General features: G+C 33.4%; 3 protein-coding genes across 3 annotated transcripts in view; 1 reads left to right on the top strand and 2 right to left on the bottom strand.

Moving 5' to 3' along the window:
• The window catches only part of LOC124353910 (deoxyribose-phosphate aldolase-like), an 8,180-nt gene extending 7,679 nt beyond the window's left edge, over window positions 1–501 (bottom strand). The window contains exon 1 of the mRNA XM_046803963.1: window positions 293–501. Coding sequence (XP_046659919.1) covers window positions 293–320 — 28 coding nt within the window. The 5' untranslated portion in view covers window positions 321–501. The remainder of the gene's footprint in view (window positions 1–292) is intronic.
• A 32,100-nt stretch (window positions 502–32,601) lies between these two features.
• LOC124353909 (protein CREG1-like) lies at window positions 32,602–42,442 on the top strand. Its single transcript, XM_046803962.1, has 6 exons — window positions 32,602–32,912; window positions 35,477–35,651; window positions 38,458–38,612; window positions 40,103–40,222; window positions 40,935–41,016; window positions 42,006–42,442. Exons 2-6 carry the CDS (start codon window positions 35,492–35,494, stop codon window positions 42,113–42,115), a joined length of 627 nt encoding a protein of 208 aa, XP_046659918.1. The 5' UTR covers window positions 32,602–32,912; window positions 35,477–35,491; the 3' UTR covers window positions 42,116–42,442.
• A 2,562-nt stretch (window positions 42,443–45,004) lies between these two features.
• Window positions 45,005–70,457, bottom strand: LOC124353907 (ankyrin-3-like). Its single transcript, XM_046803961.1, has 2 exons — window positions 70,164–70,457; window positions 45,005–49,989 (listed from the first exon to the last, which is right to left on the bottom strand). Exons 1-2 carry the CDS (start codon window positions 70,175–70,177, stop codon window positions 48,081–48,083), a joined length of 1,923 nt encoding a protein of 640 aa, XP_046659917.1. The 5' UTR covers window positions 70,178–70,457; the 3' UTR covers window positions 45,005–48,080.
• Window positions 70,458–72,089: the final 1,632 nt, after the last annotated feature.

The following is a 72,089-nucleotide window of genomic DNA, read 5'->3' as shown; positions in this document are numbered from 1 at the left end:
AAGTTTGTTCAATTGACAGATTAATTCCAAAATCGTATATGGTATTAATGTGTTGGCATTTAAAACTGTTAGGACTATACAAGCCATATTTTAATATTAATATATAAATAAATAAATAATATTTACGATGCCTATTTATTTTTGATAGTGAACTTCAAGCAAAGAAATGTATTTGTCCCTAAAACTCAGAGAAGTTCAAACAAACCACACAACATGTTACTATGTTTGTATACAAGAGAACAAATTATAGGAATATTTGACCACATAAACATTACAAGACTACAATATTTACCTAAATTCAACACCTTATTGACAGGCATAATGAAGTGGACAACTTGAAGACACTGCAGTTGATACCAACCGGTGAGATCTCAGAGAGAGAATGCAAATGCAACGAACGTCACGGATTCGCAACTTTTATATCTTATTAGCCTATCGAGGTATCGTCAAGGTCACACGTTCTTGACGCGTCTCTGATATGATAGCTGTTGCTGACTTGTTAACGGCCACATGCGCATGCGCATGCCCACGACCTTACCAAGGACCAGACGCGAGCCAGACAGGCTGTTGTATGTAATCCATATCAGTTAGATGGTTGCAGCAGGTCGAAGCATTCCAATATTGTTTGTGCGTACTCATCCTATATCCTATACAACTGCATGTGAAACTGACTGACTCATTCACTGACATATAGATACAAATTCTAATGTACTTCTAGAAGTGCTAGAAACTTGAAATTTGGCACACAGGTAGTTTTTGCAATATAACCCACAGGAAAAGTCTGAAACCCGGGGAATTATCACTTTTAAAACCCTCAAAAAATTCGAGAAAATTTCTCACGTTTTTAGCCTTTTTATGAAGCCCGATGGCGGGAGAACCGAATCTAACCAAAAACCGTTAGTCAGGAATGAAGTGTCCAGTGACTTTTTGTCCTATCTGTTGTGGTTAAGTGACAAAACGCACGCATATTTGACATTCCAGAGATTTGTTTCTCTTAAAATAATGTTCACAAAACGAGATTATGTGCAAAATTTATGTAATTTTCACGAGAAAATTTAGATTTTGTGCTCGATACGGTGAAACCATTTATTGGAGGAAATATAATTTAGGAAATGACGTGATTGATCTACAAAAAATATCCAGTACTCTTCTACCCTATCCTCTATGGTTTGGCCGCAAAACTGGTTTCAATGCAAATAATTTGTAACTTTTACATGAGAATTTTGTTTCTGGGGCCGGTAGCGGCCGAACCATTGGTCGTAGCATAAATCTTGTTTTTTATAAATAGCCAATAGTGGGATCTACAAAAAATGTCAAACAGCTTATTGTCGTATATACTTGCGTAAACCCGAAAAAACGCTCTCAATGGCAAAATCTTTGTCGTAAATTGGCAGTTTGAGGGGGTTTTATGTGACCTTAATTTGTGGAGTTCGGGATTGAGCTTCTATTTCTACGTAAACGAGTGATTTTTGTACGCCACTGACCCCTAATCTAATGTCCGGAATTAACCTGTCACCGAATTCCACTTGTCCCTGGATTTGGAAATAACCCCATTTAGGGGCCTGGGGGCGTAGCCCCTAGCGATCCGAAGCCGAGTCACTATCTATACAATGAGTGAAGTGAATACGAAGTAGTTGTAACAATCAATGAATACAATAAGGTTTGTATTCATTGTAACAATTGCCTACTTAATTATTGTTACAATAAATTGTAATTAGGTTTTTTTGTAACAGTGTCTATTCAGGACCTACATTATACATAGAACAAGCATGTATGACCTAAATTAACATGTAGGAGAGAACATTATCGTGTTAGTTTCGTTCGAACACACTCTGTAAGTTAAATGTAAGATTCAAACATTACGATCCGGATCACACAGTAGTAAACTGCCCATCTGTGTAACTAATGCTTAATCGGACGTGTACGGTTTGGGGTGGGTAAAAAGAAGCCGTCTAGTCCTTTTGTATCCTTATATTAGCCTTTGTAGAACACATTTTTGGCACTTATCTGTTATGGTAATTTTTGCCAAAATCTGCACATTGTCAGAAACGCCACGCCGTCATGATGGAATTTCCGGAATTTTCGCCAATCATTGCCCGCAGAGCCAAAAGTCAACAAAATACGAAAATATCACAATTTCCAGTAAATATAGAATACATTATTTGGTACAGAGATAGTATGCAGCACATAACTTAAAATTGGAATTAGCCAGTTTTAATTAATAAAAAGCAATATGACGGTTTTTGGTATTACTACAAAAAAATTATACCAATGTTAAACAACTTTTAACTCATACTTTTTATTATGTCTTAAAACAGTTTGGAAGGAAGAAGGGATGGTGGAATTTCAGTTATTGAGAGCGTACGGGTGTGTTTTTGAATTCTTGTATCATTTGCAACAGTATTTATATTTAGGATGTTCTCATATCTCGTAAGATTTCATGATAGCGGCCATCCTAAATTTTGAGAAGTATACAATAACAGTGGAAATAAGATTGAGCACGGTAGTTATTGCCATAATTTTAAACAAATTTATACTAAATTTAAGTCAGAAATAGTGTTTATTCGGTTTGGATAAGTTCATTATCCCATCTCAACCAATACAAAGTTTCGAAATGCCAGCCGTTTGAATTTTTGTACAAGTTCTATCACGACTATTTCCCAACATAGAACTAAAGTAACGCGTAGGCTATTTTAGAAATATTATGCAATTTTAAACTTTAACTATTTCGAATGATGCCAGCCTATTTAAGGTGCCAGCCTTTCAAACAAAACTAAGCATGCTTAATTTATTATAAAGAGTCTTATTGAAAATGTGGGTTCTTAGTAAACCGAACTCAGTATAACATAAAAACCATAAGCGTTCATAATAGCAGGTGTCTTAACAGTCCCACCCTCCCCCCACTATTTACTTTCTTATGAATAGAGACGAAGTGATTTACCTCGGGGCTTGTTTATATGACCAACTGAGAGGTTTTTTTAATGTATGAACATTTTTGAACCACCCCTCAAAATTGAGTATTTTTAGGGAAGTTTAAATTTTTAAATAGGAACCTCTAGCAAGTGACACTTTATTTTAAAGGTTCTCCAGATTGTCTTATAAACGGCTAAAAATTATCCAATCAAAAATTGATATGTAGAACAAAGGCTACAAATTGATAGGCGTGGTAAGCACAATTTTATTACAGACCTACCAAACCGATGGTGGGCGGTAGGGAGTTAATCAGAGAGCCGTATTTGAATGTCAAGAACATCTATTTATTTTGTTAGTACTATTTTGATAAAACTGAGGAAAACTAATAATGGTATACTGAACTTATCACAAGTTTTCAAATAATAATCAGAACTTGTATGTACACCCCGCTTTGATGTCTGCGATTTGCGCTCAAAACGTACAGCACTTTTGGACATAGGCGTATCCAGGGTGAGTTTAGGGTTGCAATCCCCCTCCCCCATTGATAAAAATATTTTAGGTATATTTTAACTTGTGTTAAACTTTATTTGTTTTAATATTTCATATATAACAGCTGACAGACAGTACATAAGCTGCGCTTAGTATTTTTAATGAATGAAGAGTCCATTTGCAATGCGTAAGGGTTGAGGAATACAATAAAAGCCAGCGCATTTCGTATAGTTTCTGCGCTTTGAGAGAGATGGTAAGCAATAGTGATTCATGCCTAGTGATGATCATTTTGAACGGCTAATTTGTAATAGTCTTAACATTATTGAATGCGGTAGTTGTGTATTAGTGTCTTTATTTGGAAATAAGTGCCGAAAATGTTATTAGTAGCGAAAAATAAGATTACAGTATATTTAATTTTTTAAGAGATCATGGATATGCCCAAAATCAAAACATTAGGAATGATATTTTTTGCTTTTATACTATATTCGACTGTAAAATTTGAACCAAAGGCATATTCTTGTTAAATTTTACAATGCCACATGTTTAAAAAAGTGCAAAGATGTGGTTACAAAGCATAAAGGTTATACAAATATTATAATACAAACAGGTTTTGTCGCAGAATACAAATACAATAAATTATCAGTTGTAATGGGTATATTTCTTTGTGCATATAATCGAGTTAGAAACACAACAAATTCGAATAATATAACCCAACAATGTGATACAGTTTTATTAATTGCAATGCATTTTTGTCAGTTAAATTCGTGCTTCATTCCATGCACGAGAAAACTAATGCTAGTAGGTTACATAGTCAAATATTTTGAAAAGTCTTTAACTAAGGTTAACTACTGTCACAGTGCCAATTAGACTAGTACGATTTTTGTCCATTAAGTCGTGCACTTGGGCCAAGTCCAAGCACTTTCTATACTCTACTTTATAACTGCCTAGAGCTTTCAGGATAAACAATTAATTATATTTCAGTAATCAGCTAGAACCCTTTCAAAAGATGAGATGATGCAACATGTTTGTCAGTTGTACGGTTATCGCAAGTCTGCGCAAGTTGTAGCACGCTCTGACTCACTGCCAGAACGCCGAGTGGTCTCGCGTGCTCTTTTGTGCAGTGTTAGATGGGAACGTTATCTTATCCGGGTACCGTGGAAGCGGCGCCGTTATCTTAAGGGCTTAATTAATTGCTCTATTTATATTGCTCTTTATCATCTTATTTTTTGTAAAATATGTCAAAATGTTATCTAATTTGAATTTTAAAAATGTTAAAAGTTAGTTATTTTCACAGTGGTTCTCAACCTGTGAGGCACCCCCCCCCCCCCCGGGGGAGGCGTAGAATATTTTCAAGGAAGGTGTCAGAATATTATAATAACAGGAAAATGAAGGGGAAACAAGGCTTGCAAACAAAAAGGCTTATTAGTTTTTTGGATCAGTAAACATAAAAAGTGGGACAGAGAAGTTATGTTTTTGTAGTAGGTTTAAAAATTGCCAGATCGCTGCAAAAGAAAAGACTGTATAGTTATGATTACATCAAATATGAATTTAATTCCATAAACAAAAACTGCCATTATTTACATCAGTACGTTCTTTGAAATGCTGTTGTGAGTAATGATGCCATGCAGTCTAGACGTTTTAAACTATATTGTACTGGAAGGTTTCGAATTAAAAACGAGAAATCTGTTGAAGATGCAACTACCGCTGTAATGTGTCAATGAATTTAAAGACCATGTATCGCGGTATTTGGTATAGCTTAAAATTTAAGTTGACATGAGATCCATTTAAAATTGATTCGGGTGCACTTCCTGACCAAATTCAGCGAGAAGAAATCGACAAAAATGTGGTTCTCAAGCAAAGGCGGAATTCCAAAACATGGGTGTTGAATATTTTGGGTGGGTTATCATCCTGTTTACTCGCAAGTAGCTTTGCAAGCTGCAAATTTATTAGTACAATTCTCGCACACACACCTGTGTAAGTCTAGATTTTCAACATTGGCTTCAAAAGATCGAGCAAAGCTAGACATAAAAAATTATTTGCGATATGAATTGTCGCTGTTAAATAAAGAAATTTAAAAACCTGTAAAATACAAAGAGTGCTAACCTCTCACTAACTTACAAAGTGAATGAAATAATAACGTTATTCAATAACTTTTGTACATAAAATACAAATTATTTTTGGTTCTTTGTTTCATTGTTTTATTTTTCAAAGCTTACTGGCGGCAATAAGTTGTAAGCAATGACTATACAAAAAAGTATTTTAGGTAATATTAAACGTTTTATTTCAAAATGATAAAATTTTCATTTTAAAATGTGCAAATCTAAATTCTATCCTACAAGTACAAAATTAAAATCTTGATGATTGATGGGAGGCGTGACCAAATTTCGGTGTACTAAGGGAGGCACAAAGGCTGTACGGTTGGGTACCTTGAAATACAACATATGGTTTAACTTAAACATATGAGCGTCACGTTTTTAAATTAAACATGTTTTGGTGAAGATTTTGTTTACATATTAGTAAGTCGTTCATGTTAATATCTTGTTTAAAGTTCACTAGAACCTTTCTAAAGGTGTATCCTACTGTATAATAACGAGTTCTTTTTGTTTTGTTAATATTACAATTTAATAAACTTTAAAATGGATCGAATTCTCGAAAATTTTGCTACTACCCTGATTCATACATTGCCACCAAAGAATGGACTAACCGGTTCAGATCATTCAACAACTTCTTAACTAATATTCATCCTACTCCCTTCAAATCAGAAAAACTAAAAATTGTAATATATCACACATCCGGACATAGATGAGTATATTAATAATTCTGACAAGTAATTGTATTGGTTTATTCCATATCAGTTGTAGACTCTTGGAGCAATTGGAAAATTCTTTAAATATTACTAAATGTTAATAAAAACACTACTTTTTCCAAATTGTTTATTTTTCGGACGAGGCCTTTCGAAACCAAAGGTTTCATCTTCAGGCAACTCCACAAATAAATATTTACACATTGTTTGTTACAATTAATATTAAAATAACATATGGTGTAAAAATGTAAATACAAAAATTTTGGAAATATTTCAGCCAGTATGAAAAATTAGATTTGACTAGAGTTTAATTTTTGAATAAATAGCGAAGAAAGAAGATTGGAATTTTCAATAGGGCCCTCTTCATTGTTCATGAGTTTTTCTTTATTTTTGTTTATGTATAGTGTTTCCCAAGCATTCAAGTTCATTGGTTTTGTTATTTCTTTTATTAATTTTAGATTTGTAATTGATGTTCTGTGTCCTGATTCAATGCAGTGCTTGGCTACAGCAGATTTGTCAATTCTTCCATATTTTGTGTGTGATAAATGTTCTTTAAATATTCCATATCAGTTCTCAAAAATGCAAAAATGATAAGCAGGTGGTAAGTAAGGAATGTCAGTTTAAAGCTGTTAAGCCCGTTAAAAACCGAGATGATTTCGCACGGACACTTTGGTTAGTGGTCTTCAGTCTGTGGTAATTCGTTAACATCTTTTAGTAAAGTCATCGTTAACTCTCGAAGAAGCTCATCAGGCTTGCTGTCTTGAACTTGCCTGCGAACAATAAGTTTCTTAATCTTTCAATTATGGCTTGCATCTGTTATCAATAGTTTAAAATTTCAGACATGTTCAATCAAAATTCAAAGTGAAGAGATTTTGAAACCAGAATGAACCAGCCGATAATGAACGCTAAATTTGGGTAATATCTCGAGGGATGTTTTCACACGGGATGTTTTTCTTAAGCATAGGCGCGTGCCTGGGGACCTGCATCATACTTACAATTACAAAATAATGTCACTGGTCATGATTTATTATCGTAGATAGTAAAAGTAGTATGTTGTACGTACATACCTGATACAAGACTATGGATTTGAATGTACAGGGCTAGTGTATGGTCACATTGGGAGCAGAGCAGAATCTTATAAAATCCTAGAATTGACGTGAACACAGCCGCATCATTGTTGAAATCTTTGAGAAGCCTGATTCAAAGTAAACGGGAAACTTGAAAAAATTGAATAACTGAAAAGCACGCTAGTAAAGAAGGGTGTATGTATCAACTTACGCTGGAAAATGAAATAATATATTGCTTTCCTAATGTAGAATTGGCGTTAATAATATACTTTTCCTTGATGGTGACTAATTGCTATGCAAAAGAGATTCTGGACATTTATGTCAGAAGAGAGTCTAAACGTTTTGGCCTTTTAGTACTAGAACACGGCATTCTGAGACAACCATGAGGACGTCATACACGGCCGAGAAGCTTAGATGGAAACCAATCGGCAAGAAGTGAACTTGATTTGTAGAATATTTGATTTATTGCTAAGATTTATTCATACTTAATATTAATATTGCCTTGTACTTTTCTTGTTGACATAAAAAAGTGTTAACATTATGGTTACTTTTCTGTCTTATCTTTACCCAGGGCCGGATCCAGGGAGGGGCAGGGGGGGCATGTGACCCGGGCGCCGAGTTAGGGGGGGGCGCCACGCCGGGCGCCAAATGATGGGATGAGGCCACCATAAAAAACATTTACCATTTCTACTGTCAAGTGTCAATAGCACAACATAGTCTACGTACATACAATTTCTTACTTCAGTAAACTATATTTGCGCAAACCAAAAGAACATAGGCCTAGTAAGAAATATCTTTAAAGCGGCAGGGTATTTTCATAACTAAGGCTGTGGGTTGGCAACATTGTCTACGGCTTGACTAGGACTAGAAAGCGCAAGCGCAAGTCTCCCGCTCCCGCCCCTGACTAGTGACTCGTGAGTGTTCCCGCTTGACGTGAGCGTGAACTTTTGATGAGTTTTAGGTTAGATTTCATGTCGCAGTTGTATGAATATTCTACCTGTGACTAACATAGATCAACATGTCGAAAAAACCATCAGGGTGTTTCCACAGAAAGAAAGCTAAAGCAAGACAACAAGAGGCCGCGAAATCGTCAACTTTAATGTCATCATGGTTGCAAAATATCAAGGACCAAGGTAACTAATTTTTTTTTAATTTTAATTTGTTAAGATTCATTTTGAGTACAAAACAGTTATAGGCTATAGCGGCATAATAACAACAAACTTCAGTTTTAATGTTAAAAATAGTGGTTATAGATCATTAATTGTAAATATAGTTTTAGTTTATAGATATTTTATAGATTCGTTGCCTGAATGAAAATCCCCTCCCGTTCACATTCGTCGTCCGACGCCCACCACACCTTGCGTAGCATAAACACATTTAAATATTCAGAACTAAATACATTAAAAAACATATACATAAAATGCTTCTTTCACTTACTTTCTATGCTATTATTAACGATAGTTTTAATACGGTAACATACGTACTAAAATGTTAACAATACATTTATTGTAATATCCCCTTGGCCCTTACTACTAAAACAATTAATATATCGAATAGGCTGTAGGCTAGTAGTGTAATAGTATCCCAATTAAGAAAGCATGTTTTTTAGCATTATTGGCACTATTTAACAACATTATATTTTTGTAACATTTTTAGTTAGGCCTACATGATTTATAAAACGTTACACAATGTAATAATTTGTTTATGTTGTACATGTAACCTACTTAAAAAATTAAAATGTTTGGTCATGTGTGCATTTATGTCTGTTGCTTACAGACGAAGCCGAACCTGAAGCAACGAGAAATAAACCGTCTGTTCAAGAGGATGCGGTGGGAGAAGAAAACGCTGGAGGAGAAGATCTCATGGACGTTTGTGCAGAGGAAGAAGACAACAATGACTTTATTTGTGAAAAACCACATACTTCGCATGCTACTGATTTTTGGGCCTCTTCTACGTCATTTCAAGAAGCCGTTTTAGTTTCAGACTCAAAAGGGCCTAACCATGAAGAACAGGAGAGTGAATGTGAGTACAATTTTAATTTTAATGACCCTGGAACTTGGCCAACTCAGCTTAGTGACAAACAAAGATGTTACATCATACAAAGGAGATGTGAAAACGATGATCATAATCCTGATTTGAGTAAAAGCGGTAGGGAGGGCCGAAACCTTACAAAAGATTGGTTTTACACAATTTTGAAAAATGGTTCTAAGGTTAAAAGATCTTATTTGGCTTACAGCGAGACAATGAATGCTCTGTACTGTGTTCCATGCAGGCTTTTTCGTCATTTGAACACAGAACATGAATCAACAATTTCGTTTTTAGCAAGAAAGGAGGGATTCACAAATTGGAAAAAAACTCAGTGACAAATTGCCAGAACATGAAAACTCCCAGTACCATAAGAAAACCTTTGTTTCATGGAAAGCATTAGAAACGTCACTTGGTAAAGGAGGGATCGACAAGGAGTTGCAGGATCAGATAAAAAAGGAGGAATCCCACTGGAGAGAAGTACTACGCTGTATACTAGATGCTGTCTTATTTTTGGCAAAACAGGGTAGTGCATTCAGAGGGACAAACGAAACTTGTAACTTTGCAGATCCAAATAGTGGAAAATTTCTCAACACTATAGATTTAATTTCCCACTATAATGAGACCTTGCGTGAGCATATTGGTCGCCATAAGAAAGGGCAGCTCAGCTATTTTTCTCACACAGTACAAGATGAGTTTCTTGATCTCATTGCAAATGCAATCAGAGAAGACATAATTCAGGACATAAAAAAGCTAAATATTTTTCATTGATTTTCGACTGTACCCCTGATGTAAGTAAAAATGAACAAATGACTGAAGTCATTCGTTACATTAAATATACTGACGAAGGGCCAGAGGTATGTGAAAGCTTTTTAGATTTTTTTACTGTGAGTGAAAAAACAGGCGAGGGGCTTTTTGAAAGCATTGCTAAAAAGCTCAAAGAAGATGGTCTAGACTTGATGTTTTGCAGGGGCCAGTCGTATGACAACGGAGCAAACATGGCTGGGAAATACAAGGGTGTCCAGTCAAGGATTGTGCAAGAGAACAAACTGGCCTACTTTGTCCCATGCTCAGCCCATTCCTTAAATTTAGTTGGGGTTCATTCAGCAGAGGCCTGTGTTGAAGCACAATCGTATTTTGGTATTATAAACAGCCTCTACAACTTCTTTCATGGCTCTACATCAAGGTGGGAAGTTTTAAAACAACATGTTCCCCTTTCGTTAAAATCAGAAAGTAAAACAAGATGGTCAGCAAGGATTGATTCTGTGGAGGTTATTTATAAACATATGGACAAAGTGCTCTCTTCTCTTGAAGACTTAACTACCCATGAGTTCTCATCTCCTGAAACAAGAGCTGAAGCTAAATCGCTACTTAAAAACATGAAAAGGTTTGAATATGTTATTATGACATGCTTTTGGTATTCAGTCCTCAAGAAAATTGATAGAGTTAGCAAGTTTCTACAAAGAGAGGACACAACAGTAGACAATGCTGCAAGAAACATACAAGGTCTTCTAAATGTATTATCTTCAACTAGGGATTTAACTGTTTCAGAGGCAATTGATGAGGCAACATTTTTAGCTAATAATATGGGCATAACAGCAAGGTACAAGGAAACAAGAAAGAGAAAGAAAAAGAAAATGACAGGAGACACACATGAAGATGATGGGCCAAATTTTACTGAAGAAGAAGAAGAGCTTTTCAAAAGATCACTTTTTCAAATATGTGATAGAATTATTAGTGAGCTAACTAACAGATATGATGCGTTAAAAATCGTTGCTGATAAGTTTAATTTTTTTGTGTGGGGATCAAATAAAAAAAATGGATGTTAAAACTTTGAAAAGTAAAGCAAAAGAATTAGCTACAACATATGCCAGTGACTTAAATGAAGAAGAGCTTGTGAATGAAATAGAGAGTTTTAAATTTCATGCCTTAAATATGGAAGATGGATTGGAAGACGCAACAGCAGCATCTTTGCTCAAAATATTGCATAAGAGCAAGTTGAAAGAGGGTTATCCAAACATATATGTAGCTCTTAAAATCTTTCTAACGCTTCCAGTCTCTGTAGCATCTGGAGAGAGAAGTTTCAGCAAATTGAAGCTTATAAAAACCTATTTAAGAAATTCTATGAAACAGCAAAGACTAACTAATTTAAGCATTGTATCAATTGAACATGAAAGGGCTTCTTTGATTTATTTTGATCAGATAATTAACACATTTGCAGCAAAGAAGGCTCGGAAGATAAAGATTCTATAATTGTTAGTATTGTTTTTTTCTAAAACAATTGTATTGTTTTGGATTCATGTAAAATTGTAAAATAGACATTTCTATTTCATTAAAATAACACTTTCTTATTCAACCTAAGTTTTATTTTATTTCAACCCCATATACAAAGCATATAGTAGTAAAATTTATGGTAAATAGTTTGGTATCGGGGGGGGGGCCAAAAGTCAAGCTTGCCCCCTTAGAAGAAATGATAGATCCGGCCCTGTCTTTACCTACAATTATTAGGGGTATTCCATATCTCCAAAACCACGAGCTCAGGGCCCGCAACAACAGGAGCCTAGGGGCCTGTTTTTTTTTTTTTTTTTTTTTTTTTTTTTTTTTTTTAATCCGGCCCTGCATGTTTTTCCTTTATTTTTTTATCAAAATTGAAGGGTGGCACCGAAGATAACACTGAAGCCCGCACTGATGGCCATTTCCGATAGGTACTTTCCCGACCTAATTGGAATCCTACGTTTGAATGGTTGGACGATATTGGACGAGATTTAAGGTTGTCACGCCTCCCCTCTGCCATCAAGATTTAAATTTATACTTGTAGGATAGGGTAGATTTTAGATTTGCACGTTGAAAACGTTGAATATTGTAGTGTTAATAACGTCATCTAAGCCCGAACTCTTCTCGAAAAAAGAAAAGCATTCCTCGAGGTTCAAGCTGATATAACGTGAGCGAGCACTCTTACATTTTAACTTTAATTTGTTATATTTACGATGTATGTACGTATTTACATACTTATATAGATGCCTAATAGCAAACAGAAGATAGTGATAGTGTGGCCTTCGGATGATACCAAGGCACCTTTTTCTCAGACATGTTCAGTTAAAATTCAAAGTAAAGAGACTCGAAACCAGAATTATCAACCGTTAATGAACGCTGTTTCTTTTGTGGATTTAATAAGCACTCTTGTAAAAAGTGGCCTGATAGGAATAAAACTTACAATGCCTGTGGAAAACAAGAAAATCTCTCTAAAACATGTAGGTCCACTGATGAGTACAAAAGTAATAAACAGCTGAAAGGTCAAGTTAGGAGATATATTGGAGTTGCTGCTGCCGTAGGTGGACCAGCATAAAGCACTTACCAGCTACAGCTAATGGTAAACCTGGTTTTGCTCTAGTTTTTGCTCTGTAATTGATTAAGTTCTTTAAATGTTTTGTAAATGAGAGCATTGCAACAAAACTTGGGTTACAAATTGTTCCTTCACCGGGAACAGTAACTTTGGCATCAACGCAAGTCACCAAAAGTCGCATGTGGGTAGATCTTGCCTTACTCGAACATGAATACAGAGATACAAAAATCTTTCTCTTGCCAGATTTATGTTCTGATTTAATAGTTGGGCATGATATATCGAAAAAGCGTGCTAGTGAGGAATTGATGAGTGGTGGCAATAAAAATCCACTGACATTGTAGTGTGTCATTTGCCGACAATTAGACCCTGCCGTCTACTGTCTATGTGCTTGTCGGACAAAACACTTCAACCGTTGAAGCACCTCCCTCCACATGGGCCTCAGTCAAGTCGTCCCCGATGGTAAAGTTCCCTTTAACTTTTTTTCTTTAAAGACACATTGGCGGTCCCTGTAGATTACAATGTCGGTCGGTGTCTGGGACCGGGGCTTGCCGACCCCGTGTGAGCGGCAGTTGGCAGTAACCGGCATCTCGACACCGAAGTTCTCCTGGTAAAGCTATTCTGTGTCCTCGCCTTGCGCCAGATGAAGTAAGCGTGCGAATTTCACACTTTAGTTTATTTATCGTTTTTGTTATTAGTTTGTTAATCGTGAAAAGGTTTAACAGATTTCTAAATAGTGTCCCGCACAGTAATTTATAATTTAACTGGTAGCATGTCGTCTACTGTCTACTATTCTTTGACAGTTTAATGTTGACCAGTCCTAGATCATCTTGTTATCAATCTTATCAACAGGCCTCGTGGGCGAGAGGGATCAGGGGTCAGTTACTGGGAGCGTTAGACCTTCTTCTGCAAACTTACCTCTGTTCCTGTTAGCAGGTGGTGAACGAAACATCAAATATTATGAATTGCATTCACTTTAGCCGATGTGGAGACGATTGTTAATTAAAAAATAGTTCCGGGCTGTTACATGATACAGTTCAACATAAAATACTTTCTATAAAGTTAGTTAAACCCTTTAAAACTTAATTGAATACGGAGCCAAACAAACATGTACACTCAATCTGATATTACTGTTTATTCCCCCCCCCCTTCAGGAAAGGGGTTCAATGAAGGTGGTTTGCTGAATGTTTGTAAATATAAACCATGAGTCAACAGCAGCAAAGGCCCACAATTATGAGTTACGACAAATGTAAATTAGCTGATTGGTAACAGTTTAATTAAAGCGTCGATTAATTTTTCCAAACTTTTATTCTCTTTTATTAGATATGGGGGATCCATAAAACCCAATTACGGGAGGGGTGTGTAGCCTCCATAACCTGCCCTTGTTCATTTAGGCTTAAAGGCATCTATTACTGATTTAAGGAATAAGAGTCATATTGAATCGAGTTCTAACCAGTTATAAAACATAAATACCGCATTATCGGTGTTAGAGGTTTACAGACAAAAATCAATTTTTTTTTTAGCTTTAATGCAAGATTACCAAAAGTTTAAATAGTATGCACAACAGTTGTTTAATTCGAGATATAATGCTGCTTCTAATTTTGTATATTACAATAAGACACTTCTTAGCAGTTACAAGATTAGCCTATATCAACATTAAGTACTGTTACAATATCACAATTTTACTGTTATTTAAATACAATTTTAATGCATGTAACATAATATACATCATCGTATCATCACCAACTGCAATAACAATAACTGCTTGTCACTAAACTAAATTAACTGAAAAAAAATTAAAGAAAAGTCGCGTAAAATATAATTAATTAACAAACTTGATAAGTAAAACAAAATAAGAGGATTTACACAGTAATTTAAACGCATCTATTAATTTAAAAAAGTTTTAATATGTACCCCTCTCTGAAAAAGTAATACACCTAAAGTCAAAACTTCATTGGTTATACACACTATTCCCGATGAGCAAAGAGTGTTATTCTTCTTTCAGGGCTGAAGCACGAAAGGCTTGAGTCGGGTTTAACTACATGTATTATAGCTAGACAGTTATTGTACAGTACCTAATTTAACCTGTGAAGTATTTTTACGTGTCTTAAAAAATACTTACGCGTCAAGAACGTAACCAGGAAAATATTTGGGGGGAGGCGTCAAGACAACTGATACTTTCTCAAAGTGGGCAGAAAGTAAGGTCTCCATTTTGTTCCTTAAAAAGTTCTTAACCCGTATCTGATTTGAGAACGATCTTTCGGCATGACATATCAGTAATTCATAGTTATTTAAATAACGATAATTATTTACTAAAAAGGTAATTGAACAAATTAAAAATTTGTGGGGGGTCCGCACCCCTTGGACTCCCTTGCTGGATATGTATTTGCAGATTATTATAGTCCAGGACCATGCTCTGTGTATTACATTTCGCGTACAAATGTGTCCACGTGGCTGGCTACACTAGGCTGTTACGGATTAATTTTCTCAAAATGCACGTAGATTGATTAATCGGTGTAACATCAATACATTGATTAAACTGTACGAAATAGTAAAGCAAATTGAATTTTTTTCAATGCAAAGAAACGATTCAAGTTAAACATTTCCGCTGATACTCGAAATCTTAGTTTTGATGTAACACATTATTGTAGTGTTCTACTCTGTACTAAGACAAACGATTGTTCGTTGACCGTTTATCTATGATAGCCAGCTCACAGATAGATGTATTATTACAAATTTTGTATAGTATTGTCATCAGCCTGGCGAGGAGAATGGAATGACGTCAATGGTTCATGACCAGCACGGCTGCACTGAACATGCCGCCCGGTATCGTCCACATGCTATCCTAGCCCTCGCCCTCGTACTGACGTCTTTTCTACATCTCATATCTAGACGACCTGTGTTTTTTTTACTTATCCATGTCGGTATATTCCATCAGGGCGACTTTGTACTGTGTGTCCTACAACACGCGAGTTAAAAATAAATTGATAACGTGATGTTGATAAAATAGAGTAAAGTTAATCTTCACAGAATTCTGAGAACTGTCTGTTCATTTAAAGCGTGAAAACTTTATTCTACTTATTTTTCACACGTTGGTAAAAAATTATTCCAATAGTAACGAGGAAAATATATTATAAATATTTTCCCTTGAATATTTAAAAATCAAAACACTTTATTGTCAATAAACAATAATTTATAGACTGTCAGTATATATAATAAAATTTATTTGAAGTTCGGGTTTACAACTCTTTTTGATAGAAATGCTGATATTCAGTGCCATTCTAGCTTAATTCTTCTGAACGTCTTTTATAACCTCATGGAGTTTGTTATTTATTTCACTTCCAATGGTAAACCAAATGTACAATAATAGTAAAAAATATCTCTTAGTATAAACAGTTATTACTCTTAGGCAATGCTAATTAATTCCCCGTGGCTTAGCACACAACTGATTGCTGAACAACAGGAACAACATGGTCACATTCGTTATAAATGATAGTCCTTAAAGTCTGAGAGTGAAACAGATTTTTTACAATTTCTTTCCAACATTCCGTATCGCAGTATTTGATTGAATAGGTAGCCCCCACGATTTCAATGATAATTGAGGTATTTTAAGGTGTGGAAGAATCCTAAATTCAAGTTTCTTAGCTTTTTATTTTAACGTACGTAATGATAATGCTTTTATAAAAATTAAAAATTTTGAAATTGTGTTATTATCTTTAATATTAACCAAACGGTACCCGTTGAAAATGTTTGAAGTAAAAGTATATAAATGAAATAAAACAGTATAGTTATGAAAGATACACAAGATACCAACAATTTCGTAATTTTTATTTCAATTCCAACGGCACTTTTCTCAATGAAATCCGTCAACGCATAATTTAACCCTCCAACTGGCAGTCATTTTTTCCTGTAGTGGCGGCATGTTTTCGAGCCTCGTGCAAGGGTTTTTTAAAAAATTTATTAAAAATATAAATTAAAAGTAATATATATAGAAGTATATATTTTTGTGCTCAGAATTAAACATATAATAATATTAGTATTTAAATTTGGCCTTAAAAAAATGTTTACTAAAATTTTTTTTCCATGAAATTCAAAATTTACATTTTTTTTTTTTTATTTGGGGGGAACCATACCTAGCAAACCAAGTTATAGTAAGAAAACTATAAAAGTGAGAGTACCATTGTGTGTCAAATTTATTCTAGTTTCAGAAACACATAAGCATTATACAAATTTATGAAACTATAATAACACTATATAACAAAAAGCAGCGATGCGCATACATTGTGAAACTAGGGTGTATATGTAAGAGTTTGCTAATAAAAGTTTTACTAATACAGTTTTACTTCTATACATGTTATATTGCATATTTTATTACTCAGAATGAAGTAAACTATACAGCAGTAGTAAAATAAATTCCATAACTTTCTTTTTGAAGAGTCGAAAAAAGTTTCATTTTGTCATTACTCAAAAATTTTGCGAAAAATTTTCGAGAAATTTATTTATTCTAAAATATATTTATTGCACTACTGCAATATTTAACAATTCACCACACACTAAACACAACACTAAAACACAAATAAACCTACTAAAACTTACTAATAAACACGACTCGTCACATCAACAACTCAGACGGCATCGACAACATGGCGGTCACATCTTTTACGTTCCAAACTACGAACTTGGTACGTTGCAACTACAATATAAAGAGGAATAAAACTATAGTATTCCTTAGGCTTTTTTCCCCGAATCCAATGGTGCATGAATCGAATCGATACGTTGCCGGAATATACTGTTATGAGTGATTATGCAAGGGAATGTTTGTTTATCAAAATTTTGACGAACAACAATCCGCTAAGGGTTATGTTTATCAAAATTTTGATAAACAACAGTTGGAGGGTTTTAAGGGAGTAAACTTGAAAAATTGTTAAATTTTTTTTATTGTTTATTGTTATACAGAATATCATTCATACATATACGTTAATTATAAGTGTATTCAATAATTCTCACTTCATGCAGTTTAGCTCAACAAATATGAGCACAAAACATTTTTATTTCTTTCAAAATACTAAGTGTCATGAAAACCATCTTCGGAGATCTAGCTAAACTAGAGTTACATACAACTATTTAAAAGTCAACACACAAAACGTAAACGAATAGTTTAATAATGTGAGTTGGACATATATTACAAAAACAATGTTTAATAATCTAGTTTCTACCCTAATATATATTGTGCATATCAGGCTGTAACAAGTTTTAACAACAGTCACAGAGGAAAATGTAGTTATTTCAATAGACTGGATTGATGAAACTGGGGAAAAGTGCTAAAAACCATTAAGACTTCAGATGACGCGTACACTCTCCTGAAAAAAGCTAATATATTACTGTTTCAAAATTATTAAAGTTTTATAATGTAGATTGTTTAAGGTATACAATTAAAATGAGAATCTTTGAAATCAAAATAAGTTAAAACAAAATAATCTCTTTCGAGAGAAATGTTATATTAAAATAATGAAGTTAAATTAGACAATAGCATCGTACTTTACAATTTGATTTTATTCTTATATAATATTACGAGTATAAATTGTGTATTTCACCGCAAGGTAAAAATATATCAATATAACTGGAATGGACAGTTATTGAATGAGCATTACCGAAACGTATCAATCATAAATTTTTATGTTTGTCTCGAAAACATACTGAGCTACGGACTTGAAAGTTTGCTTGTTTCTATATGAGTAACATAGAGTTCAATGATGGCACATGTCACTTTATTGGATTAGGCTGAGCGTTAGTGAACATTTTTACACTGGTCATGTGGTAACCACGTTTGTTATCGCAGTATTAATACTAATTTTTAAATAAACTGAGTACAATCATACGGCAATAATTTAACATAGTAATAATGTACTATATATAGACTTGATAAGTTTGCATGCAGCCTTTTACGCGATACGTGGCTTGGCGTATGTATTATTATATTATATTATAGTGCATAGTAAATTAATAGTGCGTTTTCCTTGTGTAAAGGAAATATCACTTTCAAACTTGAAATATCACTAGAACTTTTAATTTATGTTCCAGGCCTTTGTTTGCTTTAGGTATGCCATCAGAAACTCTCACTTGTACAATGGGTGTCTACAAGCACCCCTGAGTTCAATGACATAAGTTTTATATATAAATAATAATATAATGTAATATAATTTACACAAAACTCAAGAATTAACTAATGAAAGCGCTTACTGAACAACTATAACAATTAAAGATCTTTGCAACTCATAATTACTGTATGGGGCATTTTTGAAAGAAATTATAAACATTAATTTACAACTCAAACATTATTGTATTTTAGATAATTCTTCTCTTATGAAATGTTTATATATTTTTATTGTATTGTTTATAATGATTTTAATGTTCATTGTAAATAAATATAAATTTCACTATCGGTATACACTTTACGATATTACGCTACACTAGTTAGTGCCGCGTACAATAGGTTTCACCGAGGTTGCATGAAAAATGTCAAGGCTATAGCTTATCTCGTTTTCAAGATGTCTTGTGATTCACACATACATTATATAGAAAATATTGTATGAACATACATTGTTACATACCGCCGCCAGAAAAAAATTGTGTTAGTCTACTAAGTGATAAGCTTCAATAACGCTCAGCCAAATGCCATGGTTGTCTATGCAAATAGCCAAGTTTCATGCCAAATGTAAAGGCTGAATCAATGCAATGCTTTTATAAATATATATATATATACTAGCTGTTTCCCGCGGCTTCGCACGCTTTTCGTAAGTTTTGCCCGCGTATGAGCATTTCTGGTTGAAGTAAATTATATTTCCAACCCCGATGTAGATTTTACCTTGATGTCACGATCAAGAAAATATGTCAAAAATGTATTGTACATGCATAATGTATTTTATTACAAAGTGGTCTACCACTCAACCTTTAAGTTCAACCAAAAATTTAGTTTAGACAATTATACATCATAACTTAGCGCCTTCAAATAGTGTTTCACTGTTTAATATACGTATCTATCTCGTAATTGCAGGTTATAATGTGCAGGCGCTTTGAAAACTTTTCTTTATTTTATTCGTTTATATTCACGACATAAGCGAATAATTCAGATAATAACTATCCTATCTTCTAAGTTAGACTAAATTACGGATACATGTGAAATTTGATTGAAATTGGTTCAGTCGTTTTGGAGTTTATTGGCAACATACATCGTGACTCAAGATTTTTATATATATATATATATAAGATATATATATATATATATATATATATATATATATATATATATATATATATATAAGAAATACTCACTTCTGTCGGTAAGTTCCGCGACTGCCTTACTATTATTTTTATATATGAATATATTATATATGAATAACTGATAAATTAATAGAACAAATAATAAAAACGAATCCATCCAATCCGAAAAAATTGGTAGCCAAAAATCATTAGAATTTTACTAGTAAGGTATAGTTTATTGAAATATTTTCCGATTCATAATATTAAATGGTTTTACTTTAGGAATTATTAAAAACTTTAGATAAAAAGTGTTTATATTTTTTTGGTTCCAGTTTAAATGTTTTATAGGATGACTAGTAATAATAAAAACCTCAAGTTAATCCTTACAACTAAACTAGATACCGTGAATGTGTTACCCTTAATTATGAAGAAAGATCTATAATGAAGGGTGTTCTCGAGCATACAAATTTCAATGCTCTATCTTACTCCAATGCTGAAAAAGCACTGAAAATTAAATTTTTCGAAGAACCGCTATCGAAGTACAGAATCTTTGCTTATTCAAATACATTTAAAGTATGTCTACTTTAAACAATTCTAGTCCATAACTGAAATTATCAGAACTGATTTTTTCGTCTTCAAATTCCCTTTTCCTTCGTCACATTTGTATAGCCTTATTTATAATTTCTAAAACAATGCTTATCTGCAAAGTATAGTTGATCCTTGACAAAATTTTCCAATGCTGTTCTTGTGTTTTCTGTCATTTCCTAATTAAACTTTTTCAGACTTTCATATCGTACAATTTAGCCATAATTAAAACATGAAACTGCATGTTTCAAGTAAACACTAAAACACGATATTTTCTGTACTGCGGTGACTGTTTATGGGAGGTGGTTTTAAATAACATTACTGACGCTCTCATTGGGATTTTTCATGCAAGCAGTTTTTTTAAAAGCCAGCTATTGTCAGGTACTTAAAAATAATCTAATCTGCTTCACAATTACCTCAGATAATGCTCTTATGTGAAAAATTGTCAAATTAAAGTATTACTATAACACAAATTATTTTTGCGAGTTTGAAAGCATATCAGCAGCACAAATAAGAGTACAGTGTTTCTGAAAATACAAAATAAAACTAACTTACACGATGATATATATTAAATCAAAACACTCTATAATAAAATGACTGCAACTGAAATTTGGATAGTTTTGAGAAAAAACCTGTTAAGTTTGGGTTTTATTTGTAGCAAATTGTTTTTCAATTTCAACTGATGACGAGTACAGACGACGCTCACTGCTGTCCGATCACAAAAGAGTAAAGGAAAAAGTAATCCAATTTTCGTTATTCCTTTAAGTTTACTTTATCCCTTTACGATCGGCATTATAATATTATCCTCTCAGATCGCCAAGCCTTAAGGGTGGCCATGGCTGTTCTCTGCGTCAGCGTCAGGTCATTGATTTATGACCACGTCCTGTCCCTCTGCATGGCGGGCCACACCTAGTGGCTCTCACTGAATAGCTTGCCGTTTAGCTCGTCAGGCCACTAAGTATCCACTTTATTGCGTAGTTATAATATTCTATATTATCTAGATGTGACTGGAAAGTGCTGGAGTCTTTCGATGAACTAACTAACTAAATTAATTATTCACTGTCTGCAGCACATGCCATATAGACAGCATATAGCATGTAAAAATCGTTCTGAATAGTTTTGTATAAACTGTAGCTACTATAGTGTATCTTATCACTTTATTAAAATACTACTGAAATTGGTGGATACACAGTTCAAAATGTGGAAACGGACTTATCTGCAAATAAAAATATTTTTAAAACAGATTAACCTGTAACATAGATTGACATGTTACTTGTTCGTTTAAAAGCAAGTAGGTCACCAGTCGATAACGTTTTAACCTTAAAGCTAATAAACTTGTAAATTATTTGAGAATTTCATTTAAATGTATAAATGCATTTAACAAGACGAAGGTCAAATACTGTCATTTAAATCTGAGAAAAATGACGTTTAAGGTTAGATATGCGCCGAGTGGTGACGTAGAACACAGCCGACCATTATGCGTGGCTCGGCGGTGAGCCTAAAGGACAACCACCTGAAACTCTACCTGAGCTGAGGGAGATATAAGTTTTGGCCACACTGATGGCCTCCCAATCGCAAAAGGTTCTTTATCACATAATATGTTTACATGACAATTTTTGATGAAATGTCCAATTAGTGTCCTTTTATATGATAAAATTACACTTTATAAATAGTAAAAAAACAAAGAATAAAATCATAACTCTAATCCTTGAAATAGCCAACATGGTTATGTGAAATAAGATCAAAACAAATAAAACTAACTAAAAATAGTTATCAAGGTCAAAAATCTAAAAGTTTTCATGCCATGAATAAATTCGTGTAAGAACTAGCGAAAATAGGTCATAAAGTATACTGACACGGCACCAGAAAGCAGCACAGTTCAGTAACAAGAGCTAATACTTTTTACCTGCCAAGAATATTTTTACAACTCTTACAGATAAAATGAGCCAAGCCCCTAATATCAAATTTATTAAGACAGTGACTATGAAGTCCCGGCAAGCACGCACTCTTTTGGTATCACCTCCCAATACTTGTTAACAGGTTACATTTATGACATTTTAATATAACATTTCGGTGCAGAGTAAGGGTGTTTTCATAATTATTAAACGCTTAAAACTATTTGACATGCTTTCAATGTTTGATAGAGACTTGTGACTTTGAGTTTGATCAGATTTTAAGGTTCTATCAAAGGAGGTCATGAAGGTAATAAACCTAACCGAGGCAAGTGTAAGGGAGCTCCTTCAAGTTTTTCTACAGTTTTCATGCAATGCATATCTTCACCGAATCAAAATGTACATACGGACAAAAAAAATAACAACAATTATTATATAACTTATAACAATAATTGACGATATTCTTGACAACACCATGAATAAAAATCAGAGAAAGATTTCAAAAGTATCCCCAACAAAACAGAAAGCCATATACAACCTGTGGAGAGTGACCCAAGGATCTCTTGCCTCACCAAATCCTTATGACCCCCCTCGACCTTCGGCAACTCCTGACAAAACCACTTTTATTCAAGCAGCTATGCATGAACAAAGAGAACTGTGGAAAGCTAAAGAGAAAATTATCCTCCAGGAACTCAGTTCGGTGTACAAAGAATATGAAATAAACCGCTTAAGTGGAAGAAATAAGATACAAGAGATTAGGGAAAAAACAAAAAATAAATATGCCATCATTGACCTATGTACCGGAGAACATCTAACAAACCAGGTAGCAAAAAAAGTATCAATTTGGCTTTGATGGAGCCCGATTGATTGAACTTAAAGTAGATGAAAACGGTAAATACACACTGGCCCCAAATAACATCACTATCAATTCCAACATTGTATCAGATGACACTCAACTGCTAAATGACTTGCGCCTCCTCAACAGTGTTAAAAACATAAAAATCGATAGCGTTGGCAAAATTAATCCGTCCAAGGTGTACCAGGGTGTGGGAAAACAACCTACATTCTTAACAATTACAAACAAGGTGACCTCAATCTCTTTCCAACTAGAGACTCTGTTCAAGATTTTAGAAGAAGGTTTAGAAACACACACCCAAACATCAACAATACTAAAATTAATGACACATTCCGAACTGTTCACTCATTTATAATACACTTGACACAACATTTAAAACAGGGACAAAAATATGAAAGGCTTATAATAGATGAAGCCCTAATGCTGCATGCAGGTGAAATAATATATGCGGCTGTGCTTGCAGGAGCAAAAGAAACTATGCTCGTTGGGGACTTAAATCAAATCCCGTACATCAATAGAACAGAATCCCTCGAAGTTAAGTTCCATAACATCGTTGAAATAACAACAATATCTGACACACTGAGTACAACCCATAGATGCACATTAAGCACGGCAGCGGTACTTTCAAAATTTTATCCTCAAGGAATTAACACAACAAACAAAGTCACAAACGAACTAACGCAGCAGTCTTTTGATGGACCACAAAGTCTTGAAAAAACCCAGCAAACCCTCCACATACCTACCTTGTCTTCAAACAATCAGAAAAACACTACCTCATCAGTCTAGGCTACAAAAACACTTCCACCATCCATGAATTTCAAGGAAGACAAGCAGAAAACGTAATCGTGATTCGTACCTCAAAAAAAAAAAAAAAAAAAAAAAAAAAAAAAAAAAAAAAAAAAAAAAAAAGGAAGACATCTACAACTCACAAGCGCACTGCATTGTTGCTATTTCAAGACACACCAAATCTTTTCTTTACATCACTGCATGTCAAAACGACAGAATAAGCAAGTGGATCAAGCAAGCCAACACCCTGAGTAAAGAAGAGCTCCTCAAATACACAAAGAACTCATGCACTGAAAATCCACAGCAACAAACAACCTCAGCTGCAACCACGGACAAAGACAAAATACAAACAAACCTACATCCTGAGCCGCAAATACTGGAACACCATTTTTTAGTTCAAAGTCCTGCTCTCAAAGAGAGACACAAGCCGAAAATAAAACACAAAACCCGGACCCTCTGGAACTCGGCCCTCAGGAAAATCAAACATATAGCAACCATAACACCATACAAATAATACATTAAAATATAAACTAGCTAAGTAATAAACTAGATAGACTCGCCCATCTCTTAAACAGCGAAAAACCAGACTTGTTAATAGTAACTGAACACGGACTATCACAAGAAAACCTTGCTACGACCTGCCTTGAGGGCTACTCACTTGCTGGAGGTTTCGCAAGGAAAGATTACATCAAGGGAGGATTACATCGTTATCAGTCTAGCTCAGTCCGCCGAGCTGATAACGTCGCTCCGCTTACGCTGCCACGCGATAAACACGCTCGAGCACGCCGCAAACGTGTTGTGCCGAAAACCAGTGCTTACTAGTGTTTTTTCGCTATTTTTATGTCGTTCTGTGAACTTTATTGATAATGTCGTCCAACTGCGGTTAGTCTGTGGTAATCCTTGTCAAGTTGATGATATCAATTCCAGCGTGAAATGTGCCGGCAGGTGTGAAAAATTCTTTCATACTAATTGTATAAAGGACGATTTAGAAGGGAAGAAAACCCGCTCTGGTCGTGAATGGAAGTGTAAAGAATGTCGTAGCACCTCATCAACCCACAGCAGTGTTGGCTCAGTTTCTACTGCGTTAACCAAGGACTTTTTGATTAGGAGTTTAAAGCGGATTTTTTTTCGTGAGCTAAAATCCTATAAGAATGAAATGGAGGAGCTCTCTAATTCAGTTAGATTCATCTCCGACAAACTCGATGAAGCAAATAATTGTGATGAAGGATATGTCAGCCCAGTTCGCGGTTATAAGGAAAAATAACGAAGAACTTAGAGCAATTAATACTGATCTGACAAAGAAAGTGGTAGATTTGAGAGACAGAGTGAGATCTATTGAACAATACTCAAGAAGGGACAACATAGAAGTCAGTGGTCTGCCTGTGACGAAGAACGAAGATGTTGTCAGCCTCGTGAAAGACGTCGCAGCAGCCGTCGGCGTAATGATTCGGGAGGATGACATCTCGACAGCACATCGGGTCCCCGTCGTTCAAGAAAGAACGTACGCCATCGCTCATCGTAAGATTCGCCCGAAGATCGACACGAGACAGCATCCTCGCCAAGTACAGAGAGAAGAGAGGAGGAATGACTGCACGTGATGTCAACCCTACTTTCCCCCAACCAAGGTTGTATATCAACGGAACACTTGTCCCTGATAACAAGGTATTTTTATCCAAACTCAAAATCAAAATGTAAGGATATAGGCTACGCCTATGCTTGGTGCAGGGACGGGAGGTTTTCGTGAGGAAAACTCAGGGTGACAAATACAAAAGAGTTGACACCTATGAAGAACTTGATAAGCTTAAGTAAACTAAACCTTATCTCCTCTATCGTACGAGAATTGCTTTTTAATTATTTGTGTTTTGGTTTTCTTTACTTTAACTTGATATATGTACATATATACACATTATCTGTTTCCTTTTTATACTTTTATGAACTCAAATAATAATTTGCCTCCATCTAAATTAAATTTCACAGAATTTTTTAACCAGGAAAATGATTTTTACTATTATATACACAAACATAAGGAGTATGAGAGCAAATTTTGACAGGTTTTCCTAGTAGAATTGCACCATGTTAAACGAAAAATTGTTTTTATAATATTAAGTGAAATTTTTTTTTGGGGGGGATTACTACTGAGGAATTGTGTATGTATAATATTCTGGTTACAACCTTTTTGCACAGTGCAACAATAATTACAGGGCAGGTGTGTCATATGCGTATGTTGACAATAATATAGTTTGTAACAGGTTACAAGTAAATATGACATCAGCAGATGCCCTACTTTTAAATATCAAAATTCAACCAATAATTTTTTCAAACTCTTTTGTTTATATAGAATTCAAAGTTTTAGTGAAACAATATTTTTTACAAGAATTATCCAACGAGCTTGATCTTCAAAAAAACAATTTATTGTATATAGGTGACATTAACATTGATTTATTAGGTAAAAATAGTATATCAAATAGTTATCATAGCTTACTAAATAATAACGGTTTTATATCATTAATTAAACTCTCACACTAGAATACAAAAATTTATCTCAAACATGTATAGATCAATATTTTTGTAAGAAGTAGAAATATAAATGGTTTTGATGGTTCTGTTTTTGACAAGGGTGTAAACTGAACCATTGTATTTTGGGCCTCTCTTATAAAAGTAATAGCCAAAATTTTCATAATTTTGAGTGTTAAACTCACGTAAAAACACCTTAATAGAAAAAAACTTTATTGATTTCAATTTGGTTAAAGCAAATTTGTCGCTGGTTAATTGGGATGAAAGTTATACTCTAGAAACACAATGTAAAACACGTCTTATGATAAGTTTTGTAACATTTTATGTAGATGTATAGATAAAAGTAGTAAAACTGTTACGAGTAGTTATAAGTTCTTAAAAGCTAAGTCACTAAGTCCATGGATTACAACAAACATTTTAAACAAATTAGATAGACGGAAAAAATTGTACAAAATTTACAAAAGAAGACCTTACGACTTGACGTTTTCCAATTACTTTAAGAAATTCTGTTCAGATTTAAAAACACAAATTGTTATTACTAAGAACAACTTTTACTCGGATAAACTGATTAGCTGTAACGGAAGATTCATCCAAACAATGGAAAATAATAAATAACTTGACTGGTGGGAATTCCAATAAACACGTGGAGAATATTGAGTTGATAGACGGAACAGTTATCGGTGAGCCGAGTGAAGTAGTAGCTGATAAGATCAATGACTATCTTATCTCTGTACAGGCTGACCGGCCCAGTAGCGGTGCCGTCTGTGAACTTGCCACCGTTACCTGCTTACCCACATTCTTTCTTTATAACACCTACAACTGAAAATGAGTAAAAAAACATTGTAAAAGGCCTCAAAAATAAAAAATCTACTGGCTTTGACAACATAAAGCGTGCAAACTGTTTAAAATTTATTGTCAACGAAATTGCACCTGCATTAGTATTACATTGTTAATAATAGTTTTTAGTAAGGGAATTTTCCCTGAAAGTCTTAAAAACTAAGCTCCGTAGTGCCAATCTTAAAAAGCAGTAATTCTATAAAAATAGATTCACTTAGACCAATAAGCCTATTGTCAGTTTTTTCTAAGTTAATTGAAACTATTATGTTGGTTAGATTACAAAAATATCTTGATAGGTTAAATTTCTATAGTGCTTACCAATTTGGCTTTATAAAAGGTTTAAATCACACTGAGGACGCTTTAATAGCAGTAACGGAAAAAATATATAATAGCCTTAATTGCAAATTAAAAACCGCTGGACTCTTTGTTGACTTTAAAAAGGCCTTCGATCTAGTGGATCATGACATTCTATTAAATAAACTAGAAACTATTGGAATAAGAGGAATTGCATTAAATTGGTTTAGGAGTTTCCTTGTGGGTAGAGAACAGCGGGTAAAAATAGCAAATGTTTTATAGTGCTCCAAAATTAGTAGAATCTGGTGTGCCACAAGGCTCAGTTACCACTGCAGTTTTATTTCTAATTTTCATTAATGATTTGCTTAATCTCAATTTTCAAGGTAAAATCAGTGCTTTTGCCGATGATATTGCTCTTTTTTATTCCCACAGCGATTCTCTTGGAATTGGTGAACTAATAAATAATGATCTGTTGCTGTTAAGAGGGTGGTGTTTAGCAAACCGAATGCAGGTCAATGTAGACAAGACCAAATACATATTTTTTGATTTTTTATGGCTTTAACATACCTGTTCCTTTAAAATTTCATTCAAGATTTTGTAATTTATTAAATTGTAACTGTAAAGCTTTAGAAAAGTAAGCAATATTAAATACTTAGGAATTATATTTGATGAAAAATTTACATTTGAATCTCATATTACGAATCTGCATAGTAAAATAAGATTATCAATTAGAAAGTTTTATTTTTTAAGAAATTTTTGTAGCATTAGTCTTCTGAGAACACTTTACTTTGCACTGGTAAACTCAAGACTGCAGTATGGGCTGGTATGTTGGGGAGGTACTTATAAATACTTAATAGAAAAATTACGAACAACTCAAAACTACTACTTAAGAATAATTTAAACAGACGTAAAATAGAAAGTTCCATTCCCCTTTTTCAACAACTGCACATTTTACCAATTCAACATCTTTTCATTTTTAAAGTTCTTAGGATTTTTTTTATCAGAAGTGGAAATATGGGAACTGACAACTTGTATTATAACACCCGATATGTTTTAAATAAGAATTTTCGGCTTCCTAAGGTTTAAATAAGTCAATTTTTCGTCACTGTTTTCTCTTTATTTAGGCCCTAAATTATACAATCAACTTCCATCCAGTGTAAAAAATAGCTGTTCCTTAAGGGCATTCTGCAAGGATACAATTACCTGGCTTTCTTCTATTCATGATGTTAACTTCCTATTTAACGTTATTGCATAAATGTATCCTTCTGTAACTTCTAGGAATAATTTAAGTATTTTTATTATTATATTATTATATATTATATTATATTATTATATTATTTATTCTTCATGGCCATCTTTTGTTCTTCTTTTTTGCTTATGTTATGTACTTGTCCTTAGTTGTCTTTATTGTTTCTTTTACTGTCCATGATTTGTCCTTATATAGAAAGCCTACATAGAATAAAAAATAATCAGTTTTCGCTTCTTACTTTATATAAATAACCATAGGTGTAAGTTTATACAGATACTGCAGTTGTAAGCGACATGTATTTTTTCTTGAGACGCTAGACTCAACGTTTTAGTTTTTTGTTATTCAGTGGTACTTTATTTTTATTTTAGCTGGTCACATTACTTGTACAAGTGACCAGTAATATTTCCAACGATTTACAAGTATTGTATTATTATATTATTATTATATAAAAAACTGGAAATAAATCATTTATTCATTTATTTATTCATTTATTCATTTATTCATTTATTCAGTAGCTGGATACGTGAAAAAGGACAGGAGAAGGAAATAACGCTCATTGAAACAAGCGGACCTGAATCAGAACTTGTATGTGAAACTGCCCTCTTTGAAATAAAGAAAAAAGATAAATATACAAGTACTGGGCGTCTACAGACCAAGGGCGAAACTAGACAGTTCAATTGAAGTCCTAACCGAACAACTAAATAGAATTATGAGCTCAAGCAAAAAACGATACTCATGGGAGATATTAATGTGGACAATCTTACGGAAAATAATGACAACACAAAACTTCAAGAACTTCTTGCTACATATGACATTGTGAGAATGAATCTCCCTCCTACGTGAATCACAAGTGAAACTGAAAAATCAATAGACTGGATCTGCACTAACATAGACCCTGAGAGCATAAAAACATCCATCATCCTGACAGGCTTATCTGACCATACAGCACAAATATTTTCCCTTAAAACATAAAAAAATAAAAAAACCGTTAAGGAAAGAAAAAGACTATTTACTAATAGAGAACTAACACGGTTCAAAGAAAAACTACAAACACAAACCTGGGACCATATCTTAATGGAAGAAGATGTCAACCATGCCTATAACTCCTTTCACAGTGCACTACAACTTATACTAAATGAAACCTGCCCTCTGAAACTAGTCAAAGGAAGACAAAATAAAAAAGACAGGTCTGGGATGACGAATGCAACCAACTGAAAAATGCGTACATCAGTGCTTTAGAAATAGAACAGCGTACAGGCCTAGCAAAACATAAAGCACAAACAGTTGAGAGAAAAAGAGAATATGACTTGAGACTGAAACACCTAAGGCGAGAACAAACTACAGCACACATTAACCAAGCAGAAAATAAATCAAAAGCGCTGTGGCAGGCAATAAATAATGAAAGAAAGGCAACTACTAACACAAATGATCAGCTAAGTCTTCAGCTAAATGGAAAAACAACAAAGGACCCACACGAAATAGCAAACTCCCTTAATGTATATTTTGCAACAATAGCAGAAAACACACTCCAAACAAACAGTAGCAACACTAATCCTGCAAACCCTGACCCAGCTCCAGTCACAAATGAGAAATTACAGTTTTACTTAACAACAAGCGAAGAAGTAAAACAAGCTATAGACTCCTTAAAGCCTAAAACATCGTCTGGTGTTTATGAAATATCCGCAAAACTAGTTAACAGATGTAAAGAAGAACTGATAATATCACTAACTAATATAATAAATAAATCCCTACAGCAAGGTATCTTCCCAACTGTTCTGAAGACCGCCAAAATATATCCAAAATATAAAAAAAGACCACGAAGTGAACCTAGCAGCTTCAGGCCAATATCACTCATCCCGATATTCTCCAAAATAATTGAGAAAATTGTCCTTGCCAGATTCCTAAACCATCTCGAACAGCATAATCTACTTACAAACAAACAGCATGGATTCCTTATGGGTAAGTCAACAACAACAGCCTTGGTACAGCTGACAGAACACATCATAGACCAACTAGAGGAAGGATGTTCAGTAACTAGTCTGTTCCTTGACTTTAGTAAAGCTTTCGACTGCCTCAATCACGATCAGCTACTACAAAAACTAAGAGCCCTAGGCGTAGGAGGTAAAGAAGCAGATTGGTTTAAATGTTACCTCAAGGGAAGAAAACAACTGGTAGAAATAAATCACACCCAAAATTATACAAACTATAAAATTCAATCAGCAACAACTGAAGTGAGAAGAGGGGTGCCTCAAGGATCCGTGCTTGGGCCGGTGCTCTTCCTCCTCCTCACGAATGATATGCCAAACTGCCTGGATGATGCCTGTTCTACTATAATGTATGCAGATGACACTGTGCTTACCATCTCTAATAAAGTCAATGAAATGCTCGCAATAAACACGACTGCATGCTTCAACCAAACTAAACAATATTGCACAAATAATGACCTAGTATTAAATGAAAATAAAACCGTACAAATAGTTTTCAACACAAAAAACAAAATTACAAACTTAGCACCTCTCCCGGACCTGGAAGTAAGCAATGTGACCAAATATCTAGGCATCACAATTGACTCGAAATTGTCATGGAAGCCCCACATAGACCAACTAAGTAAGAAACTCTCCTTAAGTATCTATGTAATTCGCTGAATTAAACAAGTATGTAGCATGGAGGTAGCCAAAGTTGCCTACTTTGCTCTTTTCGAAACGCACCTAAGATACGGAATAGTATCATGGGGAGGAACATCAGCGTCCAACATGGGAAAGATTCTTATTTTACAAAAAAGAGCAATTAGATGCCTAGCAGGACTACATCACCAAGAAAGTTGCCGGGAATCTTTTAAACAACTAAAAATTCTCACAACAATCAGGACATCAGGAACTACATCCATATAAGAAATGCCACAAACTTTGCCCTGCCCTTACACCGCTTAAGCCTCTCTGAGAAGAAACCCTCATACCAAGGAGCGCTGTTTTTCAACCACCTGCCCGATCATCTAAGAAATCAGCCACCTCAGTGTTTCGCGAACCAACTAACAAAATGGCTACAAGAAAGGCCCTACTATTCAGAGTCCGAATTCTTGAGCACCTGACATAGTGCAGCGCAAGACAAGAGCTCCCTCTGGACATCAAAAAAACAACTTTGTATTATATAACTATGACACAAAAACTTTTTACATTGTATAAATTTTACTAACCACAACTTTTGTATTATGACGCATGTACTATTCTCTATGAATATGTAAATAAAGAAAATTGTCTATTGTCTATCAGCAAGTTCAAACTTTGTCATCCTACTTAGGCATAGGGCATGACTGTTCAAATTTGTTTTGTCACTATAAAAATTTGTAATAGGCAGCTGATAAATTATTACCTTTATATAAAATTCTTAAACATTCGAATTTCCGTTACTGCTTATTCTTTTAAATACTAAGAAGTGCAAGTATACCGTATTTATGTTTGTCAAAAAAATGTTATTTGCATCATGCATGACTAATACATTTTTTTATTTGTGTTATTTACCATATATTTTAATTATTAATGTGTAGAATGTCTAGTTAAAAAAATGCGCCATCTCGTATATAGTTATGGCACCATTCCACGTATGTTACATAGAGGTTTCATATACAAAATAAAGATTTTGAAATTGAATTGTGTCGATTTTTAGTTGTTCGACAATCGATGGTTTACTGTAAACATATCCATAACATAACCTTAACTATCAACTATGTATAATTGTTCATTTGCGTTTTCTATTTCTAGATTAGGTTATCCCATGCCTATTTATCTCTGACCTAAACGAACGACGCAGTTGATTTAAAATGTATTTTCCAAGAACCAAAGTCTACATTCAAAGTAATTTACTGTGACGAATTCTAGAGTATAAGAGGATACGCTGTAATTTGTAAAGCAGATTAGATTTGTGCATTGTGCATTCGTGTTTTAAGTATTAAAAGAGGAATCGTGTTGAATTTTTTGCAATATCTCTCCAGTTTCAAACTGTTTAGTAAGTATCCATTTAGAATGTTTGATATTTTGAGCACATACACACTATGTATGCTATAGAGTTACATTAATTTCCACCATTTCAAAATTTCAGTATATACTAATATTGAAAATGAATAAACTAAGGTAGTCTAACATAATATGTCAAACATTAATTTGTTATACATAGCATATGAATAACTACTAGGATCTATAAATAAATATATTTCTAAATATTTAATAAATGGCCTTTACTCTACTTGTTATTCAACGTTTGTTTGGAATAGTTCTCAATAGTTTTTATCAAGCGGAGAATTCGATGTTGTAATTTATTTAAGTAAATATTTACTTAGCCACTTCACACTATTTGTCAAAATTTCAAGTTAAAATAAGAAATTAAATGTAACCTATAGGATTTTAGTACAGGATGCGGCAAAATAACCTCCCTATTTTTAAATGCTAATAAAAACCACAGTTTTTCCAAAAAACAAATTTATTCCTTTTAACTTATTCTATGACATGGGAAGTTTTTTCTACTTTCTTTTAAAAAGATTATCAGATAAGTGGTGGCCGTGGTTATCAATACACTGTGGCAAGCGAATTCTGAAACTGTCATGGACTCTCTCGAGCATGGCTTGAGGTATGCGCAGAACTTCCTCCTGTATAGCTTGCTTCAGATCTTGCAGGTTTCTGGAGCGATGTTTGAACACCTCAGCCTTTAAGTAAACCCACAGAAAAAAGTCACATGGGTTTAAATTGGGTGATCGCGCTGACCACACAATGTCCCCTCCCTGAGAAATCAATTGGCAAGGAAAAATTTGCCTCAAAATGTTCATTGCTATTCGGGCAGTATGTGCTGTGGCACCGTCCTGCTGGAACCACACATTCTCGAAAGCCCTCTGTTGTAGGGCAGGTTCAAAAAATTCTGCTAGCATGTTGGCATACCTGTTTAGAGTTCACAGTAACAACATTGCCATCCTCTTCAAAAAAATGAGGGCCAATGATTCCATATCGTGATAACGCGCACCAAACAGTCACACGTTTACTATGAAGAGGCCTCTCATGGATTTCCATCAGGTTGTTTTCACTCCAATAGCAAAAATTCTGTTTATTCACACTTCCAGGCAGATGGAAATGCGCTTCGTCACTGAAAAAAACAACAGCGTCTGGTGGGAGACTTTCCAAGATTATTTGACACGCTTCCATACGACTCTGCCAATCACGTTGAGACAGCTTTTGGACAACAACCATCTTGTAAGGATGGAAATGAAGATCCATGTGTAGGATTCGACGAACACTACGGTCGGACATTCGAAGGGCGGCTGCATGTTTGCGAGCTGATCGTTGAGGAGACTGCAAAACTGATTGCCTAACCGCATTAATGTTTACTGGTGTACGAGCACTACGAGGTCTTCCACCTCGTTTTTTCACAACAGAACCAGTTTCTCTGAAGTTTTTCACCCACAGCACAATAGACTTGCGGTCCGGTACTGAATCACGAGAGGAATTTGAAACCGCGTTCGGAATTCGCGTTGAGCCATGATAACTGATTCATTGCTACGAATGAACGCTTCGACCGCAAAAGCTTTCTGTGCACTCGTCCACACCATGATGGCGACTGACGACTGGTGCCTACAGGCGGAGCGTCACTTACTTCCCCCTCTCCTGCGTTGATTGTGACTATCCCCACCATTCTGAGTGCCTCCCTCTACTCACAATAAAGCAATAAAAATAGGGAGGTTATTTTGCCGCACCCTGTACAATAGACATAAAAAGGAGAAAAGCCTAAATAATGACTGAAATTACATCTGAATCGCTCATGGCCATCAGTGCAGACTTCAGTGGCACAAAAAAAACTTTGAACATAGCATTTAACATAGCTTTTATGAAATGTATGCCACTGGTGGGGTCATGACGGGCAATTATAATTTGTATTCAAAGTTTGTAATATTTTGTGAAGTTTTAATCAATTATAAAGCTAAAGAGAGAGATACAGTTATAATCAGCACATCTTTCCTCATTTATTGTTAAATGATAATGTGTATTTAGGCTCATATAAATAAATAGAAAATGTGTTTGGCAAAACCCTCGTTCAATAGGTCTTACCGCTGGAGAACACAAAGCAATTAAAAAAAATATAATGAGCCTTCAGTTTTATTATCTTGACTAATCGTCTCATAAGTGGCATCAGTTGTACCAATAATAGGGTACAAAAGGTAAATTTACACTAATTGATACAATTACATTACTTTTACACTGTTTCAAACTGAAAATACAGATATTTAGAATATATGTATTATGTTATAGCCTATTTATAAATAACGGAAAAGTTTAGGGTTATATTAATTCCTGGAAACAAAAGAATTATTGCTTCTTGTAACTTAAAAGTTGTCTTCAAAAGAGCTACTGTCTTATAATGGTGTACGAGCTACTGTGTATAATGGTGTCTTATAAACTGCCCCACCACTAAATAGTTTCCAAAATGACTATAATAACCAATTTTCGTTATTATTGACTAAAAGTCAGCAGTTGTTGGGTCGTGCTCTGTGTTAATATAAGTTAATCAATTATCCTTCTTATTTCCAGGCATATTCACCCACTATGCTACTCCAGATCGCAGTATGTGCTTTATTGGCTTTACCAGTCGAGATGAGTGTTTTTGGTAATGGTGATCAGCCCAACATCATTATAACCAATAAGCCAGATCCTCCTCCGAAAAATGAAACTGCCAGAATGGCAAGATACATTGTTCATTACTCAGGTAAAATTTACAGATTTTAATTTCGTGTTATATTAAAATAGGAAAGAAGGAAATTATAACTCCTTGACATACGCTCTCTACTGGTTGTCTAATTGTCTAATTATGTCTAAAATATGTGTACTTTTATTTATTCTTTCAAATCATTGGACCCCAAAAAAGTAGTTTTCTCATTTTCCTATCAACTAGTAAATTAGAATTAAATAAGCCTACAACAAATTTGTATCTGTTAATGTATGATTTTATTTTATAAAGATTATTTAGAAAAGTACAATACAAGCTACAAAAAACTCATTAATATAAAATGTAATTTTTGACACGAAAATGTTGCTCGGAAACAGATTTAATGAGTTTAATTTTGTAAGATGCTTGCTCATTGATTTAACAATAAGTGATGGCACAGTGACACTATTGTTCTCACACTTGATTCATGACATCCCCAAGGGTGGAGATAATGAAGTACTGGAGACTTGATGTGCCTTTGTACAGATTTTATCATTTAATATCCACTTTGGTTGATATTCTTGAATTTTGGCCAATTTGCCTGTCCAATTCCAAACAACTTGTTTTAGAGTGGAATAAAAATCTTTTGTTATCTTTGGATATGACTGTTCCAAAACCAAAGCTGTAGTGGTTGATGCTACTTTGATATTTGTGAAGATCGTTATTTAAACATTGTTGGAATATCAATTATAGAATAAAGTGTACATTATTACACAGGATGTTCATTTTAACTGCCCCACCACTGGCAAACAACAAAATTCATAAGTAGACCAATTTTAATGGCAAACTTCACCCTTTAAAAAATGTAAAAATATGTTAAAAATAGCTTTATTGTCATTATTTTGATTAGTTTCAGAAGTAAAACCTCTTAAAATGGATGCTGTAGATAAAGAATAATAAAGCTGTAATTTTGTATAAATTAACTGTTTGAGTTCAGATTGGTGACATTGTGTTGTCCTAATAGAGATCTTTAAATTAATGTACTTCTTGACCTTTACTCTCATTTAAGATTTTCTTCTGATTCAGTGTGCTGTCCCATGGTTTGACGAAAAAAGATATTTACATAAAAATTATATATTTATGTATAGTATTGATGTGTAAAGTAAGATCTGCAATGGGTAAAAAAAATATAAATCTGTTCTCGTAAGACTTGACTTGTTTTTTTGGCTGTAATAGTGGTAATTATTATTGTAGTAAACATTATTTTTTTATATTTATGTTGGAATAAATAATTACTCTTATACTTTCCTTTGGTCTAAGGTCATAAAAGAATACCTTTTAAACATTCTTAAGATAAAACTTTTAACAATGTTGTTTTATATCCAAAATTGCAAGAAAATAAACTTATTTTTAACTGTCATCATTAAAAGGTAATTAAAGCCCTCCATTTATTTTTCCTTTAAATGTAAGTAGTTTTTGTGATACCAGTGTAGGTACTGGTAAAATGGACACTATATTTTTTATCCAGACTTGTTACTACAGGAAATGAAATATGTATGTTGAATGAATCTTTTGGTTTCATGTCAGTATTATTGCTTTACTGCACATAAACATAAAAATATTCTTTTTCAAAGTAGAGCCTTTATAACAAAATAAAACATTCCTTTTATTATATACAAGTATACAAAGTGTATACTAGGCATGAGCCATTACAAAAACAGTGTAAACAAAGTTCACACAGAAACTGATATGCATCTGAAGGTTTTATAGATTTTCTCATTGACAAAGAATTCTTTACACAGTGAAAAGAAATTTCCCAAGTAAGAATGAGAGAGTGAAACTCTCTTTTATAAATGGTCTCTGTAAGTGGGTAAATATAAACTAATTGCATTTGTATTACAACTTTTTAATTTTATAGCATAAATACCTAATATTATTAATCAATGAAATAGATATCAAATTAAACCATAAAACATCCCAATTAGTTTGATATACAATATGATCTATTTAAACATTATTTCTGTTATCAAAAAAGGAGATGATTGCAAAAATCACTAATGACTAGTTGCTTGCCATTCGGGGAACATTTTAAACTTACTTGTTGTTAATTGATTGCCAGATCAAAAACAAAAATACATAGAATTCTCACCCTCTCGCATAAGTCTATGGCCCCCTCAATTAGTCCACATTACTTTTTTCACCTTATTAACAAACTGGAAAAGGACCATGGAGAGATGTGACTTGTTATCAGATGGTACTTAGTGTGCAGGGTTGCAGTGTTTCATTCATAGTTCTTGCTTTGAGACTAATGGCAGTTATAAATGTACATATACTGGAAGCCACAGTCTTAGCCACCTCCAAAAAATTTCAGGGAAATGGTGATCAACATACCTACAACACAAGATATGCAGAGAACTTCAGCCTCCCAACTCACACAAAGCAGCTATTTTAGAAGACACCTTCTTATGATGGTGCAAAGTTTTTCAATCGACTGTCAGAAGACACCAAGAGTAATGACTTGAAGGTGCTGAAACATAGACTGCTGAACTGGCTCCTGGATAGATCATTCTACGACATCAATTGAGTTCCCCAACTGAGACCACTGGAATGACTAATTTAATTTAATTTTTGGTATTGATTGCTATAATGCCATTTCAAATCTTGACGATTTTGAAATATAGATTTTCTCTCTATATATAAATAAGTGTGGTAACATTAAATGTAGTTATTATTGTCAAAATATAATTATTAAATGATAAAAAGTAATACTTTACCTGTACACAAATTATCTTTTGTTCATAATCTGTTAATTTACATTAAAATGATATAAAGATAATTAATATATATATATATCTGGATTGTACAGATTGGTGTGCATTAGCTCATATTTCCCGACACGGCAACACTACTGGTTTTCCTGCGGCTAGGGTGTACTCTACAGCTGATGGCTTCGACAACAGCAGCACTGGAATACCTTTCTTCTATGTTAGCAAAATGGATGCGCACATCAATGACTTAAGTGTAAGTTAACATATATCTGTAAGCATTTTGTTGAAAAATGTGTGATAAAATGGAGAGTATTTTGTCAGTAGTGACCCAAGGTGAACATTTCTTTTAAGCCAGACTGTTCAAAAGTTAGTCAGTTCAACTTGCATTTTACTGGGAACATGTTTTTGGTGACATCTAAACTAAGTAGTTGAATATTTCTCACCAAGTAATTAATAACCTAAATTGTGTAAGCATATCAACATGAGTGAATTCACAGCCTTTTAGTTGTTTTTAACTGTTCAAGCTTGCACTGAAATGACTTGACGAGTTGGTGAATGACTTTTATTTAAAGTGCTAGGTATAAGGATGATTTTTTTCTCAAAAAACTATATTACTCTAAGTAGGATTTTCAATTTATCTATGGGTTTTTCTGTAGCTTAACAACTTACACTGTAGTTATCAATAAAAATGGATTTTGTTATATTTTACCTCTGGATAGCCAACAAACTGTTGCAAAATTAAGGCATGTCTCCATGCTCTAAATAATTTCAGCCAAGGAGGTTTGAAACTGATCATGTTTCAGACCATAGAATCTGATAAAATTTATATCTTAGATCACATCATTCATTAAGTTTTCAAAGCGGCTATATTTCTTTGTATCCAAAATGTTATTGATGTACAACAACATATTACAATATTGACTTTTTTGCCTTTTTGGAGTGAATAAACCATTTATTTGTAACAATAATTTCAAAACAACCATATATGATAACTTTTTAAAGTTTTTAGTTTCAGATTAAATTTACTAGAACTTTCATAAAAACTTAGAAAATTTCTGTACTCTCCGCCCCTTGGTTTATGTGTGTAATCTCAACTGGTTGTGAACTGAACGTCTCAGTAACCATGAAATTATTATTCTTTCCTCTAACAAAAACTGTCAATTGTGTAGTATCTGCCTTTTCAACAAGGGTAAAGGGATGCATTCAGAAGACCAGTGAGAACCACTAATATGTTCTTCCAATCTGTTTGTCTGGAAATAGTTGGTACAAAGAAAGTAACTTTTGAAAGTTTTCTGAAGCATTTACAAATTTTCCATCTATAAAAATGTATATATTAAATTTTTTTATAGCTATAATAGTTTTCAGTTCAACAAATAGTCTTTTTGAAATGAAGCAAGCACTTTCTGTTCAGTTTTGTACATTAAATTAACGTGAATTTAATCTTTCAAGATATTACACTTTACAGTGTATTTAACTTATGTCTGCCTTCTCAAGTTATATTTTCAACATAGAAATTAGCCATCTACAAACCAAACCCTGATTACTATATATCTCGTATTGTTTCATTTACCGACTTGAATGACAATAGGAAAACAAAATTATTCAGAAACAAAAAAAACATGAGTCAGAGAATAAACCAAATAAATACTAAGTAGCATTGTTTCTATTTTTATAAAACCAAATCCAGTCTTTTTATCTAATGCTTCTTTATCGTTGTTTACTCAAAATTGACTGTGTGGCCAGACGGACGGTCGATGCTCAGTTACCATGTCACTGGCTGAGGGAAATTACTGCCGCAAAGAGAGTCTGGACCCTGAAGATCCTCGCTGTGCCCAAGTAATACTCACCGGAAGGTTCATCTTTGTGAGTTAAAAATTTATAACTAAAATAATACTTTTTAACCCTTTGAACACTTAGCCGATCCCCCATCCTTAGCTTTTTCCTCGTCAGGACTGCCGAGGCCAGTCAATTGGCTTCAATGGTTTTGTGAAAAAACCGTACGTCTATCCAATTACCATCGTAGTGTCGATAATAAGGTCCTATAATTCATACAAACTGCTTGTATTTTGTTTAACGCTTTTAGTGCGATGCAATCGTTTTACTGAATGCTAAAATTACCAAAGAATGTGGATTACTTAATTTTACGAAATCCCATAACCACATAAGAATGTAGATTATGTAATTTTATGGAATCAATGTTTTCATTTTAGCATACTATACAATTACTAATTTTACGTCATGATCATTATGTATTAATTGCATACATCTATTGTGTTGTAAGTAACATTATTCTCTACTAGAGAACATGTGCTGTATTACATAAGCTTATTTACAAAGCAACAGCTGGCGACTTGCATTATTTGTTTTATTTTCTATCAAGACTTCTTAGTAGTCTTTTTCGGATACCCTTTTATATCAGACAATACATATTTTTGATACAGTCAAAAAATAACTGAAAATTTTAGTTCTCAAAGAGTTAAAAACTTAGTGTGGAAGAGTCATAGATTTTATCATTGTTACAATAATTTTAAGAGTTTTATTGATTATAAATCAATGATAATATTTTTGTTGTAAGCTTGATCCTGAGAGTGAGCTAGCTCAGCAAGGAAAACTTTACCTGTTTGAAAGACATCCTGTCATGAGCAGTTGGCCCAAAGGTAAACTTTCATTCATTAAGCATAATATTTATCAAAGATTTACATTTTAAAATACATATTAGTAAACTTCTAAGACTACAAAATTTGGTTCTGTTTTAAGTTTATGTACATAAACTTGTAGTCATTTTCCACTCCAAATGTTAGTTATTTATGATTACTTCAGCTATTTATCACCAGGATCCTCTCAGCTCCAAGTTTTCTATAATGCTATCTCTAATACTTGTTGGAAAGTGAAAAAACTAGGATCTTGACACAAATAGAAAGTCTATATTTTTATTTGTTTCAAAATGTTTATAGGTAATACAAATCTATTTGAAAATATTTTTAATACTAATTAAATATTTCAAAAAAGTAAAAATGGAATAACAATTTTTAGAATTGTAGGTATCTGTAACATTAATTTTTCTAAAAGGGTTTTCTGGAGTTTTTGACAAATTTACTACAATTGGAGCTTTCATAATGGATTCTATTTTATTAAAATTATTGAGTGCTATTAGAGTTATTAAAAAATTAAGCAGGCAAGATTAAATTAACAATAAAAACAGAATGAACCATGACACAATCTTTTTTTGTCAAAACTAGCTATCCAGTAAGCCTCTCTGCAATAATTGGTCAACAGGACATATTTTATTGACAATTTTACAATTATCCAACAGATTTGTGATGCACTAAAAATTATGTTGAAACAAACTAGCTTTTAGGTGAAAAATCAGTAGAACTAATGAGCTTGGCTAACATACTTCAGCGAAAGATCATTAAAAACCTATAATCATCATGTATATAAAATCATTATATTGTGTCATAAATGAATTATATTGCATATGTGGCATGGTTCTACGCTTGTAAATTATAATTAAGGTTTTAACTTTCGCTTTCTTTTTAGAAACAATATGTTTGTAAAGTATTACAGATAGATACTTATTTTCTTATTATTAAATGACATTAACTCACTTATAAGCCTTTTGAACATCTTAATATCTGTTGTACAGGACATAATTGGCAAGTGGGAATGTTGAAAATCGGCAACATCCAGGTGGCCGACAACTTTGGAGGCAGTGCCTACCCTTCAGTTGAGGATTATTTTAAAGCCAACCCTTAGAAAATGTTATAACAGTATGACGAAGATCTTTACACGCTATCAAGAAGTAGGCTGTGAATTTTATACATAAAAGTACTTTGGAGTTAATGTTATATTTTAAGTGAGAAACCAAATACAAATAGTGTAAAATTTTAGCCATTCAATACATTTGTTATGCAGTTAACACGGAATTTTATGACAGAATCTCTCTGAATTCTTTTAAGTAAGTAGTTCTAGGTTAACAAATGCAATCAAAATGTACAATGCTTATATTTTTATAGTATTTCATATTCATGTGATATTTATTGTAACTATGGTGCCTAATAATAAAACAATATTTCTTATAAAGCTATATTTTATACCCCAAAAAGCAATTTACAACTCACAGATACAATAATTTTTATTGATAGCAAATAAAACAACGTATTGTGTGTCATGTTTGGTGTAGTATGTCAGTTCAAAGGTAGGATCAATTTGATGAAAAAATATAATCATTTGGTTATTTCCAGCCTATAGGATTAATTATTCCAATCTAATTGTGTGTAAATCACATATGGAGAGTCATTAGATGAAAATCTACTGGAACTTAATGTTCATTTGATTAGTTTTTCTAGTTATAATGAAATACTTGGTGGGTTATCCAGAAAGTAACTGCTGTGTTTACATAGCACAAGAAGTAGTGGGAGTAATGCCGCCATGTTGACATCAGTGTGTACAGTGTTTCAGTTACTGAGGGTGTAGTCAGTCAATGGCTGAGATTAAAAAAAATGAACAAACATTCACGATGAAGAAAGGAGCTATAGGCATTTTCTTGTCAGTGAACCTACTGAACAAAGTAAATGAAAACGTTCATAGGAATAGCTGCTTTACAATTTCAACACTTTCTGATTATTTCCCAGAAATATATTGGAGCCAATTATACATGATAGTGACAAAAAATTAGACTGCTTACATTTGTGTCATGACCACAACCAAGAATTAATTTTCCCATATACCTTCTTTGTCAGTATGACTTTGAAGGAGAATTTTTGGACAGGATTGTTACTGGTGATGAGACTTTAGTGGCTTATGAGAATTCTGAGACAGAACAGCAGTCAATGCAATTGGAATATACCACTTCTCTATGCAAGCCAAAAAAAGTTTATTCAAACTTTGTTATATGGTATGACCATTATTTGTAAAACCTATTGTGACACTTTGAAACAAAATAAGAAGAGCAATCCGAAATCCAAGCAACATGGCCTTGACACATTGTGTTTGTGCATGAACACTTTCACTCTCACACAGCTTAAAGAACAATAAAACTTTGGGCACGTTCAAATGGAGTGTTTTTGATCATCCCCCACCAATGGCTCCTAATGACTTTGATCGTCTCCTGAACATAAAGTGGTAGCTTGTATTTCAGCGGCTCGCCAATGACAAAGAGCTTCAAAACACTAGTTGGCTGCATCCACAGGCGGCAGAGTTTTACACGGAGTGTATTTCAAAGACTTTTCAAAGATATAACAAGTGCTTGAATCTGTTTAGAACTATGTTAAAGTAGAGAAAATTTACAGTTTTCAGATATACGTAATAAAATTTTTGTATCTTCACTGTTTTACTTTTTACTTCAAAACGTAGGTTACTTACTGGATAACTCTTGTATATAAACAGAACTTCAACAAACAAATAAATAACTGTAAATGTAAAAAAGGAATGTATGACTGCCAAATATAAACTTAAGAGGGCGAATTCGCCTTGATGACATTAAGTTTAATTCCTTATAATCAATGTTAATTTTTTACATGTAGACTCAATCTCCGTTTTGATTGCATACGTATGATTTGTATGCAGTTGTTATCATTAAAAGCATTGTCTAAGATGTCCAGTGATTACATACTCAAAAACACTCCACAGAAAAATTATAATGCTATGTAGTAATAACTTTTTAACTTAACTTGCTTTGCAGTTACATGATTTTAAAATAAAATCTTTTTATTACTGGAATTCCTGTTTATGTTTATTTATTTCAAAATAATTTTGGTTTCATAATTTTATTTTATTTGACTACATCAGAAGAACAGTTTGGAATTGTATTCAATAATCAATGATTGTAGCAGTGCTTGTTAGCCTAAGTTGTAACTATGTGGAAAACTCACCAGATAATTTTATGACATATGACCTCTCACATACATTGCATTAAATATATTTGAGAATAATCATTAAACAATTGTGGTGTATTTGGAAACATAAAATTCTATTTTGATTGTATCAAAGTTGTACAAACCACCCAGTGAAGAGCTTGATCATATTGTGGCAGAATTATGGGTAGAGAGATGTCTAACCATACATTTTATTGCATTTAGATGATTTCTGAACTAGTCAAGCAAAGAAATATGTCGACTCCACACTACTACAACAGCGGTAGAGAACTCAAGACTTTAACAGTGATTAATTAATTTTGGTGTTTAAAACAGTTTTGATTTATTTATCATCTTCAGTCATGAAACCATATAATGACTAAATTACATTTAATATAAAAACATTAATGTTAAAAATTTCATGAATCAGAAGGATCTCAACACTACAAGTATTGTTAAGGTGGATATTTACAAGTAGCTGTGTAGTTATCAGGAATGTATGACTGCCAAATATGAACTTGATTAAACTTTGATGTGTGTATACTTTATCATCTAAACACTCAATTAGTATTTTTTTTAAATCAGGGTAGGAAAAAATAAAACATAGCAAGATAATAGAGAAGGACGATATCTCATTGAATGAGTGTGTTAAACAAATTCGAATTAGTGCGAGTAGAAAAATATAGTATTGTTCATGAGCCACAGGGTTAATGGATAAAGAAAAATATGTTAACAAATCAAAAAGGAAACTAAATTTGTGTAAGGAAACTAAAAACAAAAAATTACAACATTTTTCAAATTAGATTTTATTAATAACAATATAAAAGTAAGAAACATTAACATGAAACACGGTGGGTAGCCTTAGTAACTGTAAAACGCTTATAGCAATAATTATAAAATAACTTATTTGTCATTAGTTACTTATAAAATAAATCATACTATTACTAACTATGAATAAATGACTGAGTATACTTACAAATTTCTTATATAAATGCATTCACTAATTCAGTTGTAAGGCAAGGTATAACTTATTCAAATTCAAACCAATTTTGGTTACGTTAATTTCCTAAATATATTTTTACTTTCTTTCAATTTTCACTCTGTGACATGTTGTTTTTTATTTTAATTTGTATGGACTACATCAATATTTAAATCTAAACAAAATATATCATATATCTAATCATTCATCACACTTTATCACATAACTTACAGAAGAACCATTAATATTAATACACTTAAAAAGGTGTAATATGACCTTTACAAATATGAACATTATTATAATTAGGCCTTATATGTATTTTTTAAGTAAAGATTATTATTTTACAATCACTTTTATTCAGTTATTGGTAAATAAAATATAGTTATGGTTGATAAAATATAAATGTATTTATTACTCAGTCACTAATTAACATTATTTATTTACTTTTGTCACATTAAATCTTATTTAATACTTTACAGTGGATTTAACTTTTAATACTTTACAAAGTCCAAAAGGCACTGTGGTTTGTTTTCAAAGACATAGTAGAGCAAACTCTAAATTATTTAATAAGTATTTTCTAATAACCTGAATTTGGCTTTTAAACAAGGAGATACCAACAAAAAGTATACATATTATTCAATGCATACGACGAAGGAACTATTGATTTAGTCATAACTCAAATGAATCTCATTATTTATTTAAGAAGTAACCTATTTTTAAAGTATTTAACCTTAAAAGTTTTGTCTATTAAAAAAGGACATTTTATTATAATATACAAGAAATGCACAAAATTATGCTCTATAAGAGTCAAGGTATATACCGCTAGAGTAAACACTGTAGACTTTGTAACTCATCTATACGAGTAATCAGAAACTACATATTTCAAGTGGCATATTTATGATTATGATGAAATAGTTGAGTTTATTCCAAATGTATTAAACGAAATACCTATTAAAATGATATCAAAATCAATATTGCCTTGAAAAATAACTGGTTTTAAAGTAACAAAACCAATAACGTCTTGGTGACATCAAGTGGACAATACACAGCTAGTACTGATGATCAGAGATAACATCACCTGGCCAACACATGGCTAGTACTGATGTGCCCAAGATGCATCAAGTGGACAATACACAGCTAGTACTGATGATCAGAGATAACATCACCTGGCCAACACATGGCTAGTACTGATGTGCCCAAGATGCATCAAGTGGCCAATACACAGCTAGTACTGATGATCAGAGATAACATCACCTGGCCAACACATGGCTAGTACTGATGTGCCCAAGATGCATCAGGTGGCCAATACACAGCTAGTACTGATGATCAGAGATAACATCACCTGGCCAACACATGGCTAGTACTGATGTGCTCAGGATGCATCAAGTGGCCAATACACAGCTAGTACTGATGATCAGAGATAACATCACCTGGCCAACACATGGCTAGTACTGACGTGCCAAGGATGCATCAAGTGGCCAATACACAACCAAACCAGGTGGTATCATATTGTCAATACATGGCTGTTATTCATGTACCCAGGTGTATTACAATAATACAATAAACTTTATATAATGCCATGTTTACTTTCTAATTTTCAAAAGAATACAATGAATTATTGAAACAACACCAGGCAATAAGCAAATGTTCGATAAACGATCAAGAAGTGCAAGAAAAGTTCAATTCTTTTCTCAATATCATACAACAAAGTTACTTGTCAAACCACAGTTGTATTAATTAATACTGGAAATATAAATAAAGATAAGAACTAATCAATGTGGTGGATTAATCTGCAAGTAAATTAACTCAAGTATTCTGTTCAATGGTACATTGGTGATCAACCACTAGTTTCTGAACAATTTTTTATGTTAAATTTTTCTTGATAGATGTAGTAACATAAATTCAACTTCCATACACTTGAAGGAAAACAGTTTATTAAATAATGAAGTTCTTATTTAGTTAAACTTATGAAGCAAAAATGCAAGTTTAAAAACATTATCAAAATGATTTGAAGTGGAGTGTTAGCACTGTTTCACATTGGGTTTTATTCAACATTAATTCAGCTCTAAGTTCCATTTTGGATCTATTGTAGTGTATAACCCATTCTGAATATATACAAGTAGATCATTGGGTCTGTTTTCTTTAGTACATTTTTTCACCCTGTCTACAATTTTGAATTGATTACATTTTAAAATAAATGTAATATCTATATTTTTTTAATCACTCGAGAATTATTTTAGATTTTAAAATGTTGTTAATACTGTTTCAATATTTTTAGAATTAACTATGAACTAAACTTATACATACTATTGAGTTTAAATATCACAGACCTCAGTACTCTGACAAGCTCTAAGTAGAATAAATGGAACGAGGTTTATTTTATTTTGAATGGTGATTGGTTGCACTACTAACTAGCATTGAATAAATTACATACATTTTGTTACCCTGTATTATCAGTTATAACATTTGTATGGCTGGTGCCACATCTGAAATATATCTCTCGTCTATAGTGTAAAAGTAAGTTGCTATTTATGTCATATTGAAATATACATTTATTTACAGTACACAACATTTTAGGCCATACATGTAACTTTTATAATATATATAGTTAAATATAATACACTAATAACTATATTTGTCACAATTTCACAATAAAACATTACCAATCTATACACAATGTACATAGTGAGGCTCATAATATTTACAAGAAATTTCAATGGATTACTGCATAAGATGTCTTATTAACATTGTCGATATTATTTATGTTAAAAAAATTAACATAAAATTAAATAACTATTTACCATTTTAATTATACTTTACAGTATGTATTAGATGTTTATTTATGTTCAAATAAGTGTAATTGTTTAAACAGTAATTTTATAGATGTCTAAAATTCTTCTGGCATTTGGAGTCGAATATACATTATACACTTAGCCAATTCATAAAATCCCTTATGTAATGCTTTACCCATTAATGTATTCCCCTTTCTGTCAACACAATTGATCAAGGCTAGTAAAGAGTGAAAGTTCTCTTGGTTTTTAATATCTCTTCGTTTTATCTTGTTCAGAATTGTCTTCTCGTTGTTGCAGCAAAAGAGTTTATCAATTTCTCCAAGAATATTGTTAACAGAAAAATGGTTATTCTTCACAGCAAGATCCATGGGCGTATTGCCAGTGAACTTGGAAGCAGGATTGTACATAGCACCGTACATCAACAAGTAGATACAAACTTGGTAACTGCCCTCACTTGCTGCCAAGTGTAATGGTGTTTCCCCTTTATCATTCAAACGGTTTGCAGGAAAACCTTTGCACAACAGCATATGTGCAGCTGAGTCAAAACCTTTTGCAGCTACAAAATGCAGAGGATAAGGCAATTTCATGCTGCATCCTCTTACTTCTGCCTCATCTTCCAAAGCTGAACCCATTATTTCTATATCGTTATTCAAAATTCCCGAGATGAAACTTTCCTGATTTTCAATAGCTTTCTTAATCTCAGGGAGACACAACGGTCTGCGAGATTCATCTGGCAATGGCAGGTCCCAGGGGCAGAAGTGATTCCAAAACAATTTGATCACAGTTGTATCTTTATTCAATACAGATAAGTGGTAAGGTGTCACTCCATTTTTGTCAAAGGCACAATAGTCTGCACCATGTTTCAAGAATACTTTAACCACTTCTTTGCTTGCAAGTTTTGAAACAAAGTGGAAATTAGTTCCGTGATCCAGTCTTTGGTTGACTGATGAACCTTCTTTGACTAGGAGTTTAACAATTCTGAAGTTCTCCTCCTTGATGGCAAGTTGCATGGGTGTATATCCGTGTTTATTAACAAGGTCTATTTCAGCTCCTACTTCAATCAAACACTGGACAATACCTAACAGACTTTCCATTGTGTCTTCCGACATTTTGCCACGATGAGATATTGCGGCACTGTGAAGAGACGAGTTCCCAGACCCGAGAGCAACCTTCTTCACATCTGCTCCTTGTTTCAATAACGCTTCTGTCAATTCTTTTCTGCCAAGGTACACTGCAAAATTTAGAGGATAACACTGTTTGATGGAGGACAAATGGTGAATGTCCGCACCATGTCTCAAGAGTGCTTGCAAACAGTTCAGTTCATTAACACCTATTGCATAAAACAGGGGAGTATAACCTTCCTTACATTCTACATTCATCTGAGCACCGTATTCAGCCAAGAGGTCCACCATTGCTGGGAGCCTTTGTTTCACAGCAATATGCATAGCTGTATATCCATCACATGAATCTGTGATGTCACAGTTAGCTTTGTACTTCAACAGTAACTTGACTACAGGTTCATTGTTGGATGTCACAGCTCTATGCAGGGCTGTGGAATTATACACATTCTCAACTGCAGTGTCAGGTGAGAATCCTGCTTTGAGTATTGCCTCTACAATGTAATCAGGAGTCAGATGTTTGATTGCGTAGTACATCGGATAGAACCCGTGCTGGTTTAATGAAACATCAGCTCCAGAAGTGATCAAAAGTTTGGCAATTTGGAATTTTCCAAAGTCCAGAGCAATGTTCAAGGGGTGCATCATGTGGAAGGATAGAGATATAAACTCTGCACCTTCAAAGATGAGCCGTTTGCACAGTTCATAGTTACCCGTCATTACAGACGCTTGGAGAGGAGTAATATGGTAGTTTTGTTTGGCATAGCCGCTCAGAAGGTACATTGTTTTTGTTGCTATTAGAAAGTCTATTGAGTATTTTTCTGATACACTTTGCAGCAATGCCACATCACCTGACAACATGGCTTTATGAACTGGTTGACTGCACCACCTAAAACAAAGAATATTGTCTTAGAATAGAATAGAATATATTTATTGTCTTTAAGCCTTGTGAGCAATGGAAATTGTCAATAATAAACAATAATGAGATAAGAAGAAAAAAAAAACAAACAGAGATTGTCCTACTGAGCCACCAACAACATCGACATGATCCATTATAAAGTCAGAACATATTATTTAACATTCAGATACGAAACATATTTAACAAGAGCCACAATAAAATTTATAGTAAATAACAAATAACAGGGATGTTTAAAACATAACAATAAAAACAGCTGATGTTGAGTAATTAGGGAGTGAAAAAAACAAATAAATAATTAACAATAATTATAAAACTCTATAAAATAAATAACAAGATAAAATTTAGATTAAAAAATATTATTAATTAAGCCTATTTACAACTTACAGTCTACATTATTACAGTTCAGGTACTCATTGATTGAATAGAAAGGATTAATTACCAGCCAGTTGAAAACAACACGTTTAAACTGTTTCAGGTCTACTGTATTTGCCTTGCGGTCAAATTTATTAAATAAAGTAATGGACATATATTTAAAATTCTTTTGGGTTTTACTTAACCTACAGTAATTTGTATCTATTAAATTCCTGCTCCTTGTATTGTAAGAGTGCACATGACTTCTGAGAACATAATTCTTTAGTTGTCTCAGCAAAAATACCACTCTAGATAATATAGCACAAACTTGATTAATGTGATCTGACCAAGTAAGTTTACAGTCTAAAACAATTCCCAACAGTTTTACATTTGGCAAAAAATTGTACTGGTTAGGTTGTAAAGTAGATAAAATATGTTGTGTTTTACTTTCATTTAGAGCCAGTTCGTTAGACTGAAACCAAGTCTTAGCCTCAAGACATGCCTCATCTACAAAACTACACAAGTTATTAATGTTACTATCGGAGCTAAACAATGTAGAGTCAACAGCATAAAGGATAACATTGGCCTTAACATTACAGGGAAGATCATTAATGCTTATTAAAAACAACAAAGGCCCAAGAACCGATCCCTGCGGTACGCCAAACTCAACTGAGCGATAAGCAGAAAGACTCCCACCAACACAAACTCTCTGCCCTCGCTCAGTCAGGTAAGATTTTAAAAGAGCCAATTCAAAATTCTGTTTGCCATGATATGATAATTTAGAGAGCAAGATTTCTCTCGGGACACAGTCAAAAGCTCTGGTGAGGTCGAAAAGGGTTGCCATAGTGGCAGATTTGGCCTCATAGCCATCAACAATCGACCCCACCAAAGCTCCAACCGCATCCAGAGTACTTCTTCCTGCTCGAAAACCAAATTGAGAATTTTGAAAAAGATTGAAAGTTTCAAAGTAGTTACTCAGTTGTTCATTCATGATGGATTCCAGAATTTTTGAATAAATGGGCACCACAGAGATCGGTCTATAGGAACCTGGTAAATCTTTGGAACCCTTCTTATAGATAGGCACAGTTTTTGATATTTTTAAAGATTTTGGGAAAACTCCTATTAATAAGCACTGATTTACACACCAAGAGAGTGGCAGTATGAGAAAGCAACAAATTTTCTTTAAAAGAATTGATAAGCCATATATATCTTTACTATTAGAAGATTTCATCTTATTCACTATTTTAGAGATCTCCTCACAGGACACTGGGTTTCACTTAAAGCTGTTGGTAGTACGGGGAGCACGACCAAGTAGGTCCTCAGCAGATGAATTACTAGGAGTGATGTTCTGTCTTACTTCTTTCACAGTGTCAACAAAGAAATCAGAAAATGCCTCAGGTGAAATTTTGGGGGTAGATGAAGTAGTAGGGCCTCTGACAGCAGCAACAACGGACCATGCAGTCTTGCAGGGATTTGACGCAGAGTTGATTAAAGTCTCATTGGCTCTAAGCTTCGCCTTCTTCAGTTCACTTTTATACATGTTTCTTACACTGATATAGGCTCTTCGTGCAAGATCAATTTTGGTATGACAATAAATTGTATAAACTGCCATAACTCGCTCCTTTAGATCTCTTAAGTGATCGGTATACCATTTGAGTTTAACATTTTTTAGCTTAGAATTATTATTAACAGTTCTGGTTTTAAAAGGGCAGCACAGATAAAAAATAGTTAAAAATCTTTCCATAAAAATGTCAAATAATATAGTGTTATTATCACTATTTGCAAATATGGCTGGCCAATTAGTAAACGTTAAATAAGATATTAAACTTTCAATGTTACTAGGAGCTAGACATCTCACCTCAATCTCCTTTTCCCGAGTATTCTTCGTGAATTGCAATTCAAGGACAAGAGATATTTCAATCATGTTATGATCAGACAAACATTCACTTAAGACTTTGGCCTGAAAACAATTGTCACCCAAATTGGTCACAACACTGTCGAGGCAGGCATTGCCTCTTGTCGGGAGATTTACAGTCAATTTACAATCCACTGATCTTAAAATGTCCTTTTAATCTATGAACTAGATTAGTTAGCCTTCAAAAAGTCAATGTTGAAATCAAAGACAATTTTAGACAAAGACAAATATATCTTAAAATAATATAAAGTATGTATCATAATTAGTGTTTACAATCTTAAAAGCGACAGGCATTCTAAACCCTTTATAAAATGCAAACAGGCCATTTAATGTTGTATACAATCATAATGGGGTTTTGTCACAGACTGTAGACATGTAGCCTCCGTAAGTGTTTAACACAAGTACAAAATAGATATTTAAAAAAGATTTACCCCAAAACCATCCTAATCTAAATTTTACTCAAGAAATTGAAGAAAATAAAGCAATAAACTACCTTGATTTGACTATATCCAACATCAACAAAAAGCACAAATTCAAAATTTACAGAAAACCAACATATACTGATTTAGTTATCTCTTCCTCATCAAAACACCCACATCACCAAGAAGATGGCTGTATTGAAAACAAAATCAATAATAGATTACACAAAATTCCAATGAATACTGAAGAATTATAAATCATGAACCCCAGCGATGCAACCCTGCTAAATCTCTTAGGTGGGGTCCGGTTTTTAAGATAATTTACTAAAACCTTTTTACACTAAACACACACACATATATATATGTTTCACCAAGAGAGGATTGTTCCTCAGAGGAAATCTTGAAAATCTTAAATGCAAGGGTATGTTGAGTTGTACACAAATTAAAGGGCTTTATTAGTAGAACATAACACCACAAAGGAGACTTCTAAAGTTCCACCCTTGCCAAAATGGTGGCAGTTAAACAGTTTTAAAAATTGTTTCCTGTCTCTAAGAAATGGGCAATTGTTTTTACTGCTGTGGACTTTGAGATTGAATTCCTTTCAGAAAAGTATTGTTCAATAAATGAGTAATCTCTTCTTTGATTTTAAGTTTTCTCCTCAACATTGCATCATTAGAACAGATATTCATTCCTGCTCATTAAGCAACCTTGCCAAAATGAAATGCTAATATGAGGGCTATTCAGAAAGCAGATTACGTTTCGCTCTTTAGCCACTGGGGGCGGGGTATATTGTGGCCATTTTTATGTCAGAGTGGTTCTCCATTCAGTGGCTATCCGGCCGTACCAGTGAATACTTCCGCTCCTTGTTGTTTTACAATAGCAGTTTAAAATGTGTGATGCAATTGAAAATCCTGCGAGTTATGAAGAGCAGTAGGTAATACGGTTTTTGTTGGCTAAATAAAATAAACCAATTGATATTTATCGCTAACTCTGTGAAGTTTATGGAACCAATATGAATACTGAAGGTGGAGTGCGTCAGTGGTGCAATAGGTTTATAAATGGCCGAACTAATGTGCAGATGATAAATGAAGTGGATGATCAATCATTGTGAGTGACGAAATTGTCTCTTAAGTCGATGAGAAAATTAAAGAGGCTGTTGATTCACAATAACAGAACTCTCACTTAATTTTCCTCAAATTTCAAGAAGTACCAAAAATCATAGAAACCCATCAAAATCGGTGTATGGCTGCCTCATTGACATTTTTGGACACTTACGAAAAAGATAGCGACTCACTGCTCAATCTAATCATTATAGGAGACAAGACTTGATTAAAACATGGGATTTGCGAAATCAAATCACAGTCTAGGGAGTGGAGGCACACATAACAACGTGGAACTGTGAGAGAGTGACTACCTGGTTGAAATCTGATTTTGTTGATAGTTATCTCTTGTTATTTATTTATTGTTGTTAAATCTATTTCATTGTTAATTTTAATTTGTTGCATTTTTATCTATTTATTGTTACTTTTTATTGTTTTATTGTTATATATTTATTGTTTTATTTACTATTTAATTTATTCTGTATATAATGTTTTAGATATGTTATATATATATATATATATATATATTTAACGAGATGCTGCTAATACCATTTTTACTTTTATTTTCTTTTTAATGACTAAATTGTGGCGTTATTCACATGTTCATATAAAATTTACTTTGACTTACAGTCTAATCATTACACTTGTATTATGGGGTTTTAAAGGTGTGATAGGAGTAGGTAGCCTTTTAGATATAATAAAAAGTGACGTTGTCCATTGCATTGTCAAGTGCTTAACACGTTCGCTACCGAGCGTCACGTATGTGTGACGCATGGGTGTTTCTAGTGGACCAAATATGAAACTTGTAGTTTCACTACAGGCCAGTGCAAAAGTAAACTACCATAACCTCAGACTGAAACTCTTTTTTTGTTAAAACTCATTTATATTTCAAATTTATGTCAATTAAAAAATGCTTAATTTACTATATTAACCAATTTTTTAGTTCTAAGGTTCTTTTTTTTACGTCACGCATGCGTGACGTCGGGCCACAGCGTTGTGATAATCTGCTGCAGACCGACCGTCACATATGTGTGACTGTCAAGAAAAATGTGTATTTAGAAAATCTATTACACATTTATATTGCCATCTTTATTTTATTTTTGTTGTTGTTTGAATAAAAACGATATTGTACAAAAAAACTTGTGTTTATTTTACAAACTACATATATAGGCTAAACGAGATGAATAAAAAAGAACAAGTTTTTAGTTCTTGATTACTCCTTATGCCAATCTCCAAAACATGGGGCTGCGCAAAGTCCAATTTTGTTGTCACTGTTATCTGTGCAAACTTCACAATAGTAAATCGTTGCCTTCCTCTTCTTCTGAGTCTTGAAGCACTGACGACATCTTACTCTTCGGTCCCCCTTCACGAGTCTGTGCTGTTCATTAGGCCTAGGTCGAAACAGGGCGTTGTGGCGTTGGCTGTACTTGAAGGAAGTGTGCTATGATTGTGTTTCTTAAATCCAAATAGGTTATCTTACTTCCCCGGTTTCTTGCATAGAATGTACTTGCTATTCCAGAGAGATGCATCAAGGAGGTGGAAAAATATTTTGACATACCAACGAAGTGACTTCCTTGGAGTACTATAATATGAAATCATTTGATCACAGCGATCAATGCCACTCATGTTCTTGTTATATGCAAGTAGCCTACCATTGAGGGTTTGGTTATGGTTTCACCTCTTTTGTTAATTACTTCTTCTGTTCCGGGTCCATGGGTTGTGGAAATTGTCAAAACATTGCGTTTGTCCTTCCATTTCATAACGGTTACACTTCCTTTTTGGCGACTTATACATTCACCCTTCTTCAGTTTTGCCGTGATGACCTGCTGCAGATTTCCTGCTCGATTTGTTTGTAAAGTTACCACAAACATTTGCACTGCATCAAGTGCTCTGCAAGGTCCACGCTGTTGTAAAAGTTGTCTAGGAACAATGCATGTCCCTTACCTATGTAATCCTGCATCAAGCGAGTAACAACTTCAAAGGAATGTCCTTTTAACGGGATCTGATATCGTAACCTTTGCCTGTGTATACGAGAATATTTAAAAATATATCCATCTGGAGTGCAAAGCTCATAAAGCTTAATGCCATATTTGTGGCGCTTGTTTTTGATATATTGTCTAAAAGACAATCTTCCCCGCCACAATACCATGGCCTCATCAAGTGACAGATTCTTCCCAGGAACTGTAGGCTCTTGTGAAATTCGTCAAAAGATGCTGCAGTACAATTTTTATTTTATGCAGTTTGTCATCTGCAGAATCAACATTAGGGTTATAGAAACATAAACATCTAAGTATCGCCTCAAACCTATTTCTGGACATGGTTTTACCAAAGATGGGGTGGTCATAAAGCTCACAAGTTGACCAGCAGTGCTTCATGGAAGGGAAGTGCAAGTTTCCCATCAGTATGGAGAGGCCTAAAAATTTCTTACATTCCTCTAAATTTACAGGCTTCCACCATCGCATGTTTGAATGCTTGGTAGTAGGAGTTTCCCTGAACAAATAAGGCACGAGTATTTATCCAAGCTACAATTTTCTTTAACAGATCTTCATCAAATATATTTAAAAATATTTCAACAGGATCTGTCGATTGAATGTGTATCTGTTCTTGCCCAGTAAAATTGTGGACCTGAGGTTCATTCTTTGTGTCAGTCCAAACACCTTGTTTACTCTGATAATCATCATGGATGTTTGAAACAACAAACAACACGTTTTGGATCATTGGAAATGTTTTCAAGATTCATTACATCATCATGTACTTCTTCGAATTGAACCTCTATGTCATCTGCTAAAGGCTATTTGGGTTTAGGCCCAAGTCAACGTACATATTTATTGGTTCAAAATGCTCACCCTCATCACTAGATGAACTGGAATGTCTGAGTCAGGAACATACTCAAAGGCAACGTCAGAACTAAATAATTCATCACTGTCATCTTCGTCCCATCTCACGATCGATTTCGCTCACAGACATAAAAGGTCTCTTCCTTTCACCCATCGCACGATAAAACAAAAAGCAGTTCAGTTTTAACTACAAAAGCACATATAAATCTTCCACTGTAATAGGTTAGACAACACACGAGGATTGGAAATATTACACAGAAAACCAGGTTTGCCAATACGATTCCCAGGTTTTGCCAATACGATTCCCGCATAACAAAAATAAAAATCCCACGCTCAGACCATGCGACCAGTATATGTGACGGACATTCCCACTGACCGACATGCAATAATATAGTTGGAAAAGTAGACCGACTGGCAACCAAAAAACATTTAGTAATACAATCCGTGTGTCACAAATACGTGACGTCGGGCTATAGTTTGTGCCCCGAGAGTCACACATGTGTGACGTTGGTCTATGGTAATGAATCGGTGCGTCACAAATACGTGACGTCGGTCTATTTGAAAAGTCCAATTTTAGAGTCGGTAGCGAACGTGTTAAAGACAATAAAGATTTCTTGATTCTTGATTCTGAGGCAGCAGAATTTTATAACACTGGAATATCAAAACTAGTTCTCCGCTATAAATGCCTAAATTTGTATAGTGACTATGTTGAAAAATAGTATTGTAGTGTCACTTTCAAATGTATATAATACAGTTTTTTACTGTACTTTATTCTTTTCTGTATTACAACATAATCTACTTTCTGGATAGCCCTCGTAATAATGTTGTAACTTGTAGAAGTGAAACCAGTCATACAACCACCACTATTGTTAAAGAACAACTACTGTTATCAGTTCATTCATGGGAATAACCTAAACCACTTCTATCTCGAATATACAGGGTGTTTACTAAAGGTGTTCCAATATTGTAGTATTTTGTTCTAGATATGAAAATGAGCAAAAAAACTTCATATGGAGGTATGTCCTAAAACCTTTAGTTTTCCGTCTATCTGTCTGTATGTGATTTTTACCAAAAAAGTTATATCTTTTATACCAGTAAAGATACAGTTATGAAACTTTGCATTTGTGTTTGGCTTTTGTATGCCCATTTGAGAAAAAAATATGAACAAATTATCATTATCCGTTTCAAATTGGCAGTCAATCATAAATTTTGATATTAAATTCCGCAAAATCGATACCCTGTATGAAAATTTTACAAGAATAATAAAATGTTGTAAACTTTATTCTAAATCTAACAGTGGTTGTTTCATTAAAGTCAAATAAAAACCAACTGATTAGTACTACCAAACATAATACCATGTTTTATAACATTACACAACAGGAAGTATAGTTTTCTAAACTGTTTTACTCTGAACAGCTGATTTAAATTCAATGAGCTGATTAATGTGAACAGCTGTTTATTTAAGCTATTAAAAGTTGTTTATGTTTCTGGCATTGTTTGCATTTTACTCATAATTAACTTAATCTATTTCTTCTGTAATATAAAAGTTGTTTTGTGTCCATTCCAATTACTTTAGTATAAAGTATTGTTTGTTTTAATTAGTAAGTGTTTATGATTTAGTTTCTTTTTATTATCAACAGGAATGGCAAATAGTGATATTACCAATTTTACTAACTAAGAATTGGCAGACATGCATCTAATATAGTGCTAATTGTAGTGGTACTGCAGCGAGAAGACTGTATCAGGAACGTTTCCCAAATCGTGTGTTACCTTGTAATAAAACTTTTTCAACAATTCATCGACAACTTGCAGAGACAGGAAGCTTTTCACACCAAAAACCAGGTAACTCAGGCCGACAGGTTTCTGTAACTCTTGAATTGGAAGAATCCATATTGGATGTCATATCAGACTACACCAACAAAAGTACTAGATAAATTGGTTTGCAGTTCAATGTTAGCAATAAACCAGGTCTGGACTATACTACGTGAACAACAACTTCATCCTTACCACGTACGAGTTCACTCACTGTTACCTCATGATTACCATCCCCTAATCCAGCTTTTGTCAGTGGTTTATACAAAAATGTGTGAATCAAAATTTATTGAGTAAGGTGTTTTTCACAGATGAGGCCAAGTTTTCAAGAACCATGATTGTTAATTCCCATAACTCACACATTTGGTCCAAAACCAAATCCCCCATGAAATTACACAGGATCGTCACCAATATCAGATTTCTTTAAATGTGTGGGCTGGTATAATTGGTGAAAACTTGTTTGTAAGTTTTTTAGCAAATATTCTTAACGGCCAGACATATTTACAGTTTTTGACTGATGACCTTCTAACTGTTCTTGAGGATTTCCCATTGAACAACCGAAATAATATGTGGTTTATGCAAGACGGGGGGGCTTCAGCCCATTTCAGTTTAAATGTTAGAAACTATTTGGATAGAGTATACAACAACAAATGGATTGGTCGTGGAGGCCCAGTTCCTTGGCCTGCTACGTCCCCCAACCTTAACCCCTTTAGACTTTTTCCTACGGGGCCACCTCAAGTCACTGGTTTATTCTACTCCCATAGATAACATCGAAGAGTTGCGAGCAAGGGTATTAAATGGCATTGGTATCTAGCAGACACCTGGAATTTTTGAAAGAGTCTGCCAGTCAATGAGGAGGCGATTTGATGCCTGCATTTTTAACGGAGGATGCCACTTTGAGCAATTCTTATAAGTTGTTGTGTCAAAGTGAGAACTACCCGATTTTGTGAGTGTTTTACTTCTACTGTACATCTAATACTTAAATTTAATTTATCATTAATAAATGTTATTTGTTTTTTTAAATTTGACTCATATTCCCTGAGTATGTAATGTTGTAAAACATGGTATTATGTTTGGTAGTACTAATTAGTTGTTTTTATTTTATTTTAATGAAACAACCACTGTTAAACGATTTAGAATAAAGTTTACAACATTTTAATATTCTTGTAAAAGTTTCATACAGGATATCGATTTTACGGAATTTAACATAAAAATTTGATTGGCTGCCATTTTGAAACGAGTAAAGGTAATTTGTTCATATTTTTTCTCAAATGGGCATACAAAAGGTCAACACAACTGCAAAGTTTCATAACTTTATCTTTACTGGTATAAAAGATATAACTTTTTTGGTAAAGATCACACACAGACAGATAGACGGAAAACTAAAGGTTTTAGGACATGCCTCCATACGAAGTTTTTTGCTCATTGAACAAAATACTACAATATTGGAACACCTTTAGTAAATACCCTGTATATAGGATATTCGAGATAGAGTTGAAATTTTTAGAGGGTGCTTCTGAGTTCCTTAGCAAGTTATGATGAACCAATTATATTTTTAACATAGGTGAGTCACCACTACAGAATAAATAGATAAATGTTCATAGCTAGACAGCTAAAAAGTTGACAAAATAAAAATAAGTTTAGAAAAGAATTTATTACAAGCAGAAAACCAAGAAGAACAAGCTGTTTGTGAGCAGTTAGGAGAATCAGAAATCATTCAACAGCTTAAAGAAAACTTGAATTCCACTCCCTAAAACCATAAATATTTTTGTTCAGGAGGATGAGCAGAATATGTTAATAATGTTAAAATTTTGATTGGTTACTCCGGCTGTTAACCGCACTAATACCTAATTTTGGGCTGCAGTATAATAAGAGGCCACCACTACAATAGAATCATAGTATATCTTTAAAAACAGTAAAAAGTAACTAAATGTTAAACTGTTTAGTTTGTTACATTTTATAGATACACAACATAGATAGTTTTTATATAACGTAATTCGTGTCAACATTTTTGCTTTTATAATTTAGATAATCATAAATATGATTCTATTGTGGTGGTGGCCTCTTATTATACTGTAGCCCTAATTTTGTTCAGAATACAAGCAAAATATGTTAACCCTTATAACATCACAGACGCCGTATGGCGCATAGACAAACTATCTCCAAACGGCAAAGATGCGGTACGGCGCATCGACACAAAACTGCGTCAATATCAAATTTAAGTTCCTTTTAAATCCGATCAATGTCACTAACGGTATGCGTCAACCATGTGTGTGGGTTATTGACCTATGTCAAGCGTCAAAATATAGCTGTCGCGGTACATTGTTTGAAACAATAGACAAGGTGTCTAGACACTCTCCCCGCCACACGGCACAGACGCCGTACAGCGTGCGCGCTTTTGTTTGCAGTTTGGCTTCAGGTAGTGCGTGTCTAACCATCGCTGAGTCGGTTTCCTTCGTCGTGTTTTCTGTTTATATGGTTTTTATTTATTTGTTAAAAGTATTGATATCTTAGTTTTAGTATTCATTTAGTGTTTTTAGTGTCATTTTAGTGTTTAGTGTCACCTATTTAGTGTTCAGGTACTTTGGGATTATACCGACCACACCAGTATGAAGAACACAAAAATATAAATTTATAGCTAAACAAACATGATAGAACGAAAAAACAACTCTTTAATTACAAAATTACAAACTTACAAGCATTTCCAGGCATTGTGATCAGTATTGTTGTCGCTGTTATCTTATCTTTCTCGAGAATCCCGATTACGACAGGCCACGCGGCATCACATGATTTGCGCGGTACATAATTGCCTTTCCATTACAATTCAATTTATATTTCTGATCAGATCTTCTAGAATTTGATATTTTACTGATAGGTACTATCTCGAGGGATGTTTTTCTTTCGTTGACATCAGCGAGAAGCATGGCATTCGCATTTTGGGTGGCGGAGTATGATCAAGAATAAAAACAAGTTTTGAGTGTTTTTTCAATAAAGAGTTTAGTTTTAGTTTGATCATGTTTGTTTTTATTGAATTTTTGTGTTTGGAGAAATGTAGAGGTAAAACACGGAAGTACAACAAAGCGACGCACCAGCTGAACGGGCGGCGAGACTCTGCAATCACGTTATCTACTAGACCGCTCGACTTTGACCTCTGTCTGAGGATGGGGAGGGGTTTGCGATAAGACAATTCCTGTTTTATATTGACGAAATATTGTTCTACGCTAATCTAGTAATCAGTAGAAGCAAAATGTCAAATAACGATTCATGTCTGGGTGTGGTCGGTATAATACCAAAGTACCGTGTTCATTATTACATGTCTCGTAACATTGACGATCCTGAGTACAGTGACTTTATAATTTTAAAATTTTTACTTTTTTATACTTACCATAATTATAGAAAGTAAAAATAAAAATGAACTTTACACATTTAAAATTTTTTTTTTTAATATTGTGCCGTTTGCTGGAAGTCGTGAAAAGATATACTGACGTTATAAGGGTTAAAACATTGAAATTTTGATTGGCTATTCCGGCCGTTAACCCTTTTACCGCCAAGAGCCTATATTTAGGCTTTGTCATGGGTGGTAGTAAACCGCCAAGAGCCTATATATAGGCTTTGCCATGGTCGGCGGCAAACCACCATGAGCCTATTTATAGGCCCTCTACTCTTTCGCTAATTACGTAATGATGTTTCCACTGATTTTGATTTAGTTCATTTTAATGCATTGTGGACAATTTGAGCTTTCTTAATAATATTGATATAATATATAATATTGATACAACAATATATAATATTGATATAATAATATATATCACGTACGACATTTTACAAAGTGTAAAGACAGTATGTTTTCTTTGGCTGGTATTACTTTTTTAATGTATTCTATAATCATCTATATGTATATTTTATAATTGTAATCTTAGTAAATTTGTCAATAGGTCTATAGTAAATGTAAAGACCGTAATATTTTAAACTTTTCTCATTTGTGTAATTTATATTTTTAGTTCTTGTATTTTTTTATACCTTTTAATACAAGTCGTTATTGGGGTAGGGTACGATAAGCGGACCCGATTTTTTATATCGAAATTGGCAACCGATATTACTTAATCATAACCATCGATATAATCACTTGATACTAATTAATTATTTTGAACAATTAACTTAAATAATTTATATCAACAGCTGTAAACACTTTCAAATGATACACGTAAGGTAATATTTCAATTTTACATAAATAACATTTGATTATTAAAAATGGCAGTCAATTTTAGAAAACTACAAGACATTGCTTTGAAAGATGATAAGACATGTTTTTCGTGGCTTCAACATGTAGGACTCGTACCGAGAAACCCATTATGTGAAATTTGTGAAAAGAAACAAATCTTCAGTTTTCCTAATTTCGGTTATAATAATTTGTTTGATCACAGTTCATATTAAATTCACATTTTAATTTAAAACATATGTTGGTTGTTGCTTTTTTATCGATTGATAGTCTAGGATTCGAGATGCGAATATTAGGTATCGATGATTGATGATTACATTCTTCGATATAAAAAAACCGGGTCCGCTTATCGTACCCTATCCCTTTATTGTATTATTATATACATTTTAATTTTATCCACAGTATATTTTTATTTCAAGGTAATAATTGATTAGGTATGTATTATATCATATGATTTATAACTTACAAAACACATTGTAATGATTTTTTCCAAATTTTCGTTTTGTACCTGTTCAATAAACAGGCTAATAAATATTTCAATGGTTGAATTATTTTTTGAAAATTCCTGAAGTTCTACTAAGTTAAATGTATAATAGTATTATATAAAGATTTTGTGGTAAAAAGACAAACTTTGGTACTTATAACATTTCAAAGTTAATATATTTTGTATTAAAAAAATAAATAAAAATAAAGTTAAAAAATTCAGTATTTAAAAATGTACCGTATTACAGCCAACATCTACACATAGAAAGTTAGCACATTTAAAAATAAATAAAACGATACCAACATCGTTCTATCTTTGTAATTAACGAAAATATAAGTGATAATGTAAACATGCGTAAAACTGAGCAAAATGCTATGGCGGAGTAGCGACGCACACCCGGGCAAAGGCCTGGCGGTCGACGCAACTACTCGTACAGATATTAATGGCAGTCGACGCACCGTGTGGCTTGCGGCCAGGTGGTAAAAGGGTTAAACTTGATACCAAAAAATATTAATTCTACAACTTAGGATTATCAATTTATTACAAAATCAACAAGCCTTGGTTGTACTTTTAAGACAGTTTTTATTGTAATACAAATTGAACCTTAATTAGGCTAGCCATAATAATGGTTTGTTAAACAATACTACACATGTACTTTTATTATGAGAGACCAATTCCCTTTTTAGCCTCATTCGGACTTCTCTTCTTCGTGGGCTACTAATCTACAAGCGCGGAACTTATAAAATGGTAATTATTATATAAACGGCCGGAGCGGCAAAATACGAGTTTTGCGTAATCAACTTATTGGAATCGTCCAATAAAACAAAAAAAATATAAGGTTTGATGGGGTGGAAATGAGAAATAACGAAGTTCTAGAACATAAAAAATGGAACAACTGTTCACGCGCGGAGTAATATTTCCATGTTGTACATCGACGTCGAGCGTCACGTGACCTTTTGTGACCATGATTCAACCTCGTGATGACGTCATCGGATGGGTCGCCATCTTTGCAAACTTAAATGAAAAATAATACTGAAATGAGCAGAATTTTGATCAAAATGAACAATGTTTTTCTTAATTTCGACCAACAAATTAATTACTTGTTATCAAAATGAGATGAGTGCCTCCGGCCATCAGCGCGGGCTTCGGCAGCACTCGGTGCTGCCCCTTGCTGATGTCAATAAAAGAAAAACATTCCTCGAGATAGTACCTATCAGTAAAATATAAAATTCTAGAGGGGCTGATCAGAAATATAAATTGAAATGTAATGCAAAGGCAATTATGTAAAGTTAAAAAACTTAATAAATCATGAAAAACTCAAATATAAATATATAGATGGATATTAACAGAGAACACTTACCATTAGTGTGTTGGTGGATATAGCTGAGCAGCAGTAACAAAAAAAGTGGATTTTTAAAAATTGCAACATTTAAAACTTCTTTTTTTAAGTTAAAATTTTTTTAAGTAAAGTTTTTTAGTACTACTTTATCTAATTTTCCTATTGCAATGAAACAACAAAGTCTCCCGGTTTAAAAACAACACGCGACCGCACAACGAACAAATACACTCATTATTAAAAATTCCATGTTCAATTAAAAAGGAAATAATTTCATTTAGGGTCATTCCACATCAATTCAACCAGAAAAAAATAATTTTTTTTCACCAAACACCTCAGATTTTATGAAACTTGGTACATTTGTTCTATATATAGAGATTAATAACACCACCAAATTTTAAATTTTTATCTCACATACTTTTTTAGTTATGGCACTTTTAAAGTTTGGTCATTCTCAATTACCGAGCCTTGGATAGTGCCCCAGTAAAACGTGTATTAGGATAGAAAAAAAAATTCTCATTCACTTATTGGCACCCAATCTTGGTGAAATTTTCAAGGTAGGTTTATATAAGTATTAAGGAATTTAAAAAAATATATAACATAACCCTAAGCTAAGCATAAAATATTATAAAAAAAAATATTTTTTGAACTTTTTACAATTTAAAAAAACGGGAACATGGCTCAGCGTAAAATTAAAATATCTCAAAAAGGGAATGAGATAATCAAGAATTTTTTCCCCCCTAAATTATCTATATGAAGTGGGCTTTAATTTAATAAAATAAAAGTTTTGTGTATTTTCTTCCTTCTATTAACTAAGGCCATTGCAAGTTACAATATATTAATTACAATCAAAGCGAGGTTTGTACCAGTCTCAATGGCTACAGATTGTTAATGAAAATTAAATAAAATTTTTTTAATAATTTTAATTTAACATTTTAAATAATTATAATGTTCTATATAAACATTATAATTATTATAATATTTATATAGAAGCTTAGTTTAACACAGTACTGTACCTAAGTTTCAATGTCAACATTCATGTTTAAATAGATTAGACTACAGAAATAAACAGGCAGATATTCTACCTCCTAATCTGGGCAAGTTGCAACACGAGGTTTTCATGTCATGACAGGCTGCTTTTCTAGGCAGTGTATCTGACAGTTATGAGCCAGTCTGTTACTAGTGTCCCAAGAGTAACAGTGTTTATAAGCTGTGGTGGTTATAAAGTGGTGTTTACCTTTCTTTGGATTTATGATATTGTGTTAGTGTGTGTGTCTGAGTTTGAATTGAGTTTTAACTAAGGTGCCAATCTTTAAAAAACCTAATATTAATACAAAGATTAATGATATTTCCATATACTTGTATAGATCAAATTTTTGAACTTAATTTTTGAAATTTTCGTTGTTTTATGATGCATTTGTAAAGAAGAGAAATTTAACCTGCTTTTAAATCAATTAGAAATGGACAATAAGTGTAGTATAGGGCTATTAAAACTGACAGAATGCCACAAATTAACTTATGTTACAAAAAAAAGGGCTAGAAAATGTTAGTGATTTGTCTGAAGAAAATCTCAACTTGATTAAAATAAGAAGTGAATTAGATGATAAGGAAATAATTAACATTTGTTTGCATCATAAGAGTTTATTTTTGACCAAGTACGAATTCCTCCATAAAGTCTGTTGTGATCCTTTTAAAAAACATAAGAAACCCATTAAAAATGGCTTAAGAGTTGTAAGTATTCAGCAAAGTCAGGCCTGTATCACAAAAGGTTTAAAGGTAAAACCAGGGGGAAAAGTTGTGCACCAATTGCTCTAAAAATATATTCTCTACTCCAAATGACTGTGAAGAAGAATCACATGATTATGATCTTTTTACACTGCCGACTGAAACTGAAACTCAGTTACAAAAAGAAGAGGCTATTGATTCTCTAAATTCCTCTTTAACGGATATTGGTTGTTCACCTCTTAAATTACATGCGTTGAAAATGAAAACTCCAAAAATTGGTTATGCACAAAATAAATTAGAAAAACTGCATCAAAATGTAAAAAAGAAAATTGAAACAGTTTTAGATGTTCAGTTTGCCACCAAAAATACCTAAATTGCAAAAAACAGCTGAACAAAAAGCAGATGAAATGGACCTGCTTGTTGAGAATATAAAAAAGTGAAGTAAATAAACTTTCATCAAAAAAGAAAATACAACTATTAAACGATTCCAGCATCACTGAATTGGTCGAGAACAAAAATCAAAGATGCCTTTGAAGTGTCTGATTATTCTGCTAGACAGGCACAAAAATTGTACAAAGAAAAAGGACTTTTGGCTGAACCTGAACCAAGAAGAGGAAAGAAACTCAGATCCTGAAGTTGTGGAGTTGGTCACAAATTTTTTATCAAAGCGACGAGCAATCAAGAGTTTTGCCAGGTATGAAAGATGTAGTAAGCCTGGGAAAGAAAAAATATAGAAGAAGAAAAGATTAAATTTAAGTAACCTCAATGAAATATTTGCAAACTTCAAAAGGGAACATCCTGACATAAAAATAGGGTTCTCCAAGTTTTGTACTCTTCGTCCCAAATGGTGTGTTCTGGCTGGTGCTAGTGGAACACACTCTGTTTGTGTGTGTACTATTCATCAAAATGTGTTGCTCTTAATACATGCAGCACAACTGGAAGAGAGTCACAAAGATCTACAAAATCTTCTTTTATGTGAAAATCCAACTCAAAACTGCATGTTTAAGGCGATGTGAAACATGTCCCTCAAAAGACAATCTGACAACATTCTTACAAGCAAAGTTTGAAAAACTATGAAGAAGATGATAGAATAGAATTCAAACAGTGGGTAGCTACAGACAGGACACAGATGATAACACAAACTTCAACTATTGATGAATTTGTTGACGAGTTGGCAACAAAAATAGAAAAACTGATCCCTCATTCTTATATTGCAAAAAGCCAGTCCAGCTATTTTTAAAAGCTTAAAGGATAACTGTGCGCCAAACGAAGCCATTATATCAATGGACTTTAGTGAGAATTTCTCATTTGTGATTCAAGATGAGGTGCAGGGTTATCATTGGACCTCAGACTCCTGTACTGTTCATCCAGTAATTATTAACATGTGTGTTGACGAGGAAAAAAATCGTCTCATCACATTGTGTAAATCTCCGATGACTTAAATCATGATGTTTGTATGGTTTATAAAATACAAGAAACCCTGTTAGAGTATGTCAAGGAAAATTATCCCAATGTCACGGATGTTCACTATTACAGTGACGGTTGCGCCGGACAGTACAAGAACAAATACAACTTCATGAACCTTTCACTTCAGAAAAAGACTTCAAAATTAAAGGCCAATGGTCTTTCTTTTGCTACAAGCCACGGCAAACTGAATGTGACGGTATTGGGGGAACTGTTAAAAGGTTGGCGAGAAAAAGCAAGTCTTCAAAGGCCTCTTCAAGATCAAATACTAACAGCAGCTAGCTAACCTTTTACGAGTTTTGTAAATCAAACATATCCAAAATAAATTTTCCATTTCATTTCAAAAGAATCAGCAGATGATTGTTCGCCGACGCTTGAAACACTTTTGAAAACCTTAATACTCTTCCAGGTACCAGAAGTTTTCACAACTTTAGACCCTTGGACTCTTCAGGAACATTAGAAGCAAGGCGAATTAGTACTGATGAACATCCTAGCCTAACGTACAATTTAAGGAGAGGTTGGCCTTAAATGTAAGAGAAGAAGATTTGTACCCCTCACACGCTACATTGCTTGTAAATACGACAATCTTTGGGTTCTTTGGGATAATAACAAATGTTGCCAAGGAAGATGGAGACGCTACAGTAAAATTTCTTCATCCAGCAGGACCATCCCCCTCATTTTACTGGCCAAAAACGAGATGATTATATGTGATGTGCCGATTCCACACATCCTTGCAGTGGTTGAAGCCTCCACACACCTCGACTGGAAGAACATATCAATTCTCACCAGAGTGCATAAAATTAATTGAAAAGCTAATGGTTCATTAACTTTCAAAGCCTTAAAATAAGTACAGTGAAAGGTGAATTATGATTTCCAAACATAAAAATGTAATTTATCCTTGTTTAACAAGCTATACCCATTTATTGAAAACCAGGCGAACTTCACATTGCTCGTAAGTAATATAATGTCACTTTCAATGGTATCAATAAATAGAAGGAAGAAAATACACAAAACTTTTATTTTATTAAATTAAAGCCCATTTCATATAGATAATTTAGGGGGGAAAAAATTCTTGATTATCTCATTCCCTTTTTGAGATATTTAATTTTACGCTGAGCCATGTTCCCGTTTTTTAAATTGTAAAAAGTTCAAAAAATATTTTTTATATAATATTTTATGCTTAGCTTAGGGTTATGTTATATATTTTTTTAACTTCCTTATACTTATATAAACCTACCTTAAAAATTTCACCAAGATTGGGTGCCAAATAAGTGAACGAGAATTTTTTTTTCTATCCTAATACACGTTTTACTGGGCACTATCCAAAGCTCCGGAAACTGAGAAACGACCAAACTTTAAAGTGCCATAACTAAAAAAGTATGTGAGAATAAAAATTTAAAATTTGGTGGTGTTATTAATCTCTATATATAGAACAAATGTACCAAGTTTCATAAAAATCTGAGGTGTTTGGTGAAATGACCTGGTTGAATTGACATGGAATGACCCTTTAGGTTAAAACGTAAACTCTTTACGTGCCCTACTAAACACTCCGACACACACAATTCACTATAGGGTTGGTCAAACTAGTGGATGGTTGATTCATGATTGTAACGCACTCACTCAATCCAATCTACTGAACACGATATCTTGTGAAGCACTGACTCATGCCCCGGAGAATTCAGATAACAGATACGTTATCAGGCTGCTATCATTCCCGGCCGCAGATAATATTCAAGTAAACAGATTATCCAGACACAGCACACAAACTGAACATTAAAACATTAGAAACTTAACCATTTATGAATATACCCCCTAAAATCATGTTATTTGTCATTTGCACCCTCTAGTACTATACTATTTGTTTCGGTGAAATTACGTTAACCTGTGTTAGTATGCAAAAAATTACGGCGATCGGAGCGGTAGTCACTGATCTTAAGATTTACCATATTTTTTGTTCAGGAGGGTGAGCAGAATACGTTGATAACGTCAAATTCGTGATTTGCCGCCCCGGCCTTTTATCTTATAGCTACCTATCAAATAAAATAAGGAGTCAATTTAAAACTAAGTTGACATTACTGATAAAAAAAGCAATGGTCATGAGCAGGGTCTGAACCTTTGCTATATTTCCAACTTAACACCCAAAGTCGTCTTAGAATGCTTGGCCACATACTCTCAGGATGGTCAATGGTCATATGTTGACATTGACTTATTTCAAGTTGATTGCAATGGACTTGAGGGCATTTCAAATTGTATTGTTCACGTTTTAACATACAACTATTAAGTAATAGGATATATTTGTAAGATTATAAAATAACTTATTGACTTAATTAATGGCTTTCTGCTATATTTGAAATAACAGTTTAGGCCTATAGCGACCAACATTTTATAAGTTATGGACTAGTTAGTTTATTGTAGACTACTCAGCATTATCGGTACTTAGTTATATATTATAGAAGCTTAAAAACAATAAAAGAAAACAAACCTAGATGATGCCATTGTCGACGAATCAAAATAAATGTTCTCAAGAATTAATCTGAATTGTTCGTACTATCAAGTCTTTTGGCAGGTTAGATTGCCGGTATTCACGTACACTTTTAGTATTGAATAATCAGATACAAAATAATCTTGTACAATAAATAACACATTGGAACCATGAAATTGGAATATGCATTTGAAAAATTTAAAATTCGTAGGACCTGCAACATAATAAATTAAATAGACCACATGAACAAGTATGTTTTCCCTTTTGTTTTACACTGTTATCACTCAACACTAACATAACAATCAACAAAAGTTGTTTCTCTTATTTTACTGCCAAATTAATTTTTGGCACAAGGCTTGGAACATTTTCATGTAGCCTATTTTAAAGCGCATAGTACGTCGTGGTTGCCATTTTAATTTATTTGTTAATGCATATCTGATAATAATCAATTTCAGAGGTTATTTTTATCTTACTTATTTATTTTTATTACACACAATAAACAAACCTTACATAATCTTATTTTATATTCACTAGTGTTACCAACAACAAGCAGTCATATTAATCCCAATCTGTCTCAAAATTATTCCAAACTGACATATATTACCCCAAACCTTTTTCCAAATTCTCCCAAAATTACCCTTCGCTTTTCACTAATTATTTACATATATAATTCTCTAAGTGTGTGTGTTTTTTTTATTCGTCAAGTAAATTACAAAGATAAAATACGTAAAATCTATTTTATAAAACTACACAGATGAAATAAATCTTATTACATAAAAATATTGACAAGATATAGATGTTACCAATGGTCATCCTCAGAAAAACAGCTTTGATGTAAATTTTTTTGTTAACTTGTTTTCACAAATTGGATTATTTACAAATAGGATTTCCCCTTAATTCTAGAATATTCATGTGGTAAGACCAGAATTGTTAGCAATTAATTACCTGCACTTTCGTATTATTCTAAAATTACCCCAAGTGATCTGATTTTACCACAAATGGGATAATTATTCCACGATTACTAACATTTAATCACGTTAGAGATGTGCCAAAAAACTAGTTCCATCAGAATGTTACGTAACCAGAACGGACTTCCATGTTCCGTCGAAACGATTTACTTAACTGCTCTGTCTAGCAGAATGACTACCGGCTCTGATAAGAGGAGCGACTAGTCGGCTCTATTAAGAACGCCCAGCCAACTCTGTTAAGAGGAATTACCAGCCGGTTGTGTTAAGAGGGACGACTTGCCGGCTCTGTTAAGCGGAACGACTAGGCTGCTAAATGTTCCAGTTCCGATCTAGTCTATGAATAATAACAACATTACAAGTTCTAAACTGTCGCTCTACTAGATTAATTAGAGGGACTTTAAAGGTACTGAAATTTAGTGTTGACAGTGGTTGATAATCCTTTAAAGTGTTTATATTAAAGTAATGGGAATCATTTTTAACATAACAGTTTATTTTACTATTTTAAGTTGATTTACTCAACATAATATTGAATAAAATTTTAACTTCTGATATTGAATTGTATACGGTAATTTAACGAAATTTTCCAGATTTCAGAAATTTATCTATCGTACTTGTGATATAAAATATTTGGTTAATTAAATTGTTTAACTTACTTCATCACCAAAACAATCAGTGGCATTATGAGGGAGTTTAAAATTTTAATTGATGTTATGCAATTGTATATAACAATATATATCTAAAATGGAGCAGTTGAACATAGAGACGTTGTGCTTATCGTATACTAAATCTTGTAAATAGTAAACTCGAAAAACTCTATGGTGCTTCCGTTTTTGATACAAAGAACTTTGCAAGAAGATTTTTTTACCAACCACGGACTCCATCTTAATAAATACGGAAAAATTGAAATAAGCAGAAGAATTGCGAATTGTGTACTGCAAAATACAAAAGTACAATCTTT

Source organism: Homalodisca vitripennis, chromosome 2, assembly GCF_021130785.1.
Source record: "Homalodisca vitripennis isolate AUS2020 chromosome 2, UT_GWSS_2.1, whole genome shotgun sequence".
Taxonomy (NCBI): Eukaryota; Metazoa; Arthropoda; class Insecta; order Hemiptera; family Cicadellidae; genus Homalodisca; species Homalodisca vitripennis.
The sequence above is the reverse complement of the archived record's forward strand: the minus strand, read 5'-3'. Positions and strand labels throughout refer to the sequence as shown.

Bases quoted from the DNA above. Each gene is read 5' to 3' on its own strand.
- LOC124353909 (XM_046803962.1), top strand. From the start codon at position 35,492: ATGCTACTCCAGATCGCAGTATGTGCTTTATTGGCTTTACCAGTCGAG. The intron at 40,223-40,934 runs GTGAGTTAAAAA...TTTTGTTGTAAG, and splicing joins TCACCGGAAGGTTCATCTTT to CTTGATCCTGAGAGTGAGCT. The intron at 41,017-42,005 runs GTAAACTTTCAT...TCTGTTGTACAG, and splicing joins CATGAGCAGTTGGCCCAAAG to GACATAATTGGCAAGTGGGA.